Below are 61,779 nucleotides of genomic sequence, written 5' to 3' on the forward strand. Positions count from 1 at the left end.
AAACATTCTGTTTTCTCAGAGAAAATCTGATTCATATTCGTAAAGAGCAAATTATCGAAATTACATAATAATTTAACAAAGCCAATGGCTGCTATTACGCTACAATTTTTCAATCTTCGTACAATGCAAGAACGTTTCAAAAATTGAATAATAATTGTCTTCATTTCAAATCTTTTCCTTGCGATTTTCTATGATTTTAATAAAAGTTCTCAATTTCATAGCAATAATCGAATTACTTGAAAATTTTTCTATCATTTAATCTGGAAATTTGCAAAACTAGCTTCTCCGCTATTAGCTCTTTAATTAGCCAGCACACGTTCAATTAGAAATTAGAACACAATCAATTAGATCACGAAAAATCATCTCAGATACCTTGTCGAATATAAACTGCATTAAATAATAGCATAGAGAGAAAGAAGGAAAGAATCGTAGGGGGGAAATAATCCATAAGTCAATAAAGGCGGAGACAGAGAAACTCTGTCAAGCCTTGTACGATACAACTTGTGGTGGCTTTATTATTTACGAAACAAAGCAGATGATGTTTCCCTGTCCAATCCCTGATATGAATTTATTATTGGATAATAGAGAATACGCTTCCTATCGACATAAGTAAGACTAATACCACACTTTTTAACTTTTAATTTAATTCCTCCAATTTAGAAGGTGTGCGTTGGCTACAAAATGAACTTTGATGTACACTTGGACAGTCTCTCTGCGAAAACATATCTTAGGGTACGAAGATTATACAACTTCCCAGTCCAAATTAAATACATTATTTCGTAAGCACTCTCAGGATACCCATCGTATAAGTTGGATAGACTTAGACTGCATTACATATTTTGTCTATAATGCGAGAGAGCCAAAGATTCCGTTTCTTCGCGTTCGTTTATGCGTTTTCGAGATTCTCTACCTGTGATGATATATTGTTAATCTATCTCTATAAAATCTTCCAATTACGCGCACAAAATCTTTCAATTGAAAACCGAATACAAGTGTCTAGCTTGAGCAGAGTCATATTTTATATTTTTAGCGCGCATATCGTACTCTATGACTGAACGTTCGTTTATTGTCCAATCGGTTCGATACTAAAATGCGCTGTTGCGGACATTGATATCCTTTGGTGACTCCGTAAATGCTTTCAAGGAATTCCTTTGGTAAAGGTAGTTGGCGATTACAATGGTTAACGATGGACCAAGGTGTCCATTTGAATAATTTTTAGTTCTTTCCATGCACATGATTTATGCTAATGTAACCATGTATATTGGGATCTATGGCTTTATAGTTGCTAACAATAAATTTAAGTAAAATTAAATAAAACCAAAAAATAATCTTCCAAATATTTATTTTTTGAAAAGAAAATACAAAGTCGGCATTGGTACATTGAGGAAAAAATATTAAGGCAACTCTTCTCCATGGGAAACAACAGTTCTTTGGTGGTTTGTTGATTTTAAACGACGACATCGTGCGGTGACACCGAACACAAGTAGACGCAAATATGGTTTCATTAAAAAGAACTATTCTCACTAATAGTGATAAACTGTCTTCGTAATAAATACTCATCGCATTTATATGGCACCACTGTTCTGACTGACTCAACAATACAATGACGTTCGTCGCAGCAAGTATATGGACGTCCTTAATGTAAAACACTATATATTTCAGCTACCTAGGAAAAGGAAGGACGACGATCAGCGAATATTATGTGGCACTTTAAAAAAAAAAAAGAAAAAAAAGCCGCCAAATAGCGAAAAAATGCTCTTTCATCATACCGTTAGAATTGATGCCCTTATACCGTATTTGTCAGAACTAATCCCCAGCAACTATCAAAAGAAGGGAAAAAGATGTAAATCAAGCAATGAAGTTATTGTGAATTTTGAGAATCGCAACAAACTGTTCCATGGAAAAGACGTCGAAATGTTAAAAAAGCATTGGACCGACTGCACCAATCCTGAACGTAACTATACTGAACGAGTAAAATTGCGTTTTCCAAAGGGAAATTTTTTTTCACTTAATACCAAGAATTATTGACCGATATATTATATCATAATATTAAATAAATCAAGAGAAGTTATCTAAAAATTATTAAGTGGACGTAATAGGTTAACAACTGAAAAGCTATTGAAAATTCTTAATTAATTGTTCAAAATACTCTTCTGTCTTATGACATCAGAAGGGGGAAGCCCCGAAAACGTTTATTTGCTTCTCGTCACATTCTATAATTTCTGTCCCATTAACAAGATCAGGTAGTCTTTATACATCTATTGATCGCATCATCAATATATTTCGTAATAATAGCTCACTTTTATTTTCCCTGTGAATATGGTAACTGACAGCAGCTTTGTGATCGAGAAAGTTTTCACTCGATAGTAACGAAAATGTATATTCTATCGATTGCTGTAAGCTCAGTACTCCACGCATTGACGCAATAATCGAGTGCTGTACAACCACACGTAAAATTGAATTCGAGATTGTGTCCCGTAAACTATCGCTAGAATGCGTAAAGCAGATATAGCCCATATAAGTGCTTTTTATAGGAATATGTATCGAGTTGTTCAGAAAGTCATTTAATTTTTTTTTTTTTTTTTGTCCAAATAAAGGAATTTCTGCCAAATGTTTTGTCATGGATTTCATCGCTCAGCAATATTGCGAGTTGTTATTCATTGTATCTTCATCAGCGTCAACTGCCCTCCAGAACGTGATTCATTTTCAAGAGCAAAATTTTGCAAACCAATTTTGGTACTGGCGTTCTATCAATATATCTTCTCGATACTCATCGGGTAATTTTTTTCTTTCTTGAATATGCTGTTTTTCACTTTTTAAATTTGAAAGGGCATCAATCAAAGACTACTGTACAGAATCAATCGAAATTTGTCACAGGCAAGCCTTGCCTAGCTTACCTGTCAAAATCCAAAATGATGATGCGGCTTAAGTGTGACGGTGGCTGCGAAAAAATACAATTAAGTCCTCTGTTGGGAAAAAAGTCGAAATTATTTTCTGAACACTCTAATAGTAGTCTAGGAATAGCCGAAAGTCGAAAGATGAAAGCCGAAAAGTGAAACTCAATAAAGAGCTGCCGAGCCATTCTATTTTCCATAAAGTGACACATAAATTTAACTTTTGTTGCTCTTAAAATAGCAAATGCATTAAGGGTTTCAATTAATGCCTATTAAAAAAAAGATTTGTTTGTTTAAAGCTTAAAATTAATTAAAAAGCTTAACACCATTCCTCCGAATTTATTCACATTCTCTTGAATGTTATTTATTCGATTTACATCGTATCTTATAATTTTAATTGTGAAATTAACGGAATATTTATTGTAGTTAGCTGAAGAATCCCCTCAAAACTTGTTACTTATAAATTTGATGAATAAAAATTGCTTACGAAAAATATATAGTTGCATGGGTTCTCAAAAAACTTTAACATAAGACTAATCATCGATCATATCATTGAAAAGTTGGATTGAAAAAGTCTTTACAAAAATTCCAATATTCTTTCATCATCTTTGCTTAGATAAATTTAGATACTCGCGTGAATTTCGAACGAACAGATAATGTATTGAAGGTACATTTTATTTAACACTAGATTTACTAACGTTTTCCTATACCTGCTTTTACTGAAAAAGGGTAAACTTTGTGAATCCTCACAGTCGCAGCTATAAGGATAGCAAGCTGAAATTCAGCACAAACGTTACCTGGTCGATTACGACCGTATGGTTGCAGAACTTGCGTAATCTGTTTACATAAATGCCAATAACGTGGGAGAAAGTAAATTAACCTCGAAAAACAATGAAAATTCTTCGAATTTTCGCGATTCCATGCAGATATATTGTCGAAGGTCTGTGATTCAGATGTTCGTTAGGATCAACTTTGATTTCATGCCAAAAATGGTTCAGTAAAAATATGTATCACGTATCGTCAACTAGCGAAATGGGCATGTCCCAGGGAAAAGATTTCTGCCCTTAAAGCATTAAAAATCATCGAAATATATCTATTTTTGTGGTTGGAAACGCAAACCTACCAAATTGAAGGCAGCGATCTATTTAGCGCTAAGTATATAATAGCTATTATTACCTAGAATCGTTTGATGTATTTCGACGAGTCTCATCATTCCACCGAGATTAAGTTTTTGCGGACTTAACGGCGAAAATGATGCCCACCGTTCTCTTTCGAAATCAATCTTAGACTACGAAACGAATTTTGAAGAAACCGAAATAAATGGTACTCGGATGTGACGGAGTCCGGGCTACAAGATTCATCGAAAATTCCCAGCGAAGACCTGTTAATTTTTACCGGGAGTCATTGAATATGTACGCGGTTTGATATAACTTCTTTTCAGAATTTCGGAACTAATACGTTTCAGAGGTGTATCAGTATGACGCAATCTGATTAATGTTATTCTAAAAATGGTAAATTTTCCCCCGAGATATGGCGGTCTCTGAAAGTATTGTAAGCGAAATGAACATTTTCTGTAAACCAACATCTTCTACTTAACGAAACAAACTAGAAATAGAAGAAAAAAGCGATCGAAGCATAATATCTGCAATATTTTCTATGCTATGAATTATAAGCGGACATAAAAATATAATATACGAACACATACACACACACGCACATGCAGATATGGATACAGATACGAGTATGATGATAAATAAAACGGTCGCCATACTGTTGACCATACAAGTCCTGTACATGTTCTCATTTTTTTTAATAACTTTAATGTAAAACAGCCAAAGATGACTATGTTCGCTTTATGACGAATGATGAACACCCATCATTCACATAGAGATCTTTTCGAGATTTTCTTGCAAAATTCTTTTTTTTGCTTTTTTGTTTTTTTTTTAATTATTCTTATGGCACATCATCACACAATTGCTAACTGCTTCGTCTTCGGCTATGTATATATTTTCGGTCTTGTATTGAAGCAATTATGCCAATATATGTACGTACGTCTAGTTTAAGTTTATCATATCAATTTTTTTGCAACTTTGAATATTTTGAAAAGCAAACAAACAAACGAAAAAATAACACTTTACACAATCGTAAGAATTATATATAATTTGCAAACTTTTTAGCATAGTTTTTGAAATATGCAAACGAAATAATGAAATTAGTACGCTCCTATTCACTGATGGTGAATATAAAAAAAAAGGAAAGTATTAACGGTTTTTTCGGCAATTGTAATTTTTTTTTTTTTTTTTTTTTTTTTTTTTTTACTTTTATAAACAAAATGTAGCACAAAATATTTGATGTGTTTGCTAAGGTTTATGTACGTAACTTTTTGTATATGTCTGGAGAACAGTTTGACTGAATGGGTTTCCGTTTGAAACCATTTATACCGCATGGAACTCATGGACATTGATTGGTATCATGTTAACCTCCCTTCAAAAACTGTATAAATTACAATTTTCGTTTTATTCTTATGCTCGGTACGAATTTTTTCTTTTTTTTATTTATTTATATTTTTTTATTTATTTTTTTTTTTTTTTTTTTTTTCGTTGACAATATTTACAAAATCTATACAATATTCAAGGATCAAAGGATACATGTTGCCCTTTTCTTTTTAAACGCTGGTGGAGCAAGAGAAATAACATATATATATATATACACATTTTCGTTTATGTTATGTATGCAGAAGTATTGGACGGTTCATAGTTCACATATAAGATTTAATATAATGGTTGAGTAAATGCTTGTACGTGTTTGCATAATCATTGGTATGCATGTGAGTATACTTACTCCACATGGAAATGTATAAATAAAAATATAATGATTACATACATACATATATATGTATATATATATATCCCAAAAAGTAGAAGCTTTTTGGTTCCTTTCCTCAACATGACTTGCTAAATATATTGGCCACTATGACCAGCTGTTGCTGATGTGTGTCATTGCATGAAATTTATTTTATGATAGCCAAAATTCTTATATGTCCGCACATCACATCTATGTGTTTGTTATCATAAATTCGTATATGTTCCATAGCAGGGCTCCCAAATATTTTCAAAATTATATTATAAATTGAAATAAATTTAAATGAGCAAAGTGGGATAACTGAACAAGTGGCGCCAGTTAAGTCCAGAAGCTTATCCAAAAACCAAAATTAGCGATGAATATTCATCGTTCTATCGGCAATTGTAAGTTTACGTTTTTTTTTTTTCTTTTTTAATAATTGGAATGAGTCTTACTTATTACTTTTGTTTCATTTTGTTTAATATTTGAGAAGGGATGTCCTCTGTACATGCAGCCATGGCAGCTGTTAGAGAAGATTAGAAAGAGGCGAAAAGAAAAAGGCAGGAGCATTTGTAACAGTGTTTGCACTGAACAAGTGCGAAACATTGCAGATTTTTTTTTTTGAAGTCACAAATGATATGTTGCTAGTGCAAGCTAATAGAAAAAAAAAATGATGCAAAATATATGGAAGACTCTTTTTTCATAATGAATCATGTCTCTGAAAAACATAGACATCAGTCGTGGCAGTGTTGAAAATAGTTTGACATATAATTCATTCGTCAGATTTCGGTGTAAGAAAAAGCCATTAACAGTTCATTAAGTCGAAACTTGAAAGCGGTCTTTCTAATTAAACAGCATTTGTTATCTTTCGCTCGTCTTGTAGAAGTTGTAAAAAAAGCCAAAAAAATCAATTTTGATAGCAATTAAAAAAAACACATCGCAGTGTCTTCTTGGGCGATCACTAATTCCTATGGAATCTATTGTGTACACAATTTTTGACATCTCCTCTCAACAAATTCGAAGACAATCTTCGTTTGTGGCTGACGTGCAGGTGTTTAATAGTCCTTGGACTTATTTCAAATTCAGGAATTCGCAAAAAAGGACACTGCATACTTATTACGTAATGTTCATCGTTGTATAATAATGGAAAATTATATTGATATGAGAGCGGCGTCGAGTACATGGGACATCGGAACGAAAGTATTCATCGTTGAAAGCTAAATGCAATCATACTCATGATTGTGTACAGATTTTTGGTTTTTGGAAGCCCTGGCTTATATGTGGTTGATGACTGACTGTATATATGTATGTATATAAATTCGTTTTTCTTTTCTTCTCATTTTTTGTTTTTGTTTTGTTTTTATTCATTATTGGTATTCTTGCTATTGTTGATGCTGCTGCTTATGTTGCTCTTCTACTTAACTGACTAATAAACCTTATAAGTGACGATCATTCAACAGCTGTCAACTTAAACAAATAAATTGCGTGTTTCTAGAGCATTATTATCAAGACAAATATTCACGTAATATATTCTAAATACACCCAACATTATAAACAATAATATATCATAAAGTGTACTACGAAATGCGAATTTCAAATATATATATATATATATGTAAACCATTCACTATTATTATAAATACTTGAAAATGAAGAAAATTACTTTAATTTAAAATTTCTGTTTTTTTACCTTAAATACTGAATTTTCATTGCGAACGTAAGATGAAAGTACTTAAAAATAAAATTAAACTCTTTATTTTCAAATGTATTTTCCCACAATATTACTTGATGGCTGCCTTTACGTTATAAACAACTTGAACATTTATCACCTGTCCTTCTGGGTGAATGGCTGCAACAAACAAAGGAAAAAAAAACCCATATGTCACTTGTTTTACAAACCGATAGCGAATATAATGATCAGTTTTATCAGCAACAAAACATACGCGATCGCTTAATTTGTCCTATGACGCACAGTCAAAGAAATATATATATATATATATATATAAAGAAAACAAGGATATGTATAAATGAATAGGGTTGAGCCATAGTTCACCGACAGGATGTACTTGCATATGTGCATATGTGTAATTATTCCCTTTAATAAATAAAACAGTTCAATTCAAGACACATTTGTAAAGTTTTGTAAACAAAAAGTAAAACAAAAAGAAAAAAAAAAAATCCCTTAAAACAAACGGAAACATTATTTCAAGCAACCCGCCCTCCTTTATTTAGTTGCGGTCGTAGTAAGTAGCAGTAATTACGCTTGGGTAGTGTGCACTTAAGTAAATGGCAAATATCAACATAAAATTCTGTTTTATTTTTCGTTATTATTTTGGTGGTTGGTTGTGCAAAAAACGAACAAAAATAAATAAATAAATAAATAAATAAAACTAATAATAATAGCGAGAGCGATACTATGTACCTATTTGATTAATTACCCCTTACCGACCGGTATTTGTCATTACAAACATCATCTCTACTAAGTCTCAGGTTTGCGTACCATGCCTCTTCCCACTACACTGGCTTTATACTACAAGATTTAGTTTCCCTTTTATAATAACATTGTAGATATAAATAGATTTAATGATTAAATAGCAGTCACGGCGATAAGCTCATCAAAAGTCTTCCTTCAAACATTTTTATTTTATTTCTATTATTACTTATTTATTTTATTTATTTATTTATTTATTTATTTCTATATTTTTTTTTTTTTTTTTTTTGCCACAAAGTTTATATGTACACTACTTTTGTATAGTTTGCGTGTGTTTATGCGTATGCGTTTATGTCACAACCATTCTTCTTATTCTTGGCCAATGTTCTTTCGTAGATAACATTTTAATTTGCCTTCAGACATTTGTCTTGTGTTGCAAACACAAATGCTACAAGTGCTACCAACAGTTTTTATTCATTTTCTTTTTTCCTTTCTTTCTTTTTTTTTTTTGGTTTTTTTTTTGTTGTTGTTGCTGTTGTTGTTGTTGTTTTTTTTTTTCTATATTATTTTCTTTTTCATTAAATTTTTGCGAGAAGAACAAATCAGACTTTTGACGCTTGGCCTGTTAAGTTTAAGTGCCCCCCAGGGTCTGCGCAAGATAAGTTTAATTTCACACATATACACACATGCAAAAAAAAAAAAAAAAAAAAAAAAAAAAAGGAAAAAATGAAAAGAAATATTGTTAAAAATAAAATTTTATACGCACTCCGGTTGTTGTTGTATGCTAAATAAAATATTTTGAAAAAATGTATGTTTTTTTTTTTATATTTTTTTTAATGAAGCTTTCAAGCTCATCCTTATTCCAAGACGGCAATAAACTAATTTTTTTGGTACAAAGCTAACAATCAGAACTCAAATTTGCGATAATTTCAAGGAGTGTTCATAAAGTATATACATATAATAACGTAATTGAATTTGTAGCTCTCTAGCCTGCACTGTCCGTCCAACCATCTGCGTTTTGGGAAAAGAATTACTGTATTATATATTAAGCAAAGCGCTAATATTAAAAAAATGAAAAAAAAATAATGATTAAGGAACATTAATTAAATATTTTATGTTTAGAAGATTTTAGGCAACTTTTATGGAATAACTTTGGAAGGTATTTCTAATGAATTAGAAACTTTTTCCTTAAGCAGCGATAGGCAGCCAGCATATGCAAAAGCGAGTATGTGACACTTCCCAGTCCTATATTGGTTGTAATGCGTATTTATAAGGACAATTTACTTAAAGATATTACAAATGACTTTTGTATCATAATAACAGTAAAAGCTACAACACAATATCATAACATCAACTTTAAAACCGTTATTAAACTTAAAGGTATAAGCAAGCAAAGGTAAAAAAAAAAAAAAAAAAAAAAAAAAAAAAAAATACCGACAAGAAAACATATTCGTGTAAAGCTGAATATAAGTGTTAAAAAAAGCGTTTATGGCTTCTTATTACAAATTCGCACGCATCATAAATCTTAATTTACGCCATATTTCTTTAGTACACACTTATATACTACTTGCTTACACGGGAATACATTCTTTATCCACACATATGTATATATGACTATGTATGCATGATTATGTTATATATATAGATGTAGAATTTACATTAAAACAACAGCCAGAAAATATTAAAATTCTAACAACACTATATGTAATGTAAACATAACACAAACGTGCAAACAACAAACGCATAGACACTCACAAGCACGAAGAAGAAATACTTAGCCCATACACGAAGGTATTCAACAGAGCTATATATGAAAATGAATGTGTAAATGATATTAACATATGGATAATGTATGTTTATGTTTATGTGTTACCATATTTGCAGCAGCAGTAGTCCATACAAAAAAGAGTAAATTTATATAAATTTTAATGTTGATTTTCTCACAAAACGAAAACAGTTAAGAAATAAAAAGCAACAAAAAAATATTAATAAATAAATAAATAAAACGAGCAAGCAAATATTTTTTTTTTTTTTTTTTTTGCACACTTAAAGAATCGAAAAAAATTATTATCCGAAAAATAAGAGGCGGAAAGAGAGAGAGAGAGAGAGAGAGAGAGACAGAGAGAGAGAAAGGGAGAACTTTCTTTAAAATAGACAATATAAGTATTGTTGTTAGCACGAGGAGCCTACGTACGTACATTCCAAGCAATAAAACATAATAAACAATATTTTTTATAAACCACACTAAAAAAAGACATATTGCAATCATTTATTTTCATTTGCATATGCAAGACACTAAATATATATCAAAAACTACAGAAAAAAATGAAAAGACAACGAGAATTTTTGAAAGAAATTAAACTGGAAAGTGAAAGAATTATTTTGTAAATGTGAACTAGGAACCCCCCTAGAAATCTTTCAATAAACAATCAATTTGATAATAAGCTTTTATCATTCGTTCCGTATATTTCCTATTTAATGATCAAACGAATCCAATAACGTGTATTGGTATAGAATCGAAATTAAATGAACTTAACCTTCGTTCGTCTCCATCTAGCTAGTTTGACTTATTTATTTCAACAATTGAACTATCTATCTATCCAATGTTTTAAAGATCGGAAAATTTTCCGACCGATTTTGATGTTCGGTTTAGCTTACCATGTTGGCTGCTATTCATTCATTTTGTGTATAAATATAGCATAAAAATGATGTTATTTATTACCACCTACAACACCTTGGTTTTCACATACGTACACATGTATCTGCATACAGCTGTTCATTTAACCGCATATAAGGCTTTCCATGCTAAACTATGCACAATGAAGAAGCCCAGTTTGCCTTACAATTTGGATAACTGTAAAGGAGCATCGACCTATCTCAGCTCTTGCAAACATCGCGTTTTTAAACTGATCGACATATCTTTGCTCAATTGGGTAATCGGGAAATATTTAATAATTTCTCCTATCACGAAGGACGTTAGTAGTATATCCATTTGTCAAAAAGTGTACAATAACCAGAAATGTGTGATATGGATAAAAAGCTAATGGCGTAATACCGTTCACGGAGATTATTAAGCATATACTTAAATATGCAAGAAAAGAATTACCCTTGATCTGGAGTCATTCACATCAGGCTTTCTTTCTTTATGCAAATTTGAAACTCAAAACAAATTTCAAAAATGTTTAAATTGACTTCTCAAGAAGTATGTGGTACTGTGAAGAATATTATTGGAAAAATATTGTAAAAATCCCGAGCAATTGAATATTGTGAGAATTATTGGATGAGCTTTGTCGAAAAATGGTGTTTGCAGGCGAACGCGTTTAAAACTTTCATATGCGTTATAGACATGTTTTCTTTTATAATAAACATTTTGTTATTTTGCTCTATTAATTTGCAGTACTGGGACAATTAAAATCTTCTTCGATATTCACATATTCTTGTTCATTTCCCTTCTTCGGCGATTTTAAGCTCGATGGGTCAAAGAGAGAATTGTATGTTCTGCGTTTTGTGTATCGCAAAGTAACGCAAACACAACGACAACCATACGTTTAATTTTTATCCTAAACCTTCAATTCCCTGGAAAAACCACTGACTCGTCTCGAATTGGTCGCAACTTAGTTGCAAAGCTGTTAAAGTATTTTTATTTAGAAACATTTCGAAATGTGCCCAAATCCTTTTTAACAATATCTAATGAGAAGAATCCTGGATGGACTAAGGCCAAATTAAAATAAAAACTTCCTTCAGATAAAAAATTTTTATTTAAGCGGAGACGCAAAGAAACATAAGAAAGTTAAATTCAGCTCGGGCCGACTCTCGCACACCTGCCACGCCTACCTGAAATCTTTTAGTACCCCGTTTTTATTTATGGTAGTAGAAAAATGAATGGTATAGAATTGATTTGCCACTTTTTAGTTTACTAAAAGATATTTTTAAGAAAACGTTGCTACACCATGTCATGACGTTCATCACAATTAACTTCAAATTAACATATTTAGCTTATCGCCTTCTACTTGCAAAGTCAGTTTATTTGATATCCACATCGATGGTATTCTAAAGAGAAAATTAATCCATCATGTCGTGGTGTCCATCATTGCTATTTTAGGACTAACGCAATTTTAGGCAGATAATCTATACATATTCATTTGAGGAATGTACAAAAGAATTTTAAACATTCTGTCCTGTTTACCTTATGATTAGTAAGCCTAAAAACTCAAAAAACCACTTATAACCGCCCTCCCGTTAACTTTGTGTGGTCATGACCGGTTTTTCCCATTTTTGCATATAAATAGTACCGTACAACTAGAAAAATGTGAAAACGCAGAGACTTAGAGGGACAGACATGGCTTAATCAATTCACAATTTCACGCTGATCAAGAATACATATGCTTCGTGATGTCTCTGCGAGCATTATGATCAAAGGAGGACATCCCTATCCTTGGGTGGCGGATGTAAAAACTAAGGCAATTTGCAAAATTTGTCATTCCGATCCAAATATGCAAACTGTTTGTGTGAAAAATTTATTCACTGCATAATTTTCAATAATTTCGATTTAAAAAAAAAAAATTTGCATTAACATGTGTAGTTTCAAGTTGATATTTATCCTTGAAATGATCTCTGTTTTCAAATCGTGGATGAAACTTAAACATGCATCAGATTTAAATCTTACATTTTGCATAAGTGATGCCTCAGAAACTTTTCAATCAGACTCGTACTTAAGAATCACTTGAATGTGTATATAAATCTTTAGATATTTTTTTATTATCAATGCGATGCATCTTAAACTTACTCAGGTCAAAACGAGAGGAAACGCCCATACATCAGTACAGTAGGGGTGAAGAAAAGAAAAAAAATGAAAAATTGTGGAGAGAGCGATGAACGTGTTGTTTATTTCACATCTATGTATTGTTGTATTTACTTATGAATTATTATTAAACAACCTCCTTGAAAGTATATTATATTTATATAGATACCTGTATGAGAATGCGATCATACATGTACATATATATATAGCTACGTTCACATTATGCATATGGATGCGTGTACACGTTTGTATGTATATATATATATATATATATATGTATATGTGCCATATCAACGGCAATAAGAGTTAAACACAGTGTTCAAATTATGATTCATGATTTAAATTGTTTGGTCTATATGGATTTATTTTTAATTTTCTTGTTTTTCCTTGCTTTTTTCAGAGATTCATACAATTCGCAAACGTAGTGCCCAACACATATAACGCTTACTTTATATTGGTATTGGCAATATGCAAAGAACGAATTCCCGATGCAAGTTGGAAAAAATTTCATACAAGGTGTGTGTAACCTCGCCCGATTATAACTGTATACGTATGCCTGTATTAGTTGATGTATGCGTGTGTGTGTGTGTGTATGTGTATAAGTATAGAATATTGTTCATTTGTGCTGAATAATGATTTGCGATATAATGTGAAAATTTATAGTTTTGCAAACGTAACCAAATAAAAATAAACTGAAATTTGTGCATATAATTTTTGTTCTTGTCTTTCTCTCTCTCTCTCTCTCACTCTCCCCCTCTTTCTCTCTCTTTCCTTCCCTCCTTTTTCAATGTTTCGCTCTCTTAGGGACAGACCTTACCTTGCTTTCCCTTTATCAGCAGCACAAAATTATGAAAGTATACTAAGTTTATCATTTCATATGCACACATACGTATGCAATTGAATTTCTTCTCCCTGCCTGTTAGAAAATTTCAATAGATGTGTATGACTGCTAGTTAAGTTCTGTTATAGAAAGTAATACTGAAAACAACGTGAATTCGTTTATGAGAAAAATAAAAATGAAAAATCTTCTTATCATTATATTAATAAGAGAACACCTAAGCATCGATCAATGAGTTTGCGAAATAATTAGCATTTTCCGATTTAGCCTTAAGGCAATTTTTTTGAATTTTTCTTCTTTTCTCTTTCCATTCACAATAGGGAAACTGAAATGACATCACTGTAAATAGCAAATAAAAATAAATACACATCAGCACATCTATACATAAATCTGAACGTACAAATAAGTGAGTGTGAGTGTGTCTATCAACAATTCTCTCATATGCTTATTTAGCAAATGCAGGATAATCCGCGGTAAAGTGAATATCAGCCAAAGTCAGAAACATGCAATTTTTTTACAAAAACAACTTTCGAAATGAAATAAATGCTATACGAAAAGGGAAATGCATTTACACATATTTACCAATGCATGCATGCACACGTTATACACGATAAACAATGAATATGTATGGCAAGACCTAATTTTCGCGAATTCTATAATCAGCAGCATGAACTTGTTTCGGATCTCTATGCATTTTAACCTCATTGATTTAGTTGTTGCTATTAATAGCGTTTAAAAAACAATGCGTTCGTATTGCACACAAACTAATTCAAGATATCATTATACAAAATTATGAACGATAAATCATTTCACACTGTTTGCAATTGTTGTTGTAAATGCTATCGTTGTTTCTGTTTCTGTTGTTTTTTTATTTTCCCATTTCTTTTTTTACCTCTAACATTAGATGATACTAGACGCAAAGTAATAACATTTTAGAAGCCCTTTTGAAGGTCACAATTGGTTGCCTAAGTGAGTGTTGCAAATATGTTATCATCACTCATCCTCCATACATATATGTATTTATATATATATATATATATATATATATACATGCACACAGCTGCGAATATATACAAGTCAAGGTTTACGTTATGCGTTTACGTTGTAAAGTTTAATTGTTACCATATTGCGCACATTTAATATATGTAAACATACGCTAGAAAATTGTGCACAGCAACTAATTAATGTTGATTGCGAAATCAAATATAATTTAAATTCAAAACCAAAACATAATCGTTGTCATCACCATCATCGAAATTGCATAAATTAATGATGAGTTGTCACGACGATCCACGTTGGTTCGGGAAAGGTTTCCCATTAGATACAATGCTTCAATTATACATTGTCTTTGCAATAGTTATTAAAAGTATATTAACTTTGTTATAGCGTTAGCGATATTATTCATTCAACTCAGAATTTTTACACTTACCACGTATGCGTTACTACCGATTGCAAGTTCATCCATATACTCTAAATTCGCTAATTATCAGCAGATTAGAATTTTGATTTAATAAAAACCGCTATCAAACGAATTGACATTAATGAGTAAATGAAAGCAAAAAAAAAAAAAAAAAAAAAATTATATATATATATATATTATATTTATATATATATGTCTTTGTTAATATTTTACAAGCTGTTGGAAATATTATTCTGAAAAGAGTTGACAAACGCATAAAAAGTTTCCGATCCTATCATTTTTTTACACTTAACCTACCTGGCGTAGGTACGGGTATCTATTGTTCGATTTAAGTCAAATACAAAATATTTTACTTATTTTATTACAATTTTAATAAAGTTGCGATTCATTTGTATGTGTAAAATCTATTCATTATACGAAATTTCGAACATAAACACCATAACACCAACTAATCTACTTAATAATGTTATTTTACCTAATAATTTTTGGAATTTACGATATAATTAACTGCATAAATTATTATGCTAATAACGTGTAAGCATCAAACTATTCAGATCTGCTCGCTTTGCTTATTGATTACATATGTAAAATTTTTAGTATAATTCAGTTAGTTGTTCCCGTTCCAATATCACTTAAATTAGAATATAAGCTGAGAAAAATCGATTAGTCCCGTTCGATGAATATTTAAAAATTGCTCAGTCGCAGTCCAATCATTGAGGAAACCGAAAAAAACGTCTCCCTCCTTCGCGAACACAAACAATTTCGGGCGAAAGTTTAAGTAAGGTCGTGCGAGCTGCCAGAAATAACATCGCAGTGATACTTCGCATCGTCCGATGCAGCAAAGAAAATTCGCAGAACGTTATTGGATGACGAGGGCCGGAAAATATGTGACCTATCTGACATTGTGGAACTTTCAAGAAGTGCTGTCCAAGTGTCTGCCATAGAGAATGAAAGTCTAGACATGAGGAAACTATGAGTAAATTTGTTCGAACAAAAATCGCTTTGTGAGTACACTTAAGACTGTGTTTCTCTTGTGTCATCTCATAATCACGTAAAAAGTTTTTGTGAAACGCACCTGCTAAAGTTTTCATTGACTATTTTTAAAAACGAAAAACCAAACAACGCCAAATCTCGTCCATACATATTCACTGATGAAATCAAGAAAACACGATTGCATTTAGAAAAAAGAATTTGTTTCATCAAAGCACACACACACACACACACACATAGACACAAACACACACCATTATCGCAATGGATAAGAGCAAACAGCCACCGACTGCTTTTGAAATTAACATCTACACACTACCGTCGAGGGCTTAATTAGATGAAACCGACAGATTTACGAGCTATATGTAAGCGATAAAATTCTACTCGTCGAAAGCACTTATCGTATATCCTGCAGGACCAATTGTATTTCACAAAGCTCAGTATTTTTTTTTTTTTAAACGTACGATGAAGATAAATCATAGCCTGTGTCCGCATGGGCTGACCATTGCTTCAAGTATAACCAACAACTTGATATAAAACTTAACTTTACGATGTTTTATACTTACCTTAAATTTCGCCTGATGGTCGATAGATTTGCGCCCAAATTAAAATCAATTTTCCTAACACTGTTTGCGCTTACCCATGACATCGCTCTAAACACTTCTTTTGAACACATTCTTGAAATAAAATATTTTTTGCATATTTTATTTTATTCACATGAAACGTTCACAAGTCTTTAAACGAAACGAAATATGTACCTCAATCGACACAGCACGTGAGTGTAAATCGAAAAGAAAATAGTGCTCCCGCTTGTTTTTTTTTTTTTTTTTTTTTTTTGATTTTTATGCAAATACTTTATAAGATCTCTCATAGAATATACGCGAGACTTTCTGTCATTACTGCATCGGTTATAGTTTATGAGTAATGAGTGAAAAACCTAGAAAGCAGAGTTTTTCTCAGTTAATATTTTACTGTGAACGTGTGGTTTAGCTCGTGTTCAATAACAATCTGTAATTAGGATATCCCAATATCTTTGCCATATTTAATGCCAATAACTTAATTCTTGCAACCGTAATAATATATATCCTATAGACGCTCGTACACGTGGACAAGCCCGGACCGATTAGAAAATTTAATTTTTTATTTACAGAATTCTATTATTTCTTTCTGCTGCAAACGTTTCTATAAAATGAATACACCTGTGTCCTCTAGGTGGCGGACATAATAACATTTTCGCTGTTGTGTACTTTTTTGTTATGTAAGCAATGTTGACATGGGGGAAACCATAAACGAGACTTAAAATGTACTCATCTCTTATTACACCACTGTATGAAGAATTTAGCGATTTATACTAAGGGCTCAGAAACGATGAGCCCGCAACTTCGTTTAGTATTGGTTACGATGTGCTCAGGTTTTGTTTTCAAATCTGAAAACATAGGCTCGGCGTCGTTGTGCTTAGACAATAAATTGTGCAAATTTTTTCGAAATATGCGTCGCCCAACTTTTTTTTTTTTGGGCAGCAAAGTAATGTGTAAATATTTTATATCGTTTGGAAGGCATATGATGGGAATGCCAAATCCCGCGTATTAATCCCACGATCGTCATATCGTAGCAGATAACAGGGTATCCCGAGAAACGAAAACACAGCCATCAGATGTGCTTATAAAAGCGGGCGAGTTTTTAAAAGAAGAGAAAAATTTCGTATTTGTCGCAATTTTTTTTTTTTTTCTCCTTCACAAACAAGCAGTACGCATATTTGTACCAACCATTCATGCTCTAGTACATTATTTATTTTCAACGCTATCTTTTAATTGTTTACTGTAATCCTTTTAATTTATGCATTTTTATGTATGTTACATAACTTTGGTACGAGTGAAAAAACGTATTTTTTTCTTGTGTGTCGTTACATTTGCTTATTCCACAATAAGCCTGTATGTAGGTATCTGTGCGCAACTGCAGTTGAATTTATTGTTCTACAGTTTCGCATTAAAGTTTCCAGTCAATGAATGAGAATATTGTTGCGCGTCATACAACCGCAATGCAATCTCCCACTGTGCCGTTATCAGTTCAGATGGTACGGTAACATTTTCACCATTGGTCGTGCGTTTTTCAATTAAACTGAAAGAAAAACACACCGCGTTATAGAAGCTTTATATGCACACATATGTAAAACATATATATACATTCTTTTTTTTTTTTTGTTTTCTGTGTATGTGTACATATATATATATAAAAATATATATATATACTTACATGCATATAGCCATATACATATTACATATATATCATAAGTGTAAGTCTCTTCTTTCAACTTGTAAATTTTCATGTCTATAAAATTAATTGTAAGCTTCCTGGCGCGGCCACGTATGCGCAAAGAAGTAGTTCTTCTTCTTCCGTCAACACTTTTTCGCTTCATTGAAGGAAAAAAAAAAAATGAAAAAATCACTTACAAAGATAACAAATCAGCGCTCTATGACACTTTTATCAAATCCATTTTTAATGGGTTATCGCAGGTTTTTTTAAAGTCGATTACAAAAATATTTTGCCATAATATGCTCGAAAGCAGCTGTTTTATGAATAAGTAATGCGTGAGCTGCTGATAGGCTGGTAGGCGGCTAATCAGCTGATAAATAAAAATTTTTGAGAAATGTGCATTCACGTATTATAACACGTCATTTACAAAGTCTTTAATCTTTTAGTGGTTTACACGTTCGTTCGAAAAGAGGCAATTGTCGAAAAAGCAATGTTAATAGCAATAAAATAAAAAGGACAATATCAAAGAAAAACTACAAGAGAAGGTAATAATAAAAAAAAAAAATATATATATATATATATAGAAACAAAAATAGTCAGAAACAACTAAAAATATTGCGACAACTTGTCACGGTCGATATAGAAGCCAAATTGTATTCGAGTGTGCTTTTATAAGCTGGGTTTGAGTGTGCATTGTAACCTTAAATTTCCTTTGAGGCTGTTGCGTGCATGGTTGTATGTAAGTATATGAATGCATATTTTGCGCTTTATAACTTTTTTTGTGAGTTTCAAGTTCTAGAAGTTGGTTTCGCTGTTATTGTTATTGGTGTTTTTGTTGTTGTTGTTTTTCTGGTACTATTGTGTAATGAAAATATGCAAATCTTAGTTTATAGGATTGAAATTCTATTTTACATTGCACTTTGGCCACATAAATTGGGGCAAAACTGCACAACGAAATAACAACAACAACGAACGACAACGAAAATTCACCATTAAAGCTTAATGGGGCTATAGAGCTGAAGACGTAACCGACCATAACCCAACAAAAGTCAGCAACAAAACTTACGACAATTGCTGTAAATCGTATAAATGTATGAGATGTTTCATACGTCTGTCCGCCCGTCTGTACTACTCTCCGCTTGTCTGTACTTATTTCTGTTGGTATTTGCAACAGGATTTTAAATACATAGTCTGTTATGAACGGTTTTTTTTTGTTCCTTCTGTTTTTTTCTTTTTTTTTTTTTTTCTTTTTTTGGTGACGGGCGGTTGGTGGGGGAGGATGGGGGTGGTATTTGAGCGGGTAAACCCTTGTTCGTTCTCTTTTCATCTATTGCCGGTTGAAAACATTTGATTTTTTGGCGTTGTTTGTTTGACTGTTGTTATTGTTGCTGTTATTTGAAAGCCCTTAGGGAAGTTTGCATAACAACACAATGACGATTTTTCCATTAAGTCAATAAAATGAATGGCATATAACTGCTAGCTGTCATGTTGTTGTTTATTCGCACTACTACTACCAGTCAACATATACATGCTTACATATGTCCCCAGAGCAGTCAATATGTACTCATGCTCAACTAGAGAAGCAGATGATACGACGACGAAACGAATTAATATACATAAAACGAACCAACGTCGAGCGGATACGAAAAGCGCAACTGAAAAATAATACATAAAAAAAAAAAAATAAAAAAAATAAAAAAAATATAGATATATTTATAAAAGTTGATTTCTTGTCTTGTTTATTATCCATGTTCATAATACAGTTAATGTTTATATGCAATACATATAACGACATGATTGTACGTAGATTTGCATACGCTTGTTTGTGTATATAGTTAGCTAAGTTTCTAACATTATCCAAATCCTAATGCTCGTGCAGTCAGTCATTCGCCTACGCTCTCACTCCGCTCATTTATTCGTTCTTTCATTTCACACAAGTGCATTTTCATTATTTTTCATGTGTCATTATTGACAATTTGACAGTTGAGAGTTTTAGTTCTATTATGTAGTATATATAGTGTATATATATATATATATATATATATATATATATATATATGCACTTGTGTACATGCGAGCGTCTGTAACTTTATATTGTTGCAGTTATTAGACATTGTTATGCTTTTGTTTAGTTGTGTAACTTTCTCTTTGCAAGTGCAAATGTGTATGTATATTTGTATGTGTGACCGAAGCAATAGTGTAACTGTCAATTTTCAAATAATGTAACCAATGCTCAATCAATCACTCACCTGTCACATGCTGCAGGATATTTAAAAAACCAAAAAAAAAAAAAAAAAAATACATTCGTTCATTCATTTATTCATTTCATCCAACCATCACTACTAATATCGTTAGTCATACTCTCTGACTTTTGATTATTATGTATAGTTGTTGTTGTCGTTATTTTCCTTACTGATAGTGGGTGTTAAGATATTTCTCATAGTCGATGTTAGTTATTGATGTCACATCACTGTGCTTGTTCTACTATAAAACTAATCATATGTGAAAATTTCTCACGTAATATATAACGCAACTAAGATTCCCATTTAATATGAGTGATCGTCAATTGTTTTTGGCTGTCATGACAGAAAAGAAAATCACAATATTTTATACAATGACATTGGCTTGTACGTGTCTATTTATACTAATTCTTGAGGCAGAACAAATAAGTAAAAGTAAAAAAGTAAAATAATATCGTATGTCCCGAAAGAGAAAATGTTATTCGGGATCAATCCGCTTTCTTGCAATTCATTCAGGCCATTCTCACTTTTTTGGATATCATAGAGCAGCATCACCAAAAGTTTCTAAAAGTGTTTAATAGGTTTCTTCAAATTAAATAACAAAAGTAATGAATGTCGAAAATGCAATTTTAAGTTTTTCATGATTAGCGCCCGTCTTCACTGAACAACTCAAACGGAAGGCTGTTAGTTTACGCAGAGAAGACTTAAAAACATCGAATTGAACGGTTCTTTACATTGGTATTTCATATTACTTGCATAATTTTCACCAATAGATTTCGCTGATCAAAATACATGCAAGCATCTATTATCTTGCGCTCGTGACGCGGTAATATTGCATAGCTTTCCACTGAAAATAAGGTATATATTTTACATCCAGGATTTGGAATTTTTTTCTCTGTTAAAAACTAAATATGCAGAATTTTTATACCATTTCTTCAATTCGTTCTAAAATCAGCCAGCATCCGTGCTGATCAAGTTTGATTTGTAGCGCTCGTAAAATTTCGGTGAAAATAAGCTCTGGTCAGCATGGTAACAATACTTTAAAGAGATCAATTGCGTAAATGTAATGCCTATTTTATGCAGGACTTCAACTGTTAGCTGAGACAAATGCGCAAGTTTTACTTATTTTCGAAACCATTCATCAGACTCTAGACGATATAATAGCTTTTTTACTTAATTACTTAACGCACGGCGCTCCTTTGGATCAAGAGTCTTTTTCAATCTTAATAGAAGGTCGGAAAGTCCTGTAGACGCGAGAAAAACATAAAACAGCAAGCAAGTACGGAAGATAAACGAAGGACCTCATGGAACGATATTTTATATGTGAAAATTTTCCAATCTTGAACGTGAACGTTGAACCCATCCTCAATATTGTTTTTTTTTTTTTTTTTTTTTTTTTTGTAAGGTGCCCACAGCTTAACGATTCCGGATAAAGGACTCCATTTAAAATTTGTCACCTGAGTTCATCAAATAAATTCTGTATGCAAAACTATTATCTATAGGGAAAATCGAAAAAGTTACTCCAGCGCAATTAAACACAGCAGATGCTGTTGAATGGATGCCATTTCCATCATGCTTGCACCGTTTTCGGTATGCTTTGACAAAACGTAATCATTTTGAGTGTTCTTACTTTGTCCGTATGCGAGAAAATTTAGTTTTTTCGTAAACATATGGACCGTTACATTATCATTATGTCGTAAAAAATAATTATAACAACAATTAATATTTAGATCGAAATATGTTAATTTAAAAATTTTGAGCTTTGTGTACAAATTAATGCTAAAGTCTACTGAAGTATATAAGACTATGCAAAAGATTCTTTAATTCACTATATCTTTATCATCGATACTTTACTGGACTCAATCATTTTTCATACAAGTCTGGACGGTATGATCCATCAAAAGCAGTAGTTTCCCAAGTATTTTTTTCTGCTACAAAATTTTATAAATTACGCCAGCACTGATTTTCTTATAGCAATATCGAATTGGAAAAATTTCCGAAAAAAAAAAAATTGCCTTTACTTCCTTTGGCTGAATCTATCTTAGCAATCGCGATCAAAGAGCCTAACTTATATGATATAAATAAAAAAATGTCCTTTGAAATTATTCCCAAAAGTAAACATTTTCTACGTCAGCAAAACGCAGTGGCACAAAAATAGTTATCCTAATCATTATAAAATTAACTTTTGCACACAGGTAATAACACTTATTTCCGATTCAATCAGATAAAATTGTGAGCGGCGTTGAGATTTCAGGTTAAAAACAAAGAAGAAAAAAAACTTAGGTATCCTTTAAACATATTTGAAATATTTGCTACGAGATTTTTTCACCTCTAAATTTATTTACAATTAATTAAACGAACATTTTCTCACATAATATTTACTTGTTTTTGATATTTTAAAATTAAGATTAGCTGAAACTTTATCTAATGAATTTTCAAGCCCTCAAGTCTATTGTATCTGAAATAAAAAATTTCTTAATTAATAACATTTTAACCTACGCTCTCCTATTATTACCAAGGATTTGTTATTTGCTTGAAGGTCTTCCACGTCCTTTTTCAATTTAATAAAACTACATTTATTATGCTGAGATATCAGTACATGTATCATACATATGCATATATCGCGCATATAGTATATCGACGCGTTTTCTTTAACTCAACTCTTTTTTCTTTTTTCTATATTTCGTTTTGCACTTAAAATCCTATCATTTTTCAGTGAAACACTTGATATTTGTCAAAGTTTTATGAATAGAATGCGAATGCATAAGAGAAGACCACGGCTATGACGACAACGATAACGATGATGATGACGACGTCGTTTTATAGCAAAATCGCACAAGCGTTTCTCTCGTTTTATTTACAGTCATTATATGCAACATTCTATGGTGTATGCAAAACCATCCAATGGTGTAGCAGTTTACGTACAATCGCAAAGAAAAAGAAGATTTATCGCATGCTATAATGTACTACGCGAATAGTGTAACGACAACCATGAGTGACTATATAAGTGTGACTGATTGAATTTAGTAAAGCATTCCAAGCAAGGCACGTTAACAAGAGCGAAGAGAAAATAAAACCCTATCAGATATCTACATCAACCTTTAGGACGAATGCTGGATACCCAGCATTCTAACCCACTATAAAATAAATAAAATTTTATATAAACCAACATCTACCATACGCTATGAATTATTTTCAAAAAAAAAAATGTTCATATGGATGCATTGCAATTTTAATTGTAACATTTAGATTTTGAAGGAAACAAATAAACTTTTTTTTTCTCGAGTTCAATGAATTTGCGAACCGAATAAAAAAAGAAATGAAGCAATATACCAGTTGGATGAGTGTAGGGACGAACGACTGAAACCGAGGACGGGTAGATCAATAATTAATGGATAAAAAGACGGATGAAGGAAAAGATGAAGACGACATAGAAAATGCCGAAATGAGAACTAAACAACATCGCTTAGTAACCTTAATGCGCCTACGTGTTACAGATGAAACGATGTTCTGAATATACCCTCTTGTCCGTTGACGGATATAATGAAAATTAAAAGCTATGAAGAAAAGAGAATGCCGATTTATGTCGCTTAACCGTTCCTTCAATGGTTGTAAATTTTTCACGGTAAAACAACTATATTCGCCTGAAAGCGAATCTTTGATACCCACCACATCGTATCGAGTGTATTCAAGGATTCAAAACGTACAACTTGTAGGTTGGTTTGTGAGCAATCCTTTTACTTGCTGTCAGTTACAAGCGCTTCATGCATTATTATCGTTCAGTCGTGAGTACAAAAAGTATTTAATTGGTTGTAGATGTGTCAGTTGGCTGATTGGTATAATTCTTATATTTAACGTGCAGATGGTCTTAGTCTATATATATATCATGTTCTTAATTAATACATGGATTAAAGGTAAATTACGGGACCTCCCTTAATACCACATTTTCAAATTCGATTATCATTTAAACTTGCCTATGCCAAGACTTAAATTTCTGTCTCAATTTTTGGAAACGCAAACAATAAAGCCATACGGCTCAATCCGTTACGAAACCTTACACTTATATTATCGTGAATCGAATTTCAATAAATAATTATCGATGTCATGTAGAGAGAGACGAATTTAAGATATCCCTACTTACCGTCGTAGTGATTATACAAGCATGTGTTTTTTTTTTTTTTTTGAACGTACATGCATATATTTATGTAATATATGTAAGCTGATGAAAATAAGAAAATGTCAGTTCTTCGAAAAAAGTTTACTCATTTTCATCGAAAGATTTCAGTAAGATATAAAGCGAAAAAGTGTAATCGCTTTCTCTGATAATGACAATAATGACAATGATCATCATAGTAACACAGACGTAGTAATAATGCTACGTACAATAGCAAAAGTAATAGTAGTTCTATATACTGCCCTCCCATGTTCACCGCAATATTTCAGTGAACGATTGCGTTGCTATGCTACTTTCACCGGAATTTTGATGCAATAAATCACGCACAAATGATGGATGAACAACAAGTTGAACATGCAAATGCCATTTGCAACATATTTACGCTCGACTAATTTGCTCTTCTTTACATCTTCCTTGCTGTTTGTTTTTTTTTTTTTGTCAACTATTTTTTTTATTCGTATATACGCCGCTCACCTTTCTTCGTTCGTTTTCTTGTAACACTCTGACTTACTTTAATGATAATGTGTTTTTCTTTTTCGTTATGAATTGCATGGACATTTGCAGGCGAGAAGAAGTAGTTACTTACACGAAAACTTTCTTTTATAGCGTTGGCCGCTCGTTGCCTTTAACCTTTTCACAGACGATTTTTTTGTGGGGCGAAAAAAATTACTTTGTTTTTTTTTTTTTTTTTTGTACAATTTCTTAATTTGATATTAATAGATATACAAAAAGCAAAAAAAAAAAAAAAATAGCTCAGACACGTCTACATATGTGGACGCTGAGCGTTAATCGTGATTTATGAGTGAAATGGTTTCACACATTTCGGGCATATGAATCTTTCATATTTCGCGCGAATGTAACAAATGTCCGTCCTTCACGATTTTCGTCGTAATATCTTGGAGGATTTTTCAGTTCGTTTCTTTTGAAATAATGACCTATACCGTCCAATACTATGGTAAAATGTTTGACTTTTTATAGTGTGAGAATAGCGTGCCATCATACGATTAGACACAAATTCATACCTTCCGTGACAGTAAAAAGATCTTGCTATCTTCTCTTTTACGTCCATGCACATGACCAAGGAGTGTGAAGGAGTTAAGTTTCTTACTTTTATTTTATCAATCGAGCTGACGGCCCAACCAAGCTTGTCGAAGCATTTATGTTGTATGCCGAGTAAATTTGATGTGTTTGAGAATAATGAAGCGATACGTTAGGCAGCCAGAGTGATAATTGCATGCCAGAAAATGTGCACGCACACGAATACAGAAAAAGGGAAGAGTATAACGCAGAGAAACAGTAAAGAAATCATACTCAGACAACATATTTCAACTATCTTGGATTTAAGGAGAAACCCGGGCGTATGATTATTATTTAATATATTATACCCTGGCATATATAGTAAATCAATCATCATTATTTAAGCGCGACGAAAACCTTTCATAAAGAAATTAAAAACTTTACCACATTTTCAAGCAAATACGTAGTTTTTTTTTTTTTTTAAAACAACAATTTTAACTTCCCAGCCAACAGACAAAACGAACGAATGAACGAACGAATACAAATGAAATAATGAAGAAAGCTATTGTGACACTGATGATGAAGAGCATAAAAAAATGGTGACATGTCGACATTGTCAGATTAATTGAGTAAATAGAAGAACGAAACGAACGACCAACAAGGAAGGTCTTCTACTGTCGACAAATCGTAGCGGTTCTGATCGCCGATCAACTGAATAAACTACAGAAAGAATAATTTATTGCTTATAACATGGTTTAGACATTCATTAATATCTAGTCAGAATTTTTCGACTGTAAATCTAGCGCGTTATCTAAAAAACAAACGAGGCAAACAGGCAGGGACTCTGACCAGAACTTAGCAGGAAAAATTTATTTGAAATTAAATTTATTTGAAATTAAATTACATTAATTTTCTCTTTATTATACAGTTAATTGTGACTGTACAGTCCATCTAACGCAATATAAAGAAGGACAGGTTAATAACTTAAATAAAACTTAATTAACCATTAAAAAATATATGCGAACGTATAACTATAAAACGGTAGTGGTGCATATATTGACCAAACATATTTACTTTCACATATATAAAAGAAATAAAAACAAAAAAAAAAAAAACAAAAAAAAAAAAAAAAGAAGAAAACCCGGTTTATGAACAGTAACAGCAAATAGAACTTATATGAAATACGGAGAGAACTTTACGGAATATACTAAAACTAATGAGCGAACACACACACACACACACACATATATATATATATATATACAGACACGCACACAGAGAAATTCTCTGGCTGAAGAATTGTATGTATAAACACATAAATATATCTGCAAGCAGACATTTGAAACCGTAGGAGAAGTGAAGACCTAAAACAATCACAAAAACCAACAGTACGTCCTCATTGTGGATATTTTTTCAGGCAAATGTGTCTACGGGTCTCTTTTCTTTTCTATCTCTTTTTATCCATGTATGGATTTGTTTACTTTCATGTCACGAAATACCTAAAGTTTGAAATTATATCGCTCTGGATATGTGCATGCATATATGTATGTGTGTTTGCGTTTTTAAACGTAAACATAAAAAAATGGCACACTTGACAGTCTTTCTATAGAGATTTTTGTATAAAATTACATACTATGTGTTAGTCATTGCACATACTCATATATGTATGTATGAATATACACATGTATGCATAATGAAAGGAAGGAAAAAGGAGCTCTTATCCGTAAAGGTAAATGAATGAATGAGCAAATGCATAAACTAGACTTCATCCATTCAGCAGGTGGTCGGATTTTATAATACTTGTTGGCACACTGGTTGATTATGATCACACATACTCACACATATACAAATATAGACATAAAAAGGAAATGCAGATTACTATATAAACATAAACATTGACACATTCTTGTACATTACTTTACAATAATACGAAAACAGCTCTATGCATAGAATAATAAAATCGAGAAATACGTGCGTTGATGTGTAAAAGAGAGAAAGAGTTGAGCAAAAACAAAAAAAAAAAAAAAACAAACCAAAATAATAAAAAATTTTTTAGTTCATACTCACATCTGACGTGATGACATCAACAAATCACCTAAACGCTAATATCTATTCCGGCCACACCTATACACCTATTGTAGACGTTTTATCATTTAAAGATTTCTAAACTTCTATTATTCCTTTAACTTTGCCGGCAAGAGAGCATTTTAACTGTTTCACAAGTTATGCAATACGCATACAAATAAACGCAAAAAATATAAAACATTTAGTGGATTCAAAACAAAAACTGGACTATGGACTCGATCACCTGTATTTCGGCTAACAAATTTTTAATATCCACACTTCTAGCGTACACATGGCGTACACGTAAATATAAAATGAAAGTAATTGTATCACATACAAGTTCTCTGACATACAATACTTCTGCGACAGTCAGTGTCCCGTTTAGAGATAAATTCCTTGTTTGCTCATAATGCGATAACTATATCCTTTGGCATTTCAGCTAGCAGAACTGCTTGCAAATTGTCTAAATGCACTTTTACAAATGCCAAATGGTTTATGAGTGCCTATGAGCTGAAACAAAGCATCTTCATTAAGCTAAAAAGCCATGGAAGCATAAGCAGCAAGCAGTAGAATGTTAACATGTTTATCGATTATTCGTCAATGTTATGAATGAATTATGAAATTATGAATTCTAATTTTCACAAGCAATTGCACTTAAACGCTAAGCCTCCGATACTCTCAATTCAATAATCAATAAATTAAATGAAAATTTTGAAAGAAATTAACTTGAGACCGTTTAATATTTTTTATAATATAATTAGCACTGAGATATGTATGTATTTATATACATCTTTATTTTGGCATATACGATCAATGTGCAATGCGCAGGTATCACAAATGCAATTTATATCATGGGAAATATTTGATTGTTGTCCCCTTTTTCCTTGAAACTGTTATCGTTGTCCTTTAGATAAGAATAAGTAGCAAACAAAACGCTCGAATATAAAGGATATATTTATTATCACCGCTTGATAAAGTGTTTTGTCGTAACTTATTTGTTTTATTGCTATATGAAAATAAAACACATTCGAATCAAGTAAAATAGAGAAATCAAAGCAAAAAAAAAAAAAAAAAAAAACGAAAGAAAAGTGAGTAACAAACAATTTCTATTTGTCCAATCAGCACGCAAGCAATGGCAATGCATATGTCAGCAATAAAATATATTCCTTTGGCTGATGGTGAGCTAATGGTGATACTATTGCTGCTGCATTTGTGTTCGGCTCCCGCAATTTCAACAATAAGCTATGTTGTAATTGTTTGCGATTTAATTTGAATGCACTGTTGTAATACATGTTGGACATGCAATAGAACTAATAAATACTACTAATTAAGAAATTAAATTGCTACGAAGCAAATCCTTGGCACATGTACATATTATATATACAGCGAACATTCAAATGTGACGAAAAAGAGTAGTGCGATGTTGTTAGTATTTATGTCAACACCTATAACCGACCAATACACGATGTAACGTTTCTTAATAGCGATGCGACTTCAATTCGGAAATAAATTAAATTTCGTATTCATTTGCTCTCTAAATGTTAAAAAAAGGACAACCTTCTGTAGTTGGCATGAGAATAATAAAATAAAAATCATAAATTTATTCGCTAAATTAAAATAATAATATAAGTAATTCGGTCAATTGCATAAGAAATTTAAGCAAAGTAAAATTTATGATATATCTAAAGACTTTTCTATAGAAATCTCATTGCAAGAAATATCTATTACACCTATTAAGTTTCACTTACTATATGCAGATCGTTGCGAATAATTTTATAATTCGCTAACAACCTTCGAATGTTATATTTTATCATTAGTCTACTTACTTACTTACTTACTTACTTATGGCCCCGGCATCTAAATTATATATTTTCGCTTTCAGAGTCGAATTACATCGCAGATTTCAACGAAAAGCTTGAAGCGTATTCTTAACAGTAGCCAAAGGACGCTTAGCTTGAGATTAGCACATTAGTCATTAGCACAAATAGGTCGTGAGTTGCTTTGATTATGTGCAAGGCATCTTCGAAAGCGAGCAGAAACTTTTCATAATAGTCCATTGCAATTTACTTACAACCTACTAGCTCGGCCTAGCTCTACGCCTGTGACTGGCTTTCACGTTTAAAAGAACGTCAGCAAAAGATGTATTTTTCTAAGCCGCACAGCGACAATAAGTGTCGTCAGTAGGATGTGCTATTTTCAAGAAGTCTTGCCTACTTTTCAATGAATCTCGTTCGGCTTCTAAATGTGCGATTGTCGTTCACGTTTGAAAGAACATCAATAAAAGATGTTTCTCTCTAACCCAAATGGCAATCAACAAGTGACACCAGTAGCAAGTGTCTTCCCTACTGTTTAATGAATCCTATATGTGTTTATATCGATTTTGCTTTGCGAAATGAACTAGGAATACAACATATTACTCAATAAGTTCATAACCTAACGTACAGGTATATATATAGAGGATGACTATTGACGAATTCATATAATGTTTAGATAGTAACAACATTCAACAGAAATTCATCAAAATTTCATGACACTAAACGTTACACTTATTTTAGTAACTCACTAACTTTGTACTATCTAAAGATCATATGAATTCATCAAAACTCTGCGTGCATTCCTATAAACTTATTGAGTGACATATTACACATAGAGTATCAATTTTTTTTTAATGTTTACTTCTTTTTTTGTCGTAACTATTATTTCGAATAGGGCATATTTAAACGGTCTTGGGTGAATCGGCTTAGAAAGTGTAACTGTATGAGCATAAGCAGCCAGGAGCTTCAAAACCCAATATTTCAAGCAATAACTTGAAAATTCACTAATTGCTGATCATTATTAGCGTTTCCGATTTCTTTTTTATATCTTCGGTAAATATTGATGGTTAATGTTGGACAAATATTGTGTATGCTAATATCGCGTAATAATGAAATATTGGTGTGTTTTTCAAAATTGTTTTAACTTTTCATTCCATCACCTCTTGCTATTTTGAAAACTTCAATGACAACCAAGCAGACAGACAACCGGAGAAATGCGTAGATTCTGATTTATCTAAAAACCACCAACCAACACCGTTTAACAACTAATGTACCAGAAACTTTTACTTTACAATAACTGCAAAGCAATTGGCAAAGTGTGATATGCGTTTCAAGCAGAAATGCGTCCGAGAAGTAGCGGCATAACACATTCGTTAAATAGTTATCTTTAACCCCTTAAGCAGGAGGGACAGCAAGTCGAGCTCATACGATTTCATGTTAAGATTGAAATGTTAAAGCTTTTAAATGAAAAGAATATTTTCAAACTTTTGCGATAACATTCCGTAATTCTTCCAATATCCTCGACTTGCGATGCTACAATTATGTACACATTGCAAAAATAATCGATAGATCTTTAAATTTTGTAGTGTGATCGCATACTATCGTATGCATCCACTTGAAGTGTGACAAAATTGTGCCACTTCAGCATAACCCTTTTGATAAAATAAAATGTCACACTTCACTTTGCATGTAAACAGTGATAATTCTGTTTATATAAGAATAATTTAGTGTGTGATAAGGATAATTTAGTAAGCAATTACAATCCTGTTTAGAATAAGATAAGAATAATTTAGTGTAAAAATTTAGTATAAATAGTGCCTAAGAAAATAAAGAAAATCAGTTCTCATCAGAGTTCTCATAAAGCAACTTTACTCGCTAATAGCACTAGGCATTCAATCTGCCTGAACCATTAAGATTAGTGATCGTCTTATGCCGAGACACTTTCGCATTATAAAAGACGGATAGACTTGGCTTATTGCAGCCGAGCAGCATAGGGCTAAACTGCTAAACTACATTCACTAACACTTTGGTAAGGATTCATAGAGAATCTTCCCGTAAACCGATAAACTAAACATTTCATACCACATCAAACATTATTACAATTTACTCGCACCCGTTTCTTGTGTTTCTCTTCTTTTAACGTATTTTTTTTTTTCTCTCAGTGTGTGTTTATACTAAACATCCGTTACACCAATTAGAGAGCGAAAAATATGATAAGCTAAATATGCGGAAATAACGTAACTATGTATAATTGCAATTGCTACAGACATTATGGAACATAACAATAACAGCAACAAGAAATAGCCGAAGCAACGGCAACGGCAACAGCAACAGCAACAGCAATAAGAACAACTAGAACAGCAGCAACTCGTGAGGTGCTGCTATCCAAAACCAACAACATTTTATAGTGTCAACAGGAATGAACGCAAACATATAACGGTATAAGCAACAGCAATAATATGAACTCATCAGCAACAGAGAATGGGGCCAAATAATAACAACCGTTTTCTAGAACTCAGTCTATTACACTCTTACCCCTCCACACCGTTTCTCTTGCTAGTCAATAATATTTAGACCTTCTTAGCAATGTTATTTTAAAAAAAGAAAAGGGCATACATATATATACACACAAAATATAACAAAAAAAAAAAAAAAAATTAAAAAAAATAAATAAAAAACACGATGAACACAAAGCAATCCACAAGTGTGTGTGCGGGTAGAACCCGGAAGCACACAGGTCGCTGCATTCAAGCGCATGCGTCAAATCATCACAAACTTAATTGTTTTTGTTTTCCCTTTGAACGAGAGCTTGTGAGGATTTCCTCGGACAGAGAGAAAGAAAGACAGAGAGAGAGAGAAAGAGAGAGAGAGCACGAGAGAGACACACAAATAGAAAGATGGGAAGAGCGCGAAAAAGAGATTAAAGACGAGAGAGAGAGTCCATTTGCGATTATACACTTGTGGCTTGTTTTTTCGGTCTAGGTTTTATTGTTGCATTAAGGGTAATATGTTGCGCGGCTACTTGTTGTGTGTGATGTTGCAATTCAGTTCCCTGCAAACTAGAATACAGTCAGAATTTCTGAGTAGTGCAGTGCAGTACAAAAACAGTGATAGAAAAAGCACAACTTAAAAAGAAGGTAAACGGTTTCAAAAAAAAAAGAAAAAAAAGATGAAGAAAAACAACAAATATATAAAAATGAAAGAGTCATATAACTCAATGAACAAATAGTATATAAAATTTATAAACAAAAAATTAAATTTTAATTCAGACGAAAATTTACAAAAAAAATAAAATAAAATTTTTATTTCCATTTCATCCAGGAAAGCTGCTTACTGAACAAACAGTCAATAGTTATACTACTTCATCCTGCAAATCTTTCCTCTTTGTTTTTTCATTCACCCCCAACCATAGCGTTTATTGTCTGCCCTCTCGTACACTAGTCAGACTGTAATTTATTTCGCCTGCTGCCAACCCAGCTTCTTTCGTCTGTTGGGTACATGCTTTGATTTCATCTAAATGAGTGCAAATTTAAGCTCTCTTAGCTCTTAGTTTACAGTTTTAAATTTTTTTTTTTATTTTTATTTCTTTTTTTTTTTTTTTTTTTTTGTTTTCCTTTTTATGCTTTTGCTGGAAAATGAAGTGCTATACGGGTTTCTCTCTCGTATTAAGTGCGTAAACCTCTGTTTCATGTCACTGTATTGTTGCCGTTGTTCTTCTTGCTGTTTTTGTTGTTATTGTCATCGTCTTCGGTACACATGCATACGTATGTAAATGCTCCTGTCGACCATATTGGAGCGACGACCAACAGTTGAAAACCACTTTCTGTTGTTTGTTCATCAGTAGAAGGGAGTGGTACGTCAAAAATTGACGCACATCCGCAATTACTGTGCAAAAATTATACAATTTACAATTTTTTTCTTTTATTTATTATATTATTATATTATTCATACACACTGTTGTACTGTGCTGTGCTGTGCTGGGCTATTAACTTAAATAACAAGTAAATAAAAACCAAAAAAAAAAATAAAAAATAAAAATAAAAAAAAAAATAAAAAATGAAACGAAAACAAAACAAAACCAAATACAATAAATTAACAATATTTTGAGTCACACATCAAAAGAAACGATTTTCTGTAGGAAAAAAACCAAACAAAATTCATAATCTGTCTAAACCTTCAAGAAATCTATAATTGAATCGATGCAGAAAAAAGGTGCAAGAATAATAATAATAATAATAATAATAATAACAACAAAATAAGAGGATACAGCTATATAAACTTTCTATATGCATTACTGCTGCGTTGCTATCGCATCCAAAATTTATTATTTTCTATTACTTTTTTAACAATGAATTGCGAAAAAGTTTTCATTTAAATGAAACTGATGTACGTAAGAATATCTAGGATGAGGAGAGTAATCAGTAAATCAGTAATAAAATCACGAAGAAATCTATGCAACTTCTATGGAAATTATTACGAAATGTAAATTCATCAAATATGTGAGTAGAAACAAAAGTAAGCAAAAGTTATTCTATCGTATAGCAAAGAAAGAAAAAAAGATCAAAATAGAAAAAAATATAGGAAAAATATTCTATTAGTGATTACTTAATATCCTTTCGTGAGCCCTTTTCGTGCTATTCTTGTAATTCATGTTATTATTGCTGTTGTTGTCTCCATTACATATACGTATATATAGTTGTTGCCAATGACTGGTATGTGGTGGTGTGTTTTTATTGCTGTAGTCATCATTTAAGCGGGTAGTTCAGCAAAGGACGCTTCAAATCACAGTATTGACACCAACAACAACAGCAACAGTGACAGCAAAAACAGCAGTTAAGCCATTCGGCTTTAATCGTCTAGCCTCGTTCTTATTTGAGAAAGTTGCATTTTCGACAACAGCAACAACAATAATAGTAATAATAATAATAATAATAATAATAATAACGGCAACAACTATATCGATAACAACAACAACTAGTTTTTATAAAAACTAAAAAAGAAAAGCTATTATCGAAAGTTTAAAAAGAAAAAATTTATGAAAAAGTTGTGCAAAAAGAAAAATTATTGCATTATAAAGCCTGAAAAGCTGAATCGCGATAATTTTCTTGTTCTTATTATGACAGCATTGTTTTCTATTTTCTTACCAATATGCTCTCACTCTTTCCATTTCTCTTTCGATGCTTGGCAAACCCTTACAAATAAACAAAAAAGTAACAAGAACAGCTACGACAAAAAATCAAAAGAGAGAAGACGAGCAACAGCAACAAAAACCGTCTCATTAATAACACACTTGTTTGCTCAACTTGTTTGAATAATAGAAAAACACCAAAGCAAGCTGCAACAGCGCAAATGCAGAGTTACCATATCTTATAAAATCAGTTTTCAACGATACAAAACGATACCAATATATAGACGTAACCAGCAAATTACTTAGATTTTATGCAACGTTTATAAAATTTATTAAAAGTTAACATGTTAAATCCACGTACACAACTACCATCAAACCCTTTGATTTCCAATTTCAGTTTCAATTTTCTTTTCTTTTTTTTTTTTTTTTTTTTTGTTATATCGCTAAATCTCATCTTCCCTCCCCGTTTGTCGTTTAGCAAACAAGTGCTCAACAATATATCGCGTTGTTCATATAGAATCTTATATGATTGCCTGTCAGTCATATTAGCGTATACCTCTACCTATACCTATACATATAGACATAGCCACTTATAGTTAGATTTTAGCGCGTTTATAATTCTGACAGGTGGCCATAGACCATAACGTCCAATATACTGGTTTCCTAAACAACATTTACACATATATATCTACCAAATATATGTGTATGCATATGTATAAAATGTGCGCACATACATAAAAGACGCTAAAAGCAACAGCATAAATTGCTTTTACGGTACATATACATGTCTATATATATATATATATATATGTGTGTGTGTGTGTATGTGTTTAATTCTCTGTTTAATACCATAATTTCTGCTCCTCCTTACCGTGTTGATGTCGTTGCTTCGTTAAAAATTCAATTAAAACTTCTATGGAATTTTAACAACAAAATGTATACACAATCATAAGAAACGGTTTCCATCACTGCGTCTTTCTCCTTACTTGCTTAAACAGCGCATGGAACAATGCATGTCTGATATTGCTTTAAAAAGTAAGGTGTTTACACAAATAAAAAAAAAAAAAAATAAAAAAAACATTCTTTTAACGCTTCCATCTCGGCAAAATATGCTACATGTACCGAAGCATATACAATGAAACAATGAATGAAATCATTTTAAATTGAGTAAAAAAATGATTTGTTTTTATTTGTGAACCCCACTACGATTTTGTATAGTCCGAACTGCGCGAACAGAAGCGTGCAACTTAATATCGAATATAATATCGAATAATTGCCACCTAAAGAAAAATGAATAGCAAATCGAAATATTATAGGCGTGCTCGAACGGCTATAAGTACACCGTACCACTTCGCCTAACAAAATATCAAAAATTGTACTCATTCCCAAATAATCTCGATAAGAACTCTTCCATCGAATAGGGCACGAAGGATGACCTAGCGTGCTTTAAATTTATCAGAATTGAATTTCTTTACCTATATTCGTCATAAAACACATAAACTTAATACCCTACACCACATAATATTATTAAAATTTACAAGTTTACTTGCCAGCATTCTGGGCGTAACGTGTACGCTAACAAACAAGAGACTATGGCAAAACAGTGTCGCAACGTTAGAAAATGCAAGTTCGCGAAAACGATTTGTTTTATATAAAACTTGTGCAATGAGTAAGAAGAGAGCTATCAGGTAAGGGTATTAGTCCGTCTTACGCTTGCCCTCTACCTCACGAATCGATGGCGGTTATTATTTGAAAGAAATTACTATAATTGAAATTTACAAAAGTGAAACTTAAAATTTGGAAAAAAATACGTTATGGAACATTTATAAAGCTCTCACTAAATCCATAGACATGAAAGAAGCAGAAATGGACGAATACTTTAATCTTCATATGTTATACGAAAACGTACCCACCTTTCATTATATCGATCAATTCACCATAATTTTCTGAAACAATTCAAGCTTGTCTGTCTGATGTCTCTCGATATATTTTTCGGACTACAATTTTTGGAATATTTTGATGGAATTTGGTAAACTAATGTGTTTTGGCCCAGGGATGAATTTCATTATAAATGGATTGGATTGAACTACTTTTACGATCACTGCCGTTCTAGAAGCGTAGATTGAAGAGGAGTTTAATTTGAAATATTACAGTTTGCAAAATTTCTCAATAAAAATCGTTGAATATTAATATTGCGGCATTTTAAATACATATGAAAGTTTCGAATCGGATGACCTCATTTTTGGGAGGACCCCCCTCTCATAAAACGGTTCTCATCAAATCTGAGCTTTTATGTAGTAGCAAAAGCGTTTAATTTTTATTAATTTATGGTGAAAATTGGTCTACAGCAGTAAATTGATATAAAAATTCATTGTGACCAATTTAGATCATGTACGCCTTTTTTTTTATTCCCTCCTCATATAAGCGGTTTGATAAAAAGTACAGCTTTAGATGGCGAAAAAGGACAATTTTAATAGCTTTATGATAAAAATAAATGAAGGACCATAAGAGCTTTAAAAAGAAAATTAAGTTTGATAAGCATGGACCATCCCCATACTGCTCTTGGACCTACTCCCATATATAATATCCTTTTACATGGGGAACACACAATAATTTTTGATATTTTCTCATGAAAATAAGAATGGAGAATTTTATTAGGCGATACTTTGTAGGGTATTTAGTAGCAGGCCTTGCTATTGCTTGACTACAATATTTTTACTTATTTTTTTCGTTTTTATTATTTGACCAACCACACAGGGCATGTCAATATATGATATATCAATATCAAAACCGAGCGAAATGCTACTCTAGGGGAGTATACTCATTCGTTTATACCTATAAAATATTTTATGGCAGAGTTTAAACGACGCTATACGAACTCCCCAAGATGAGCAGAATCGCGATGGGGTCCGAAATGATGAGAAAAATTCACAAATGATATTGAATGATCATTGACAGAAAGTTCATGAGGTAGCATATTTGAATGTCCTTTAAAAAAGGACTATAAATGGCGTCTTGCCTGAGAACTTTGCCAAGCAAAAACTGGCCGCAATATGGTTGTTACGTTTACTGAGAAGAACACATGAGTAATATTTCAAGTATTCGGTGAAATTTCAAATTAATAAGGATGAGTTTTTGTAGCGTTTCGTGATCGTGGGTGAAACATGGACACATAAGTTCATGCCGCGTACGATGGCAGAGACAAAAAGAAAAGAAATCTTTGCTTTTTGAAGCGAGCTTTTCTGTAATTAATTTGAAGAGCAATATTTACAAGATAATAAGAAGATCGCATGCGAGAAAATAAAAGTTAAGTCGCGGTAATGTAACTGTGCTAGGAAAACACATTAGCATAATAATCTATAAAATGGTTTATGAGAATGAAACAATAGTTAAAAGAACTATATAGAGAAAATTCAATTCTTTCAGAGAATGGATAATAATGTACCCATGGAAAGGAATGGAAAAGAAAGTGTTTAGCAATTGTAACAGATTTAAAATTTGTTACTCAATGTTGTTCGCTTTTTTGTTTAAGCGAAATATTTTTTTCGACGAAAGCGTAGGTGTTATTATTATTGTTATTACGATCATATTATTTACATAATTACTATCGCCATCATGGCCAGGATTCAATAAAACTATTCTTCTGCAAATTTCCCATAAAAAATATGTTATAAAAATTTTTATTAAATAAAAATTAATTACTTTTTTTATTTATTTACAGATGCGCGTATTTCCGCTTTCCGACATCTATCTATAAAATACTTTATTAAAACTACGTATATAAATATTAATTTAAAATAGTAAAAAAGAATAAAAACGTATTCGAAAGAAAGAATAGTCATGTAAAAAATTTAAAGCCAATTAAAACTTAAAGTCGTTCAAAGCAATAAGAAGAAGAAAGAGAGCGCGGAATAAAAAAGAAATAATTAAATAAATCAAAAAAAAAAAAAAAAAAAAAAAAAATCATCCCCCTAATCAACGTTACAACGAAAGCAATACCTAACTGTGAAACACAAGAAATTTTGGAATAAAAAATTTAATATTTATATTTTGTTTTAAAATTGTGCCGGAAAAATATTTATTCTGTTAAAAATTAAAGTTTTGAAATTTGTAAAAAACGCGAAATATCCTTCAAAAGGATACTATCATTATAGTGACGGTAGGCGAACATGAAGAAAGGTTGTATTCTAATAGAATAAAAAAAAACAAAAAGCAGATTTCCAACAAAAAAAAAAAGAGAAAAATAATAATAAAAATAAATAATTAAATAAACAAATAAAAAGAGTAAAAACAAAAAAAAAACAGAAAACTACAATACTGAAGCATTAAATACCACAAAAATGTCTGTGGAGTCTATAGCGGCTTCAAGTAAAATTGTTTTAGCAAAAAGTTCTGCTGCCTCAGCATATACATCCGCCAACGCCAACAATACTAGCAACACTCATGGCAACACTTTGTGTATTCCACATGCAATACGTTATGGCGAAAGTCAGACAGTAAACCAACAACAGCACCAACATAATGCCATCGTTAACCAAGGACGACGTTCGCAAAATGCAAAATATTTACACCAACACTTAAATGATGAACAAAGTGGCCATCAAGAGCAACATCGACACCAACAGCAACCGGAAATTGTACATGAGTCAAGAAATCAAACGGCTACAACAACAATATGTGTTGTTAAAAAATCATTAGACCAACCCAATGGCAACAGACGCATCAATACAGTGACTATTGCGGAAGAGAGCAAGATTACGTTTAACAACAAAAACAGCAAAATTACCCCATCACATGAAAGATCGGCAACTGAGTTAGTAGCAAGGCAGCCCCTACCTCCACCACCACCTGTAAGCGACGACGATGACGAAATTCTATGTGAACATTTGGAGTGGTCAGCTGCTCAATCATTGGTTGAGATGAATGCCAAAGATAAACAACGTCGTCATAGCAATAATAATTGCCACAGCAACATGAGCATTTTCAGAAATAACAACGACAGCAACATTAACACCAAAAATCATATACAACATTTACCTACAGCAAAGACCAATATTTACGGTGCCTCTACCAATACAGAACCACAGAGTAAGTGTTAACGAATAATTTTTTTTCACACTGTCTAGTGATAACAGAGCGTACTACGGGAATTAATGTAAATTTTCTAACATATATATATATATATGTATATATATATTAGAAACACCTTAAAATATTCCTGTAGATATTGAAATAAACGAAAAGAGAGTTTGTTTGGTTTTTTTTTTTTTTTTGTTTTCTTAAATATGGTCTTAAAGTGAAGAATTAAGTTATCTTTGCTTGATTACATGCAGTGATCATGAAAACTAGTTACATAACGCATGTTGAATATGTGTGCCCGCTGAATTGTTTCTTGTAGAACGTACAGAATATTTAATAGGTGTTGTATTCTGCACAACATCAGCGAGACTATTATTTTCAGGTTCTCATAATTTACTAACCATTTTTTATAACAAAATTGATATTATTGTGATTACAACTGGTGTAGAATACCAAATGCAATATAGACATAAAAAGTGCGACAAGAAACGACAATCACAAGCTTTGGTGACTACGGCTCAATCACAATGCCAAAACAGAGCTGTTCATTTTAATTCTGATTGTGATAGATACATAGATAGATAAAGAGAGAGAGAGAGAGAGAGAGAGAGAGAGAGAGAGAGAGAGAGAGAGAGGGAGAGGGAACTTTCAGTTCGTAGGGGAGATAGCCGGGTAAGGGAAAGTGCATTTCCTTTACTCGTTTATGATTTTATGAAAGCTAGTTATCGAAATTTGCTTTCGAAGGAAACAACAACAACAACAACAACAACAATTCATGAATTCTTTAGAAATGTTTTTTAAGCAGATTTTTATTTGAGAATATACAGCAAATGCGTGGATGCTATTTAATTTTATAGAAGCGTAAAAATGATTTGAATCGATGAACGGTCGACAACAAGCAATAGGATGATAAAACGATAGCATTTAATAAGTTCACCAATTCGTTGCTTTTTTGTGTGACCCTTTAAAATGGTAAGACAAGGAAAGTGTTATTTCTCTATATATATATATATATATATATATATATATAGTTCTTTCACACTTTTATCTATTTGTCATCGACGGATGAGATCTACACACATTTTGCCAAAACGTTCGTAACGCCCAGAAAGGAACTTCTCTTAAGTCCCATAAACCATACAGACTCTTGATCAGCATCAAATTACGCACCGATTTCAGCATGCTCGACTGCCCCGCTGTCTAATGTCTGTTGCAATTTGATACGAACGCATATTCTATGGGCGATACTGTGGCACTTGTGCAAAAATGGACAAAGTTGATCGCGCCTACCAATGTGACATTTAAATAAAATAAATATTTATTTATTTGTCCGGTCAGTCCTTAAGTTAACACATTTCGAATACACTTTTTTAAATTTTATTTTTACTTGAAATTAAATAATTTTGATTTCTCTGCATCGAAATTTCGTTCAACTTTTTCTTTTCCATCCGTCCGTCAATCTTTTTCGTTTTTCGTTACCAAACCTTCTCTTATGCGATATAACCCATAATAACAGCAAAGAAACGCAATGAAAAATTCAAGTTCTGTATTTTTTTTTTTTTTTTTGTTGTTGCCGTTTTACACCAACTGAAAAGGTTTTTTTTTTCCTGCACACGTTTCTTTGGCTGAGGAGAATCCACCAAATAAATTGAAATATTTCCGTCGATAAATGAATATAAATTTGTACTCTCTGAAGTCTATATTTGACGTTCTTCTTCTAGAAATGCAATTAAGACGTTCCTTTTAAAAAGCTCTCGATACAGACCCTCTTTGAAGTAGTACAGCTAATATATATATATATATATATATATATATATATACTTTTGAAATTCCACAGACTATTGTAAATTCCGAGTCTACGTTCCTCGTTATTTGCATTGGTTTAAGCTTAGCTGTAGACTATTTCGTGTTTGGTTTTAACTGCTGGACAATGCTGCAGAGAATTTTCGCAGACAATTTCCTACGCACTTCGAATGCAACGCAACAATTGCTTCGCACAAGTGCTAGGAAAACATAAAACTGATTATCGCGTTTCCTCTATAAACAATAATAAATAACTTTGGTAACTACGATGTCATCGATATGAACGAGTAGACAAACGAATATCACTGAATGTCGCATACAAATACACATGTGTAGCAATGTATATACAATAATAGGACTTAATATATGACAATAAAAAATAAATAATAACATTATAGCCGGGCAAGGTCGGCGATTAAGTTCCTTACACCATATCCCCTAACTAGTAATAGAACGCGAATCTTTTCTTTACACTCTTGTGAAGAGGAGTTTATGAAAAGCATTTTGCTCAATTTTTCGGCCAAAAATTTCGCCAGAATTTCTACATTAATGCCACGAACTTTTTCCCCTACTGAATATTGTTCATTTACATTTTATTTTACGTAATCGTTGTCTGCACTCATAGACTTAACCAATAAACGTGGCTTTTAATGACCACCTCGTCTATTCCTGAGGTAAAGAGTATTTGAGAAGTACTTTCAAGATCTAAGTTACCAGGTTTTGACAAATAAAGTAATTTAAGTAATAAAACAAAAAAATGAAAAGCCATAAGGAGAAAAAGCAAGCATTCGTTTGAATATGTTCACCGAAAATGCTTATTGAATACAATCGCATTCTTTCGATTAACTTAAGATGTCCGCATTGTGAAAATTGCGATGAGAAAGATAAAAAATTACCCGGACTTATTTACTTGTTTGTATTTACTTGACGAAACAATTTTTTTGTTTCATTTAAACTTTTTCTTTCGGACAGGTATCATTTAAAAAAGGCTATTATCGCGCGTACATGTGTCAAAGTGGAGAGAAAATATTAACAAAATTTTCCAAAAACAAAAACTAAATAAATAAATCATTGAAATTTTAAAACAAACAGTTATCTCAGGCAGCAGCTCAGTCGTACGTCTCAAAACTTTCGCAGAAATGGTCGCGCACTCGCCAAGTTCGTATTGTGTGCCGTAACATGTGTCAACGTAAATCTATATAAGACAACATATTCGTTTATATATAACATTAACAATCAGTATATATGCGTGACATTGTTTTGTTGTTGCATTATTTAGAAATTTCCATCACGTATGCATTGTGCACATCCTGTTGCGTCCTCATATATCGATGCAAAACTGAGAATTGGATTAAAGGAAGAATTAAAAAAAAAAAAAAAGAAAAAAACTCGTGAAGCTGCTATTGTTACTAGATTTCATGAACAGAAACTAACATTAATGACTACACACTACACGTCCGCACAGCACAGAATATAGAATCGTTTATTCATTTAACGCTCGGCAATGTGATTTGCCGAAAAAAAAAAAAAACGCTCCGCCTACAAAAATAATCAAATATTTTAATTTAATGCGAATAACGTTGCGACCGGATGTTAACGTAAATCTTTATTCAATGAAAATTTGGTACATAGTTATATTGACACTAAGCATATACATGTAAATATATTCCTATATATGTATTCTATTTATGTATATTATGTATATGCATGTTCATATTTAACATATATGACCGTATAACATTTTATGAACAATATACAGACATATTTTCTGGGAACAAGTTTTTGGCTGACAGCTGATACTGTTTGTGGTTCGAGGAACATTATTTGTAGAAGTTTATATGTCGTGTTGACTTTGAACGGGGCAATGTCATTGGTATGTTTCACTCATTACCCATAAGTGCAAATTAATTTTCAAAATAAATGCTGCTTACATTTTTTATCTTAATAATGGAATTGGATTCAAAATAAATTTTAGTATCTAGAATAAATTTTGTTGAATAAGAAAATCAAAAAAAAAAAAAAAAAAAAAAAAAAAAAAAAAAAAAAAAAAAAAAAACCTCAAACAAAAATATTCATTTTTAGCTTACAGTTATATGTATATGTATAGTTATTGGAATTCGTATAACCGCAAGCCCACTTGTGGTAAAGTTTACATGAAGGTATGCAACACCCAGAAGTAAGTTTAGAAGATGGATCGGATGGATGGATCTTTTATTATATCAAAATATTCGGAAGCACTTTTTGAAACCAATTTAAGTTTGTCGATCCGTTCCTTAATTTTTTTTCTCGTATTTAACCTACAGATAACCGTTTTTAGGATATTGTGAAGAAATTTGGTACGCTGGTGATTTGGCTCAAGCACGAACGCTACCGAAGACGGTTCGGAGCGGACCAGTTCTTTGGCCCTTACCCATAAAAGACCTTATTTTGAAAAGGTATTATATGAATAAGTAGAAGATGGTATGGAATAACTCTTTATGACTAGAGTTTTTAAAGCTGCTAAACTAACCATCTGATCTACCTTAAGTAGAAAAAAAAAAAGATGAAGAAGAACAGGCAATAGTCTTAGTTGCTAGTAGTCATCCTACCGTTTAATAATAGTAATAGTACTAGAGTTGACATTATTTGCATGCTGTACACATTTTGAAAATTCATCAGTACTTCAATTGATCTGTTATGCATATATCTAATGCAAAATATACCAAATTTCAATCATTAGTGAAAATAATCAAAGTTTTCCTGACCATTGGTTGCGTACTATTGCTTATGACTTAGAGTACCTTAAGCATTAGCTTTCAGCAATTTACAGTGCAGACTTTTCTCAATGATTCCATCCTATGATGTCAAACAAGTCAAAAAAAAACCAACATATGTACACAAATGTCTTTGACAAAAGCAGCAAACGAAGCGCTTTCTACTAAAAACTTTTCGAGTAAAGAAAATGACGAACAATATTTGAATATAAAAGGGGCGTATTATATATTACTATAGACAAATATGATGAAAATAAAAACAAAAAATTTGCAGTGAAATAAAAAGGTGTGCCTATAGCATAATAGACGTCAAAACTTGAAATTCGTTTATTTGGGAATACAACTTTTGAAAATAGGACGCTACAATTTTCATTCATTTCACTCGAATTTCGCCTGGCATCTTTAAAGGAGAGTTCTCTAGAGAATGACGTCGTATGCTTTCGATCAAGTGATTCACACAAAAGATTTTCGGTCGAAAAACGAACTTTTTCTTTCAAACACTGACTAATCGCTCAGAACTCAATATTTCTTAAAAATCACTCTTTATATATAGCAATGATGATTATACGATTATCTTTTATTTTTTTTCTCGAATTCAAAAGTTGGCGGTGTCTCCAAACAATGGCTGCGTTGTTGGCATTTTTTTAATATATTTATAAAATAATTATTTTGTACTTAAATTAATTCCCAATGTCCTCGCCGAGTATTATTATTTTGCTACTATACCTTCCATCCAAACAAAAACAACAAATTTTAAAAAAACTCTTTTATTTTTAAGGGTGATGACAGTGATGTTACCACTTAAAGGCGACAGTGATGTTCCCTTAAAAAAAAAAATTATATACAACAATTACAATAATTCAATCAGCTGAGTGCATAAGCACTTGATTTGATCAACTTTTTCTCGGTGATGATCATTATTCAACTTCCTTAATTTGGGTATATCCGCTTCCTTAATACAACCAGATTTCCGTAATAATATTAAAAAGAAATAAAAAACACTATATCCTAGAATATCTTACATCATCCTCCACTTACTCATATAATTATTTTTCAACATAATACTTAATATGGAAAGTGGTCCATTGCCAATATCGTTCATGCGTGAACGCAAACTCGCAAATATACAAAATATTATCAAGAAACCGCAAAAATGGTTGTCTGTAAACTGAACACAAGAAAACAATATGGACAGATGGACAGACAAATTTCAAATGAATAAAAAGTCAGTCTATCTCAATTGCTCCTGGATGTTGCATATGCACGCAAAAACGTAATATTTGCTCACGAGTGGTGTACAGTGTAATGAATTGAACGATCAAATTTATTACACAATTTTATATTTTCGATTTTAAGGAATTAATTATTCTTTAGCAATAATTAAATGAACTAATATTAATTATTTAAATATAATTTTTCAATAAAAAGCTTAACATATATACATATATATAAACATGCGTTGTCGTTGACGTAAAATATATTTGATAAATTTTATCACGTCCGATAACAACGAATATACTTAAAGTAAAATTCATATTTTAAATTTCGTACGCGTACATACATCTACGGCACATGATACACTGAAACGCTTACCATTGTTTAATGAAGAGCAGCTTAATATAAATACGTAAAAGTTATCTATGATTATATCACTTATTGAGCCGGATAGCCTGTGCTGCTAGTGCTCAATGTCTTTTTTTTTTAGTCTAAGAATTTATTTCATTAGTCGAAAATTATAATAACAATAATAATAATAATAATAATAATAATATATCAATTATTTTGTCTTCTCATTCACGTAAATTAAGCTAGTCGAATAATATCGAGATAATTTTTTCAATTTCGTCGTTTAAAGGAGAAGGTATGTAATTAAAAAGTTTATTTAAGTGAATCTTTTAAATTAAAAGAAAATAATAATACCCTCGAGCTGTGTTTTAGGTTTGCTTTAAAAACAAAAATATCGTCTACTTATTAAAATCGACATGCAGGGCGTATGAGTTAGTTGTATATAAAATATTTAATAAAAGAGATATAAAATACTATTCTCTCTTCCGCTCTTTCTCTTTCTGAATCCATCACTCATATCATATATTTTTATAGTAATTGAAGCGTTCGTTTAATAAATTTTTGACTGTTCAAATATATGTTTGACTTTAAGACGGTTGTTGTTGTTGCCTTCGCGGAGGCACGCATAATCATCATAAATTGCGAAAATAAAACAGAAAGAACGTGTTATAGACCACCTGTTCACTTTAACTTATATACATATATATATATATATATATATGCATATATCATGTTTTTTTCTCTAGTATGAACATGTGTTTAGAAAACAAACAGCTAAGCTTAAAAAGCTGTTGCATGCTCTTGCATAGAAGACACTTGCGTTTACCTATGAACCTGAAAGCAAATGAATGGAAATTTTGATTTTTTGTAGAGGGACGACAAATGCACGAAAAAACCCTCGCGTGACCCTCAACACAAAAGTAGACACATATATACATATATATATATGTATATATATATATATATACACAAACGCACTATTCGAAACTATAGATTTACGTACATTGCCAAAGGCATTTATTTGGCTATTATACCGACGGTCACTTTAATGCTTCCAAAGGCCGTGAATCGATTTTCAATTATGGCGCATTACCTTACAATAGCAACGACTTTTATGTATAAAATAAGAAATAGAAAAAAAATTTCTGCTCAAGCAACAAAAATTTAATCTATAGCTGAACTTAAATTACGCTAATCACATAAGTACAGCTTAAAGGTCCAAACGTTCCCATATATATAAAATTTGAAACATTCGGTATTAATTATTGTGAGCGTATTTGGATGGATTGCGCTTGTTTTCTATCGTATATAATTTTAATATTTGTTAGCTTTCCTGCTACATGGCGGACAAGTAAAAAGTGGCAGTTTTTTTCGTAGCTCAATAATGAAATGATACAAGTAGAAGGTTACTATTGATATTTCTAGCTGCTGTTTGAAGTTTTCGCTGGAGAAATTTTTACATTTTTGACCATAACCTTTAAATGTCTAATAATGATATCAATAAGGTGACCGCAAATTCCACATAGCGCTTTAAGCTCTCAATCTATTAATTTGAAATTACAACCGTATCTTCGTAATAACATTCTTTACAAAAGCACTTCACTGGATTTTGAAAAATACTTTCAAAACATTTCGAACCTTCGGAGGGTGGGATATGTGCAAGGAAATGCTATTCGAAAGGTAGCTAGCCCTTTGTTTGCGCGACCTGCTGGCCCCAGCTTTTTGTTTTTAAAAAATTAATAAAAAAATTTCATGATATATATGTCACTATATGAACAAATATTTCGAAGATAATGTTTTAAAATGAATTGATTGATCTTTTGTAAATAAGTTAAAGAGAAAACGATCTGTAACTTTATGGTCGCAAAGCAGTTTTCCCCTTAAACCGATTTAATACTTCCATGTTAAAAAAAGTCAAACTATTGTGAACAATTGTGATTATTGTAACTGTTCAACTCTCGATCGAATTACTATTAATTATTTCAATGGGTTCGAAGAATTTTTAAAACCATCCATTAGATAGGCTATAAAAAAGGGAGCGAGAGAGACGAAGAAAGAATGTAAAATCTTGATGTTGACGCAGCTAATAATATGAGACCTTACTTGGGATGAATCTTATCCAAAATAGGTTTATCAAAATAAACTCACTTTCCATCACCGCAATATGATTCGAAAACATTCTCATTTCATGGGTATGAGTTTCACGCTGCGAAAATCGCCATTTCATGTGTATTGTTGGCCTTAATTCGTGTGATGATATAATCGTTTTATTTGCTGGCTGCCTTTAAGCTCAAAACCGCCATTTTGAATTGCCTTTATTTATTCGCTTAATGCTGGGTAATTTTCTTTTAGTGCATAATAAATTTCGTCATCATTGGGGGAATAATCCCCCAAATCCTAGTTTGATAAATCGAAACGCATGTACATTGCAAAACTTGGTACTGTCTATCCTTTTACTTGGTTTTGATCAACTTACACATAAAGCATAGATGAAAAGCAAAATGACATAAACCGAAATTCATCTTGCTTCGTTACGTTTAACGTCAACATTTCAATAAATTACGGAAATTTTTTCTCATAGATTTATAACTTAAAAATAACGAGGAGCACCCTATTTGCATATTCTCACTATAGATAAGTTATATGAAAAATTTATTAGGTAAGCTTTTATTGTAATGAATTAATAATTGTGTAAATAAACATTCGCATATAAGAGCGGATCGGGAATACGACAAATCAATAAATACCCTACACCACTTCGCTTAATGCAATTACTCGTATAACGTCTTTTCAAAATAAAGTGCTATATGGGATGTGGTCGGGAAAGGGGTCCGATCTGAATCATTTTCAATGGAATTCGTCCATGGGCCAAAACACGTTAGTGCGCCATATTTCATCTAAATATCGAAAATTGCGCCCTATAGGTTGAATACAAGAAAACAAGACGGACAGATGGACAGACAGATCGATTTAAAAAATGATTCTAAATCGATTTGTATAATATATAAAGGCGGATCTATCCCAATTGATTCTGGGTGTTGCATTCGTCCGCACTTACTAAATACATTCTTGTATCACAAGTGGTGTGCAGTGTAATAACAACCTTAACACAAGCTTATTTTAGAAAAAAAATTTGTGTGTACTCAAGAATCTTTTATTTGATACCGCGGTTGATCAAGCGGTTTGCTACGAAAAAGGTAACTCGCCGTTATATGGCGGCTGCAAAATTTGAAGATGCAGAAAGATTGACCACTGTATATATTTATCGAAATCGCAGCGTCGTCCATAACAGGGAAGAGCCTGAAATGGTGAATGGCAAATTAACTGAAAGTTTATATATTTTGTGCGCTTTATATGTTTTATTTAAACAATATTAAATCTCTCTATGGTGACTTCGGTATTAATTAATACCGAATTTAAAATAATTTCAAATCTTAAAGATCAATTTGTATATATATAAACGAAGAGTACTAATAATAATCATAAAAAAAAATAAAAAAAAATTTAATTGCAAAATTTTTAGCGAAACCCTAATACCCAGACATTAAAGTAAAACCAAAGCAATTAAACTTAATTCCTAGAGAGATAGGTGAGTGAATGCAATATCAAAATGAAATAAGAAAAAAAGGAAAAAAAAAAAAACAACAAAAGTAGAAAAAAAGTGGAGAATTCAAAATGAAACGATTTGCATATTAAGATACCATAAGCAGTGATTAGAAGTGTTCTGTATAACGAACAAACGTATAAATGAAATTGGTCTACAATACAATACCAACACTAAACTCTTGACAAAATGGTGAACAATTTCGAAACAATTTCATAGTGGACTAAAACTAAATTCTAGTTAAAATTGAAAGACCATTTAAGCTCTTAGCAGAATTTTCGGTAAAAGCATTTTAGCTACATATCTTGTTTAGAAAAATGGTGAGAGAAGAGGATAATATGGAGAGAACTGTTTGCGAAAGGTCACTCGTGTAAATCTCCATACATATGAAAGGATTTTAAAAAGCTATTACGTTCAGCTGTGCTATATATATATATATATAAATCTATGTACACACTGTAGTGCAGTTAAAATCATTTCGAAAAAAAAAGACTAAAACATATCCTTAATAAGATTTCCTTATTAAGGCATAAACATAACTATGCGTATATCGGTACATAGGTACCGGTATACTCTCTATCTCTCGCTCTCTCTCTCTCTCTCTCTCTCTTTGCTGACAAATGACAATTTAAAAACTTTCAATAGCATTTGACAGACACCAAAGCAATTCGCATTTAAAAGATGTTTTATACACGAATTTTAATTTTAATTAAAACTTTTAGTAAATGTATTGTAATAAAGCTTACGTTAACTGCATAAGATGTATTAATATGCTTTTCAAAATAATGAACTTCAAGTTTTTTTTTTTTTTGTTGTTGTTCAATATTTCCGTTATGTTAATATTGTACGTTTTCCATTCATAGGGTTTTCGTTTCTTTTTTTTCGTTAGTGAGTAGGCCAGCCATACATACTAACATTTAGTGGCTCATTTTCTATTTACGTTAACTCTTCTCGTACCACTTGGTACCATTACCAATCATGATAACTTTATATATATATATATATATATATATATATTGATATGATTTCTCCTCTATTACATTTCATTAAAGGAGAAATAAGTTTGTTTTGGCAACAAAACCAGCAACAGCTGCAAGCGTACATAGATATAAACGAAGGGAGATTTTATTAAATTGCTGGTGCTTATATATATATATATATATATATATATATACATATATATATACATACACGCCCATATATATGTATATATATATATATATATATATATATATGTATATAATAGAGGACTGCATAAACTTTTGCACATACATGGCTTGTATATATTGATTGTATTGTAGCAGCTTTGCCTATTTGTCTTAGATTTCTTATTTACTTATTTTTAAACACACATCAAACAAACGCATACTACTGCCGCCCTCTCTATCCTAATTGATGGGAGACTAGCGTGCCAAAAATATTTAATAAATATTGTACTTTGTTGTTGTAAGTGTATATGTACGTTTTCACGTTACAACAGCAACAGCTTAACATGTATGTATATCAACTACAAACACACCTCAAAGCGAACGTTTACAGTAATAACTAAACTAAAATGATGAAAATCGAAATTTTATTTACTTATAATATTTTATTCATTTTCGAATTTTTTTTTTTTTTTTTTCATATTATTTTATTTTTTCTTTTAGTTTCGGTAAGGTCTCATGGAAAGCATTGATAACAATTTATATTGTAATAGCTTTATTTACAAGATATGTAGTTTTGTTTTCTCTCCCTTTTAAATGTTTCACAAAAGTGAAGTAAGCAATATCGTGTAACGTGTGTAAAAAACTTATTCGAATAATATTTAAGAGGTGCGTAAGCTTGAAAATCGATAAATAAATCAATATAGTAATCTCTCTAGGACCTCGTAAGTTCAGAGAACTACTTAGACAATAAACTGAATTATAATCCGCACTAAAATATGACACCTTTCGATAATAGTTCCATTCAGCAAATTAATTAATACAAAATTAATTAATTAATACAAAAAAAAAAAATAATAATATAGCAAAAGGGACAAAAAAAGTTATAAAAAAAACGGTAGCTTTGTCACCCCATGTACAAATTGCCCACTAAGCTTATGTTAAAACTGCAGAAAACAATAAAATAAAATATAAAAATAATATGTGTATGTATTAATGATATACAACTGTAACGCGAAAGAAAAAATTATTAAAACCAAGCAGCAGAATGTCATTATTATTAGGCTCGGAATGTAGTTTCGTTTTTCCTCAATAGTGGACTTAATAGCACGTTTTCGCAGCCAAAATTACGTTTACGCCGCACAATCATTATATATATACTTTGCCAGTCGATATAGCAAGACTTGCCTTGTGCAAAAGTTCGATTGATTCTACGTAGTACGTTTTTTTTTGGTACGCTTTTAGAGATGGAAGGAGAAGAGCAGCATTTTCACACAGCACATTTCACTTTTTTTACTATCGAAAAGGTAGTAATGCTGTCCAATAAAAGAAAAAAATGGATAGGATATATTGGCGGAACGCCCCGTGCCAAAATTTGTATGCAAAATTACATTGCGGCCATTTTTGATCTTTAAAGATGCTCATCATATTCTGGAAGGCCAGTTGGTGGTAATGGCGACTAAATGAACGCATTCAGTGATGCAAAGAGCCGAATAACAACTTATTGCTGAAATCGTTGAGCGGATAAATTTACGACATTCGACCGTTCGTGATGATGTGAATCGTCTATACATGTAGTTGGAAATCCTCTACAATTTCCATACTATGCCAGTTATTTTCTAAGTAAGGCCGACTTGGAAGTACATATGAATTTCCATTTCTTATATTATAACACTTGACTTATATAATGAATTGGCTAATTTTCAAGCTTGACAAACGGTTTTTAATAAGAAACACGAAGAAAACTTTTATTAGACCGATTTTGTTTAACTTCAAATTTAAGTTTCCGAGACTTACTATAAATATAATATTTTTTATCATTCTGAATTCGTAACGGTGATTACATCAGACAGATAGAGCAACTCGCTATTTGTTTCAAGCAAGGAAAACCTGTTCAACAACCCAATATACATCCTCCTTTCTCTGTAATCGATAATAACCTTCACCGTTCTTAATAAATTGTCAAAGTCGCGATCTGCGAAAAAAAAAATAAAAATAAAAATTACGTAAAATTGCTAAGAAAATATTTCTAAAATCTGTGCTTACAAACGAAGCGAAATCGTTTTGAATTAGGCGAAGTGCTCCTCAAAAAGTTACTTAGAATGCTGCAAAAGACTGCATTAAGTCTAATCAGTATTTTAAAAGTAAACTTTTTTTTATTTTCTTCCTTTTTATATTCTTCACAACTTGCACTAAAAGGCTATAGTATGCACGACGGCAAAGCGCTTCAGATAGACACACTTTTTATTACACCGAAAGTGATTCTGAATCAATGTAAGCCTCGCTTGTTTGCACGTTCAATCTACAGGCTGAGATATTTTGATCTAAATTTCCCACCCACATGTTTTAGGCTAACGACGAACGCTGAATGAATCCAATTCAATTCATTTGCGTTAATGTTAATAGGCCTAAGTAGTATTGTTTTGCTAACCAGCAATTTTTAAAAATTTTGAAACATTTAGTTCCGGGAATCTGAAGTTGAATTCGTTTAACTTGTTTGAAAGGTACTTTCATACAGATTCACGTCATACATGCGGATGTTGTTCGAATTTTTTAATTTGAACGCACAAGACATTCGAATTTTGCCATTATCCCGTAGTAGGTATATACTGACACATAAAAATGGTTCTCGAAAGCCGAATTTAAATTCGTTTACCTTGTTTTAAAGATATTTTTATATAGAGTCATTACGTTTTCACTAAAGTATTTTGCGTTTCCTAATTCCTGGTAAGCGGAGACTTGCAAGTCCAACCGTATTGTAATCCTTCTTAGCAGAGCCCTGTCAAAGAGTTTACAGAGGTCTGCTAACGTAGTTGGTTGAGTGATGTCTTTGTTAGTTAACTTCCAACTTATCTCCATACCCTTTATGTCATTAAGGTTTTTTATAGCAGAAATATGTTACACAAGAGTTCTCTGCGGCCTACTACTGTCAATGACAGTACTATGATGCCCGTTATGCTATTCAAAATTGTGGCCTAAATTTACACTTCAAAACATATCTCTGCGATTATAGCAGATGGAACAGAAAGTAGAACTCAAGTAACCTTGAGTATACGAGCAATGCAAATATATTTTAACTTAATTAGAGTTATGCAAATGGATCTGGTAAGTATTTGTTTAGAGATTCGCCTCAGTATTTGCTACAAGTCATACATTATCAGATGCATTTTGAAACAATTTTTTTGTGTTCGTTTAAAACTTTGCAGCTTTTTTGAGCGCACTTTCTCAAATTAATCATTAAAAGCTCAGTGTCAACATACATTCCACATTTAAACATTTACACATTTGATCTCAATGTTCGCAATTTTGATTAGAATAATAATAGCAAATGATGGAATACATGATTAAACGGAGGATCCGGTTAAATAAACTCAGCATCTCCTATTGAGCGGATAGATGCACACGTATTTAATAGGATTTCTGATGAACATATAAATGTTCGTAAGCATATCTTAACATTATCTTAACATTGATGATTCCTGCATATACAAATACTAGTATTTGGCCCCAGACGCTATAAAAGTTTTGCTTTCATGACAGTTCATATCTCACGTGCGGTCGACTTTAGTTTTGGTCCCAGTCTGCAGTGAGTGCTGAATCGGTGAAAGCATAATACCCATCAGACGGCAACCAACACCTACGTATCCCTCGTTCTCTTGCCTCGCTTCTTTGTGATCGTTACCGTATTGCGAGAAGAGAGAAAGATCTCCTGAGTTATTGATCATAGTAAATTAAAAAAAAAAAAAAAAAAAAAAAATTATAAATTGATTTTGATCCATTTGAATGGCAGAACTGAAAAAATTTGAACTGAGCTTTTCTTCTTTTGGGAAAAATTAATTCATTGCAATGATACTCTTAATGGCGAGAGATGCCATCATCAGGATTTTTTCTGCTCTAATACTTTGATGATAAAGAAACTACTCATTGGCTAAATACGTTCAAAAACATAAATGCAATCTAAAAAATAATGATTGAAACAAAAAACCTGATGAGAAAAAAAAAACTTCTGCATTCGCATTCAATTCATTTTTAAAACTAATTTTTTTTTTTTAAGTGAATACGGTATCGAAGTACAAACACATCAAAAAGAGCAAAAAAAAAAAAAAAAAAACAACTTTGGTACTTATTTGACCTTCATACATTAAAAGTAAAATTCCAATCAAATTTTTTTCGAATTTTTTATATTTTGTATTGACATTTTATAATCATTCTACATAAATACGAGCAGCAAGAGATGGAAAAAAAAGTATATTTTATTATCGTGCATTCTATTTAGCGGGTTGATGCATATTTTCGAATTATAACACAAATTGATCAATCAATCGTGCTTGTCTCTATAAATAGTGTAGTATAGTATAATATTATAGTACACTTTCTGAGGATTCCATGCATCGACCTATCCTCTGACCTATCCTAGACTTACCTTATTGTTTCCTCAACGGACGACGGCAAATAAAATGATATATTGTTTATAAACACGTAAGCTGACGCTAAGCTTAGATTTAACGCCTTAGATAAACGCCTTTGTGGTGAATAAATCGAAATCCTTTCTCGATTCCATTAAAAGATGGGCAACCATTTTGCGAAAATCTTTTATGCTCTTATCGTTAGACCAATCCTAGAATATATATATACTTACAACATGGTTATCAATATCGATATGACATTTTGTGTAACTTAAGTTGCAGCAATATTGGAATATATGTGTTTTAATGTTTCTCCTAGAGGATACTTAATTATTGTGTTCCTCTACGACTGTCCCACTATCCACCTAAAAATGGCAATTTTATAAACCTTTTCGGGATTTTATGCTTAACGTTAAATGAAAATTACAACAACTTTGGCGTTTTTTTTTTTTTTTTTTTGTTTTTCATTCTTTCAATGCGACAAAAAAAGCGCACATGGCGTCGATTGGGCCCAAATTGATTGACCCTTTTCTTTTTTGTAATGTTCCTGGACAAATGTGAATGTGCATTTCATGATGTATATGTGCATATATAGGCATGCATTTCGGGCTCGCCATGTTGCATGCGTGCTAGAATGCATTCAATTTTTAAAACAGTTATTATAATATTATGTTATTATAATTATTATATATATACTGTGCTTGTCGTAGTTGTTGTGGTTATCATTTACTGATTTCTCTATTTCCAATTATTATTATAATTACTTTTTTTCTTTCGTTTAAATTTAGTTTAAGTTTTCGTTTGTAACTTAAAATTAATCTCTTATTTATATTTAAATTAATTATAAATTGTACTTTAAAAGTTTTTTATGTTAAACGCTTCAAAATATACATACATACATACATACATACATACATACATAAATACATACATAGTTATTGATTGAAAATATGTTATAATCAATTTGAATAAATAAATAAATTTAAGATATTGCATTTAAAATTTCTTATAATTTTCTTATGCAAAATTATATACATATAGATTGTTTTCATCATATTTTTCTTGCCAATCATTCCATTTACGTAGTCTCTCTATATCGCTTAGAATGAATATATATATATATATATTTATATTTATATATGTATAACTGGTTATTATTGCTCTTTTCATTGGTAATGCGTTATCATATTGTCGTCGTCTCTTATAAGTATAACACGATATGATGCTTACGGGATTTTAGGCAATTTCGTTACATAAAAACTCATTTCATTTAATACTTTCTTTCTTTTCTACGGGCAATATATAAACAGTTTTGCTGATTGCTGTTTCTCCAAATATTAACCGCAATCTTAATACGTTTTCGCATAAAAAAGGAAAAAAAAAAAAAACGACGAGAAAAATACCGATTAACGATGATATCAAAATATATTATTCTATTTACAGTTTCGTAAACACAATAAAGTTTACTTAATATCATTATTTAATATATAATATCATGTATGATTAAATGTCGTAATACGAGCAACACTCATACGCCCAAAGGTTAGCTAAAATGGAATTTTATTTTATTTTATTTACAAACAGTAAAAAGGTTTATTCCACCAAAATATATTTATGTATGTATGTAAGGGCGTAAGTAAGGATGAAATACATGAAAGGAATTTTCTTATCATTTTTCGTAAGAAGAAAAAATAACTATATAAGTAAATAAAAAAAAAAAAAAAAAAGTATATTAAGTCGATTGTCAGTCAATTATGGGGTTACTTAACCTTTACGTATATACGTTTACCTTAACTTGACTTGTATATAGTCTAGGGCACTGTATGAATAACTGAATCGATTATAAAAAGATTTTACTTTTTTATGTAAGTAGAAAATTGCAATTCATCCGTTATATGTTGTGTACAGTGAGATATTTGAAGAATTTCTATCAAAGGTTTCTATATTAATTCAAGTGATATTCGAGCTTATAAGTGCCACAAGAAATTTCATTATAACAAGGGGTAGCCTCGCTGCAATATCCCAAAAAATAGTATAGTTTTCACCATTACTTTGGGATAGAAGGTGAAGTGAAGCTCTACAATGATAATATTTAAGAGGGTTGTTAAGCATACATCTTTGAATGTTTATATACCCCGTATAACTTGCGGTATAAGGGCACTTTAAGTCTTTTGCGAATGTATGCAACATCCAGTGTAACTTGAAAGAGACGCAATTCTCACTATATCACTAAGACTGTCTCTCCGTCCGTCCATATTGGATTCTTATGCTCAAACTGCCACTGGCAACTATGAGATATTTTGCTAAAATTTTGATACACCGACAACTTTTGACCCAAGGACGAAATCTATTAAAAATGATGCGTATCGATCGACTTTTGCGACCATTACCCATATAATACCTTATTTTCAAAAATCGTTACATGAATCAAATCGTTCATTAATCAAAGAGATATTGAGTACCTAACAGGGGGCAACTTCTCATAGTAGGATTTTTATTTATTTCAAAACGAATTCTTTTTTAAAAGTATTAAAAATGGTAACATCGAGAGTTCGGGGATTTACGGCAAGCAGCTGTAACCCGCGTAGGTGTTGCAAATATGAAAAAAGGGCCCTTAATCTAAAAGTAGTCAGAAATATTTGCAAAAAATTAATGTTTATGTCTGTTTAAATGCAAATATATTTTATTTCCAACCAAAACAATAGCCACAAAGAAAATAATTGGAGTTATATGCCATAACGTCTGAAGAAACCGTAGACATAATTTTTATTATAAAAAAATTTCGGTTTTTATTAGTTTGCGCAATCCTTATACGATAAAACTGCCATTTCATATTCACATATTGTCCTTCAATCTCTTTCTTCGACGATTTTATGCCCGAAAGTGCCGCATCTGTCAAAGACGAAACGACACGGTTTACAGTTGGCATAAGAAAAGGGGGCAAAAAAATTATTATTAAATTTATATTTATAAAATGAAAGGCTTTCATTGTTCTTTGAAGAGGCACCGGTTTTTTGTTAGAATCGCTCTCAGTCTCATAACTATTCCACGGTAGTCTCGATAGGGCTTCTTATTTGAATATGCTTTTAAATGAACATAATCCGTCTGAGTAGCCGAAGGCGAGGAATCTCAACTAGCAAGTCAATGGCTAGGGGTTCGAATCTCAAGTACGGTAGAGTTTTTAATAAAAGCCGATAGCCTTAGATGCTAGTGCTTTTAAGAGGTGTAGTCTAAGAATTTATTTCTCTGGCGAAATTAATAATAGTAATAATAATAATAATAATAATAATAATAATAAATGAACATAAACCCTTTTTAACAACATCTGTTAATGGGCTTCGGAAGTTTCTAATTAACAAGAAAGGCATTGGACGTATTAGATTTGCTTCACGCGTGAGGTTTTTTCAAATCGCTTCTTCTTTCTTTTCTTTTTTTTTTTTTTGATTACCTAAGGTTTCTTTTCCTACCTAATATTTCTTAGGTAAGAACTTATGTTTATCAACAGCTCTTTCAGTTCACTCTTGGCACAATGAGCAAATCCGCTGCTTACATAAACCTTCAGACGGAATCCATTTTGCGTCTTGATGTCTTTGTTGATCCCTCTACTACGTGTGGCCTCCTCAATGAAGCTTTGCTAATGCACATAACTTACTATATTTCAGCTTTTAGCAGTGAATTTTTGTCAATCTTTTGATTCATCCCCAACCACATAAGACGCAATCAGCCAATTTTGATGGACTTTCATTTTACTTTGTATGTGATTTTCGTAGCGAATGTGTATGTTTACGTTGTATCCACTATAATGCTTCGATATTTCTACGTTACAAGTGTTAGAGCTAAAAAAATAAAACTAAGATATTGTCAATGTTGATAGTTAATATGCTATAAATGTCAATTCATTTGAAATAATTTTTTAAGAAAACGAAAAATAATTTCATTGAAATGAAAGCATTTATAGGAACTTCCATCGTTTCTAATCGTAAGCCTTATGAACGTATTTTCAATAAATTCTCCTTAATTTAAGAACAATTTTTTAAAGTAAATTTCTCTTCTTAGTTATTAGGGCAACAAGCGATCATAACCGTCATCAGAAAAGTAGCCAGGAAACTTTTAAAGTTTCCGGTCGAAGTCCCACGGAGGATGGTAAAGTTATATTTTATGCTCCACCAGCCGGTGGCTTGAGCTCGAATAGTAATCGTCATATGCAACAAAATAATCAAAAATCAGTAATTAAAAGTGATTTCTCTATACCGGCTAACATCTATCGAGAACGCAGCATCGAAGAAACTGAAGCTGCTCATGATCTATTATCACTTTCGCAAAGCTTACCGCCTTTAACTCCTCCTTGTGTAGTAACCATTATGCATCAGAATTCCATCTCATCGTCGGCATCATCGTCATCTATCGTTGCATCGGTACCAACCGCATCCGCCTCAAGTCCACCTATACTGGTAAAAACTCATATGCAAGAAATATCCAGTTCTTCCAATCACCAGCACAATCACAACATTAATAAACATAATCTACTGCATAACGTTAATAATATGAATATTTATGTGGATACAGCAGATCATCATAGTCAACAGCCTTCAAAAATACGTTACATTAGCAGTGTGTATGACGGCCAGACAGCAGTCAGCACAAATGCGGGCAATTGTTCACCTTTGACGCCCCCCAACTCCGATCATTCGTCTGATATAGATATTGATATGTCCTCCTCTTCAGAGTCCGGTCAATCGAATCATCATCAGCCATCGATGCAATTATGGAAATACACTATGAATATAGTGGACGGCCGTACAAAAGCCTGTAAAAAGAAAGAAGAGCAGCTGGGCAAAGCCGAATCAACTAAAAAGAAACGTGGCTGTTATAAATGTTCCGAGTGCGGCAAGCAATACGCAACTTCTAGTAATCTATCGCGTCATAAACAAACGCATCGTTCATTAGACTCTCAATCGGCGAAGAAATGCAATACCTGCGGCAAAGCGTACGTCTCAATGCCCGCCTTGGCAATGCATTTGCTAACGCACAAACTTTCGCACAGCTGCGATATTTGCGGCAAACTATTCTCACGGCCCTGGCTCTTACAAGGTCATCTACGTTCTCACACTGGCGAAAAGCCATATGCCTGTGTTCAGTGCGGTAAAGCGTTTGCCGATCGTTCGAATTTAAGGGCACATATGCAAACTCATTCGATAGATAAAAATTTCGCATGCAAAAGATGCAACAAAACATTCGCATTAAAATCATATTTAAACAAACATTTAGAATCGGCCTGCGTTAAAGAGCCGCACAATGAAGCGCCACACAAAACTAATAAAATTCTGATTGAAAGAGACGATGAGGAGAAACGTGAATCTGGCGAGCTCACTGATGCTTTACTTAATAGCAGTGATGAGAACGACGAAGATATTATTGTAGCTTAAAAGAATAAGGAGACTAAAGAAAATTAAGTAAGAAACATTAAAAAAAAAAAAAAAAAAAAAACCCAAAACGTAAGGTAAGTGATTAATGTAAAGAGAATTAAGTAACTAATCAATTCTCTTATGCAAGGCCCTACACAAATTTCAATTAACTCCGTAGAATAGTTAAAAAAAAAAGATAAAAATAAAAAAATAGGAATAATAATAATAATAATAACAAAAAACTAAACTTAATACTCAGTTTTACAAAAGAAATGTTTTAATGCAAGCTAAGATACTCTCTCCAGTAGTTTTTGAAAAATTACGAAATTTTCTTAGAAAAAAACAACAACAAAAACCAAATATAAAACAAAAGTTCTTATTTAGATAATTTATTCAGTTTTACTAGAAAATAAAATTTACTGTATTTAGTGAGGAGCAAGAAAAAAAAAATAAATAAATATTTATTTATATAAAATAAAGATTTTATTTATTAGAGATTTTCTAGTGAAATAAGAAAGTTTTTTAGCGAATAAGCCAGAACAGACAAAGAAAAAATACGAAAAATAAAGAAAAGCAAAACCAACCAAACTACCAAATAACTTAAAGTAAAAATCCCATGCAACGAATATTATGGAACATAAGTAGAAATTTATGCATACATACATTCATGTACGAATATAAATGTATATATATATATATGTGTATATTCATATATATACATGTAAACATATGCACGTATCTACATGTATTTGTGTATTTGCATATATTATAAATGTACATATGTGTTTACGTATGTATGTATGTATGCATGTATGTATGTATATGTATATATATATATGTATTTTTATATGTATTATAAAAGTACATGTTTATTTGTACATATATATAAATATATGCAAATTTATGTATTTATGTGTATGTATATGCATATTAATATATATATATATATATATATATATATATATATATACATATATAATTTATCATATACATCAGTATGTATGTATATAAATATATGAATGCATATATATGAATACGTGCATACATATATAAGTGTATGCATTATTATATATATATATATATATAATATATAATATATGTAATATATTATGT

The 61,779-nt window shown here is 31.7% G+C and overlaps 1 protein-coding gene across 2 annotated transcripts; it reads left to right on the forward strand.

Annotated features, from left to right (window-relative positions):
• Positions 1–33,819: 33,819 nt before the first annotated feature.
• On the forward strand, positions 33,820–60,748 carry LOC119631792 (probable serine/threonine-protein kinase DDB_G0282963). 2 transcript variants are annotated; one of them, XM_038024303.1, is made up of 3 exons: positions 33,820–34,292; positions 38,627–39,993; positions 59,318–60,748. In XM_038024303.1, the coding sequence occupies exons 2-3, from the start codon at positions 39,246–39,248 to the stop codon at positions 60,685–60,687; spliced, it is 2,118 nt and encodes a 705-aa protein (XP_037880231.1). In that variant the 5' UTR covers positions 33,820–34,292; positions 38,627–39,245; the 3' UTR covers positions 60,688–60,748. The 2 variants fall into 2 exon arrangements, with proteins under 2 accessions (XP_037880231.1, XP_037880230.1); XM_038024302.1 differs by having other exon boundaries at positions 33,820–34,276.
• Positions 60,749–61,779: the final 1,031 nt, after the last annotated feature.

This window comes from Glossina fuscipes, unplaced genomic scaffold, assembly GCF_014805625.2.
Source record: "Glossina fuscipes isolate IAEA_lab_2018 unplaced genomic scaffold, Yale_Gfus_2 1, whole genome shotgun sequence".
Classification (NCBI taxonomy): Eukaryota; Metazoa; Arthropoda; class Insecta; order Diptera; family Glossinidae; genus Glossina; species Glossina fuscipes.

Coding starts and splice junctions, on each gene's coding strand:
- LOC119631792 (XM_038024303.1), top strand. CDS start 39,246: ATGTCTGTGGAGTCTATAGCGGCTTCAAGTAAAATTGTTTTAGCAAAA. Junction 39,994..59,317: donor TACCAATACAGAACCACAGA/GTAAGTGTTAAC, acceptor TTCTCTTCTTAG/TTATTAGGGCAACAAGCGAT.